At 39.2% G+C, this 61,461-nt stretch overlaps 2 protein-coding genes across 6 annotated transcripts; both read right to left on the bottom strand.

Annotated features, from left to right (window-relative positions):
• Window positions 1-779: 779 nt before the first annotated feature.
• MCOLN2 (mucolipin TRP cation channel 2) lies at window positions 780-30,498 on the bottom strand. Of its 5 annotated transcripts, none has more exons than XM_007421388.4 (14): window positions 30,385-30,498; window positions 24,047-24,209; window positions 17,583-17,756; window positions 16,001-16,154; window positions 14,254-14,341; window positions 14,078-14,174; window positions 13,110-13,209; window positions 11,974-12,089; window positions 10,432-10,581; window positions 10,191-10,292; window positions 9,984-10,106; window positions 6,904-7,110; window positions 5,902-6,017; window positions 780-1,148 (listed from the first exon to the last, which is right to left on the bottom strand). In XM_007421388.4, exons 1-14 carry the CDS (start codon window positions 30,426-30,428, stop codon window positions 1,112-1,114), a joined length of 1,671 nt encoding a protein of 556 aa, XP_007421450.1. In that variant the 5' UTR covers window positions 30,429-30,498; the 3' UTR covers window positions 780-1,111. The 5 variants fall into 5 exon arrangements, with proteins under 5 accessions (XP_007421450.1, XP_025027285.1, XP_015744837.1 ...); XM_025171517.2 differs by lacking the exon at window positions 30,385-30,498 and adding an exon at window positions 24,802-25,027 and having other exon boundaries at window positions 11,974-12,086; XM_015889351.3 differs by lacking the exon at window positions 30,385-30,498 and adding an exon at window positions 24,802-25,025.
• A 2,625-nt stretch (window positions 30,499-33,123) lies between these two features.
• MCOLN3 (mucolipin TRP cation channel 3) lies at window positions 33,124-47,642 on the bottom strand. Its single transcript, XM_025171536.2, has 13 exons — window positions 47,072-47,642; window positions 45,739-45,906; window positions 45,138-45,291; window positions 42,608-42,692; window positions 42,434-42,530; window positions 41,516-41,615; window positions 40,802-40,914; window positions 40,562-40,711; window positions 40,006-40,107; window positions 39,762-39,884; window positions 39,168-39,374; window positions 37,575-37,705; window positions 33,124-36,554 (listed from the first exon to the last, which is right to left on the bottom strand). The coding sequence occupies exons 1-13, from the start codon at window positions 47,369-47,371 to the stop codon at window positions 36,548-36,550; spliced, it is 1,737 nt and encodes a 578-aa protein (XP_025027304.1). The 5' UTR covers window positions 47,372-47,642; the 3' UTR covers window positions 33,124-36,547.
• Window positions 47,643-61,461: the final 13,819 nt, after the last annotated feature.

Genomic DNA, 61,461 nt, shown 5'->3' with positions numbered 1-61,461 from the left:
GAAAAAACAGCTATTTTCATTTCTCTCTCAGCAAGGATCCTGGCCAACTTTATTCTCTAACTGGGCTTTTTGATTGGCTTAGAAGAACAATTTCTTTTTTGCTATGAAAACAGATCTCCATTTCTCCAATTACTGGCTTTGTAGGCACATCTCATTTACTGGCCAGGCAAAATTCCCATTTGGGCATGGATAAGTGGAAAAGTGCAACCATTTTAAAAGAGTTGGCTCAATTTCTTTCAGGGGCACTTCAGCACGAACCATGGCTAGTTAGGGTTTCTTAAATAAGCTTTCTTATCACATTATCATAATTTGAGGAGCAAGCTGTATCTTTTCCTATATCAAATCCTATGCATTAGCAAATTATATATCAGTTACTATAGCAGTGTCAGCCAACCCTATGCCCATTTACTCAAGAGCAAAATTCCAGAAGCTCCTTTGAGTTTAAGGACACACAGAATTGCAGCGTCAGATTTCAATGGATAATGGAGGGAACTCTGGGCATTCAAATAAAAACAGCACTAATACTGAGGTTTTAGGGAGAAAAGTGCTTACCTAATCAAACGAGCATTCAACATCTGGCAGTTTTAAGCCAGCTTAATGAACCCCAAACCAGAACATTATTCATTCATATATATATATTGCTGTGGGTTGTATGCATTGAACAAATAAATTATGTTCAGAGGAAAAACCCACTGTGCTCCATTGTAAATACAACTTTAAAACCAACAAGCAAAAAAAGTGCTACAGTCACCAAGAATTGCAATATTGTGTTCAAGAAGTGAGTCTCATTTAAATACTTTAATATAAAATATTTAGAAAGCAAGTTACAATTGAAGAGTGCACAACAACTACTTAAGATTCAGGAGCCCACTGCACGTTCCTCTTAAGATCAGCTATTGCAATCAGTTTGTAAGCTGCTTATCCAACACTTGTACTACAGATTTTGAGCTTCCCATTGTTGATGGCAGAAAAACATTGCTGCTTCTCTTTCCTTGAAATACATTAAGGTCAGGAGTTTGTAGAAGACACTTGCCCATGCAGTGTTTCCAATAGATTCAGGATGGCCAGCTTTCCAGCAGTTTGTAGACAGTTTGGGCCATGCCAACCATCTTTAATTAATAAGTATACAGTTATCATCGCTTTTCTGCCTGTAGAAAGAAGAAATAGTTCATTATTTTATTTCAGCAATGGAATATAAAAATGCCGGAAGGGATTATGAGTGGACCAATCAAAACGTTTTCACTAGTGGCTGATTCGTTGGTTTCCAACCTTCTCCAAAATAATAACTGGCCTTTATATGTCCTCCCTTGCCATCTTCACCCCTCTTCCCAGCTGCATACATCTAATGGTTGTCATTCTGTGCCTTAAAAAAGTAATTCGAGAAGAAAAGCCCAAACTTCATGATTTTATCTAAATTACTTACAGAATACAGTGGAAAGTGAAAAGCTCTCCTTAGCTTTCAACAGAAGTAGCAGATATGCCTATTATGAGGAACCATAAGCTGTTTTTCTTCACAGTCAGATCATATCTATTCAAAATCAGGTTCCACTAACACCACTCAACATGCGTTTCCAGGCTATGGACACATCTGCACATCCCCCCAACTTTGGCCTGAGGATACCTGGCTAACCAAGAGCATCTCTCCATGACATCGCCTTCATCTCATCTCCAGCCCACTGCCAAGGCCAGCTGAGTTATTTTTTTCTAATACAATGTGGAAGTAGTATTTTCCATCTTTTCCAGACACAAGTCTTGTTGTTTCCCTGCATCTTCTACCAGCCCTAGACCACATTAGGGGGAATGGTGGAGCAAATTTAGGTTGGCATAATCATACTGCATCTCAGACTGGATCAAACCAAGTTAAACCACACATCTGGATGTGCTCTATGTTTTCATGAATTTTAGACCTAAAGTAATGTATATGTTAGTTCATAAAGGGTTTCCAACCGATAGGCTGAAAATAAGATCCCCCATCCAACCTGCCAGCTGCTTTTCCTTAAGTGACACATCTCCCTATACTATTTTTGAGTACTTGAGGGGAGTACTTCACCCCAGTATTCTGAGGTTCTTGTCTGGGTTGTGTCTGTTTTTTAAAAACCTTTAATCAGCTAGTAACTGGAGATAAGAAGAAAGATAATTGGGTAAATTGTTCCATGTCTTCTTCTGCACAAGGAAAGGCTGCTTTCCTCAAGAAAGAGGGAGATAAGGAGTCCACATCTCCTGCCTTTTTCTGCACAGATATTCTGAAGGTGGGGTTTGGGGGAGATATTGGCCATTTTGAAGTCCTACCCAATATAATTTTTACTAGGTGTGTGAAAGCAACCTTGCCCCTGAACCAAATTTGTTTCTCTACCCCAGAATATATGCTTGTTATCAGGTAATCACTGCTACGCTTAAAACAGTGATTACCTGATATCAAGTGCAAGAGAAAAACTGGGGGTTAAAACCTCAGATTCTCTCTGCTGTTAGTCTGAGCTAACACTGGAGAGCAAATAAATGTTCAGTTTGGACCTACATAGCCCCCAAATAGGGAATGTTATTCTAATAGTAGTAAGAGTTTTCTTAATGTTTAAAATGCTATAACTGTACCTTTAAAATTACACACAGTACAATAATAAAATGCTATTGAACAGGAAGCAGTTACTGAGGGAGTTTTTACAGGATTGGTTCAGGAGAACCATCTGCCCTGGATGCATTAATCTGTATTTCTGCATTAAGCAATTGGTTAGACTTCTCCCATTTCTCATTCTATTACCTGAAATCTTGTTTGGCTCATTATCATCCATTATCAGCCGGTTGTCTTCCTACTTGGTCATACCTTGTCCTCAGAGAGTTTATAAAAGACACACCTGTTCTTCTTCTGTAAAGCTGTTACGATAAAAAGCCTTTTTCCCCAGAGCAAAGAACTTGCAAACTTCTTTTCTTTGCTTTCTGCTTCCAGTCACTTCATACCAAAGAATATGTATCTATCTGTGAATATGTGAAGTCCTACTACACCATCCTACTTTTGCCTTGCCTTGCTTTTTCTTCAACTCTCCCCACCAATGGCTTCATTCCCATTCATTTCAGCCAATCTATTGTGTCCCATTTCCTCAGGCCAAACTTTTTCCTGGCTACGTTTCTATAATTCCTGCTCTTTTCTGCAACATTAAGACTTGCTGACTTCAGTGTTATGATTTCTTCAGAGGGTTTGGCTTGTTTCTTCTTTGTATCTTCTATGGTCACAGTGACAAGCTCAAACCTCTTCTCACACCATAATTAGTGCATAAAGGAAGAACTAACTGCATGCATTTGCATTATTCCCAATGCAATGACAGGTTCTACATATAATCGGGAGCTGCGATACAGGTTTTATACAGGTATTGCTCATACTACTTATGCTCCAACTAATATATAAAGTTTAATTCAAGGAGGTATGGGGCTGCTCCCCGTGTTATACTGACCAAGAGTACGAGCAGAACATAAGAATGCAGTTTTCGCTTACTGAATAGTTTGAAGTAATTGTGTGTAGAACTGTTCATACGAGCTCAGCCAGTGTCTAAGTTTTATTGCCATACATATAATGCAAAAAAGTATTTGAAATGTCTATGTATTATACTTCACCCTTCTGAAAATGGGATTCTGTCTTGAAAATGCTATTTTCTTAAGATGCTCTTTGACATAAATCTTCCTTTTAAAAATTTGAGAATGCAATAGTGATGTTGATAGAAGTTAAAGACTAACAATGCACTTTGGAATATAATTAAGGTCCTGTACCCTCATTGCTAAACCACAATGTTGCTTATTTGCTATTGGCGTCATGCATTTTGAGAATCTATCTATTATCACTTAGCTTTATGGAAACTAGGGTGCTAACCATGGTTTTCTTAAAAATTCCTCTATTAACTTTATGCATAAACCCAGTTATGGGGACAGTAGTTACCTTTTTTTTGATGGCTTCAGATGCCTGTTAACAAACTTATTAAGTAAGGATAAATATTAAGACTTCACCACAGGAAACAATTTGCTCCAGAATTAGAAAAAACTTTTAATGTTTTTATTTATTAATTCATTTTGGAAAAAACAAAATATAATAAATGATATAAAATTACTCCAATTATGCTTTATAGCATAATTGGAGCAAACTGATTAATTGCTCCCAATAGCAGAATTCTTCCACAGGAAAAAGAATATGATCCCTTCATTTCCTAAATCTCAAGTCATTTTGCAATGAAAAATACAAAAAGGGAAGGGGGACAAAAGTTCCATCCAGATTTCTAGTTGTGTTTCATCAGAAGGTCCATAACAAGGAAACTCAAGTGTACAGTGCATTCGGAAAGTATTCAGACCCCCTTCACTTTTTTCAATTTTGTTATGTTGCAGCCTGATACGACAATTGTTCAAATTCATTTTTTTTCCTCATTAATCTACACTCAGGACCCCATAATGACAAAGTAAAAACAGAATTTTAGAATTGTCTGTAAATTTATTAAAAAGAAAAAACTGAAATATCACATGTACTTAAGTATTCAGACCCTTTACTCAGTACTTTGTTGAAGCACCTTTGGCAGCAATTACAGCCTCGAGTCTTTTTCGGTATGATGTGACAAGCTTTGCACACCTGGATTGGGGGATTTTCTGCCATTCTTCTTTGCAAATCCTCTCAAGCTCAATCAGGTTGGATGGGGACCGTCGGTGGACAGCCGTTTCCAGGTCTCTCCAGAGATGTTCAATAGGGTTCAAGTCAGGGCTCTGGCTGGGCCACTCTAGGACATTCACAGAGTTGTACCTAAGCCATTCCTGTGTTGTCTTGGCTGTATGCTTAGGATCGTTGTCATGTTGGAAGGTGAACCTTCGGCCCAGTCTGAGGTCCTGAGTGCTGTGGAACAGGTTTTCATTGAGGATATCTCTGTCCTTTGCTCCATTCAGCTTTCCCTCAAGCCTGACCAGTCTCCCAGTCCCTGCTGCTGAAAAACACCCCCACAGCATGATGCTGCGACCACCATGCTTCACTGTTGGGATGGTATTGGGCAGGTGATGAGTGGTGCCTGGTTTCCTCCAGACTTGTGCTTTTTTGCAAACTCCAAGCGGGCTTTCATGTGTTTTGCACTGAGGAGAGGCTTCCATCTAGCTACTCTGCCATAAAGCCCAGATCAGTGGAGGGCTGCAGTGATGGTTGTCCTTCTGGAACTTTGTCCCATCTCCACACAGGATCTCTGTAGCTCAGTCAGAGTGACCAACAGGTTCTTAGTCACCTCTCTTACTAAGGCTCTTCTTCCCTGATTGCTCAGTTTGGCTGGGTGACCAGCTCTTGGAAGAGTCCTGGTTGTGCCAAACTTCTTTCATTTGAGAATTATGGAGGCCACTGTGCTTTTGGGAACCTTCAGTGCAGCAGAAATATTTCTGTAGCCTTCCCCAGATCTGTGCCTTGCAATAATCTTGTCTCTGAGCTCTGCAGGCAGTTCCTTTGACCTCATGGCTTCTGCTCTGATACAGTATGCATTGTCAGCTGTGAGGCCTTCTATTGAGAGGTGTGTGCCTTTCCAAATCATGTCCAATCAATTTAATTTACCACACGTGGACTCCAATCAAGGTGTAGAAACAGCTCAGCAATGATCAAGAGAAGTGGGAGGCACCTGAGCTAAATTTCAAGTGTTGTTGCAAAGGGTTTGAATACTTATGCCAATGTGATATTTCAGTTTTTCCTTTTTAATACATTTACAGACATTTCTAAAATTCTGTTTTCACTTAGTCATTATGGGGTACTGAGTGTAGATTAATGAGAAAAAAATGAATTTGGACGATTGTAGTATCAGGCTACAACATCACAAAATTGAAAAAAGTGAAGGGGGTCTGAATACTTTCCGAATGCACTGTACATAGGAGAAATACATAATGGAATCAGTGGAATAATATACTAACCTCATGCAGCAACAGAAATTCATGGATGTCTGCTGTCTTGGGCCATAATTTTCACTGTTGCATTCTTTTAGGAATTCATGAAGATCTGTAACTGGGAACCCAGTTTGTTGGTATTTCTGAAATAGGAAGGTACAGAGTAATCTCTTAGGAAACAGTTTTACTCAGATTAATATATTCTGTCTGGACTTCCTATTTCTTGACTTATTGTGGGAAGGGGTCATGGTTTGTGAGGAGAGTTAGCATGTCAGCAGAGATCTGCAGCCTAAAATATATTGGTGGATTCAAATCCAGTGTTATTTATGCTGCTCATGGGGAGATAAAAGTGCTTTCTTCAACAACTTATCTTCTTATCTAATTCTGTTAGAGTACTTCACCTATTAGTTAATACAGACCGTAAATATTATTTCACTTGCTTGACAAGTATCATTCAACTTGCTTTCAGAGTTAGTTTGTTCTTCCTGAGAGTTGTACTACAGCAGTGTTGTCCAAACTTGGCCACTTTAAGATGAGTGGAGTTAAACTCCCTGAATTCCCCAGCCAGCCAGGCTGGCTGGGGAATTCTGGGAGTTGAAGTCCACTCATCTTAAAGTGGCCAAGTTTGGACAACACTGTACTACAGCAATACAGTTCACTTTCTTACAGCTATATAAGGATGACTGTGATTGGGAAGGACCAATGTCTCCTGCTTTTCCCAGCCTCTTGTATTTTACCCACCTACCCACTCCAGAGAAGCTACTATAGATTTGGTAGCAAGTTCAAGATTGAAAAACAAGTATACCCTAGGAAAAAGTTTCCAGGTTTCAGGTATTTGATTAAAAGGCGCATACACACTATAAAAACAAAAACAAAAAACTTTAAAAAGCTACTGTATCCAATGAAATTCTATGAATTTTCAAGCTCATGCATTTTTTTTTTTGTCTGAATGTTTCTGTAAGTCAACTCCAGACCACCATCAAGAAGATTCCCATAGCTTGAAATAATACTTAATATAGTATATTTTACCTTTATGGTGTCATAGGCATCTGTAATGAGTGCAATAAAGAGGCTGAGTATCATATATATGAAGAGGCTGATGAAGGAATACAAGTATAATCGACTGAATAACCAGACTATGGTACTCTTCTGCTGAATCTGAGCAAACGTAGCAAACATGTCATCACCGTTGACTAAGGAAAAGAGACACTCTGCTACCGTGTTCATATCTTCAAACTAGAAGCAGAGAGCACAGAACACAACTGACATCAGAAACAGTTAACACAGCAATGTATTGTCGAAGGCTTTCACGGCCGGCATACGATGGCTGGTGTGGGTCTTCCGGGCTGTGTGGCCGTGGTCTTGAAGTTTTGTTTCCTAACGTTTTGCCAGCACCTGTGACCGGCATCTTCAGAGTGCAGGAGCACAGACAGGAGCAGTTCTCTCTCCTGTCTGTGCTCCTGCACTCTGAAGATGCCGGTCACAGGTGCTGGCGAAACGTTAGGAAACAAAACTTCAAGACCACGGCCACACAGCCCGGAAGACCCACACCAGCCAGTTAACACAGCACTTCAGAGCAGTTATAATCCAATTGCTTCTTCTTAAAAAAATAATAAACAGATTACAACTCATTATTAAAACCCAATGCTTTACTAAAATCTGGATTGAATAAAGGCATGGAAATATCTGCAGGAAAAAAGTATACCTTACAAAAAGTGGGTGCTAGGCTTCACCTCTGACAGAGCACGTCTTTTTCCAAATTGTCTAAATCTGCTACAGTGTACCACATAGGTTTTTTGCAAATTAAATGCAAATTATAATTCAAACAGCTGCTTTCCATACTAGGTCTCAATAAAGTATTAATACTATTTAGGTAACACAGACTTCACTGAAAGCACCATCAAGGATGGTCAACCTTTTGGTGGCCAGAGGCTGCATATGATATGGGGAAGAGACAGAAGTGTGGGGCAATGAAGTAAAATGGACAGGGTTGTCCTGCACACAGAGAACAGCATTTTCTACAGCGGTGCTTAAAAGTTTGTGAACCTTTTGAATTTTCAGTATTTTTGCATAAATATGACCTAAAATGTGATCTGTTCTTCACGCAAGTCCTAAAACTAGACAAAGAGAATCCAATTAAACAAATGAGTCAAAAACAGTATACTTGTTCATTTATTTATTGAAGAAAATGATCCAAAGCTACATATTTGTGTGTGGCAAAAGTATGTGAACCTCTAGGATTATCAGTTCATTTAAAGGAGAAATTAAGAGTCAGGTGTTTCAATCAATGGGATGAGAATCAGGTGTGAGTGTGGGAGGTCCCAGCTTATTTAAAGAACAGAACCCTGAGAATTCACTCTCAGTCTGATCTTCACAACACAGGTATGTGGAAGTGTGTCATGGCTCAAACAAAGGAGATTTCTGAGGACCTCCAGGCTGGAAAAGAGTTTGGGCTCCACCAGTCCAATGTCTGGCAGACAAATGGAGGCAATTTAACACCATTGTTAGCCTCCCCAGGAGTGGTTGACCAACCATGATCACACAAAGAGCAAGGCATGTAATATTTTGGGAGGTCTCAAAGAAACCAAGAGTAATGTCTAAGGAACTAAAACCCTCTGTTGCATTGGTGAATGTTAATGTTCATGAGAATACTGAAAAACAATAGTGTGCATGGCAGGGTTGCAAGGAGAAAGCCACTATTCTCCAAAAAAAACATTGTTGCCCACTGCCTGAAAGACCACATGGATAAGCCAGAAGGCTATTGGAAGAATGTTCTGTGGTTGGGTGAGACCAAAACAGAACTTTTTGGCTTGGATGAGAAGTGTTATGATTGGTGAAAGGCAAACCCAGCATTCCAGCATAAGAACCTTATCCCATCTGTGGAACATGGTGGTGGCAGTATCATGATTTGGGCCTGCTTTGTGCCTCTGGACAGCTTGCCATCAGTGATGGAACTATGAACTCTGAATTATACAATTCAAAACATATCTACAAAATATAGAATTGTGCAAATTCTATAGGAAAATATCAGAGTATCTGTGAACTGAAGCTCATGAGGAAAATGGGTCATGCAGCAAACCAACAATCCAAAACTCACAAGTCATACAGCCAAAAAATGGTTAAAGCAGAGGAAAGGAAATGTTTTGGAATGGCCAAGTTAAAGTCCTGATCTTAATCCTATAGAAATGTTGTGGAAGAACCTGTAGTGGGCAGTTCATGCGAGGAAGCCCGCCAACATCCCTGAACTGAAGCTGTTCTATAAGGAGAAATGAGCTAAAATTCCTCCAGGCTGATATGCAGGACTGATCAACAGTTATCAGAAACATTTACTTGCAGTTATAGCTGCCCAAATGGGGGCACACCACTTACACCAAAGAAGATTCATATATTTTTGCCACACACAAACATGTAGCTTTGGATTATTTTCCTCAATAAATAAATGAACAAGTATAATGTTTTTGACTCATTTGTTTATTGGGTTCTGTTTATCTAGTTTTAGGACCTATGTGGAGAACAAAACATTTTAAGTCACATTTATGCAGAAATATTGAAAATTCAAAAGGGTTCACAAACTTTTAAGCACCACTGTGTGTTTTCCTGGAGAAGGGCAGTCATTCTTCTCAAAAATGATATTAAGTCTATTTTAGGATTTACTCTGCCAATTTTTGGCAAGTTCAGTTAGGGTTTGTTCCAGAGCCTTGAACTGAAGAGAGAGCCACCTAAGATCTTTAATATTATTTTAGGAAAGAGGCCGCGTCCTTTTTAAACTAACTAGTATGATACAATGCTGCCCTCTAGCAAGAAACTTCTGCAAGAGAAATCACAACCAATAGATTTATTAACTTTCAAGTCAATCATGAACAAATTCAACAGTTGCATTTCATTTCTTCAGACTGGAGTACCACACATTCTCTTTCTTCAGATATAAAAGATTCCTTTAGCAATCAGAATCCAAGAGGAGATATTTTGAGTTTGGAGTATGAACAACTCAAGTGATATATAACACAGAGGATACCCATTTGCCTCTAAATGTGTGTTTGTGTGCAATAATCTTTTATAAGATCCCTTAATTCCTTATAAAAGTAATAAACTCCAGATCACCTACATACCTTTTCATGATATGGTCCTAGAACAATCCAGCCACAGAAAGTATAGCCAAGGTATATCATCCCAGCACAACAACAGAATCTGAGAACTTTGGGCAAAGATGCTCGCATTGTTAAAATGAGTACCTAGGAAATTAGGAGAATGGCCATCAGATACCACATGGGAAGAAAACACTACTCAATTGCTGACTCTTTGCTACTTGAGCTTACATTGTAGGTTTGGAAGTAGCCCAAATATCGAATGACTCCAACCCAAACAAACAGAGTAGATGTTCCAAGCAAAATGCTGCAAACATCATAGCTTGTAAGATTCTGAAAAAAGAAGAGAAAAGTTAACCACTAAAATGGGATCAAAGGTAGCTGATCCCTCTTCAGATCTCAAGCAATGTTTGAGAGATTAGGACTCTCTCAGCTACCAGAAGCCAGAAGTAACTGAAGCTTTAAGGCTTACCTTTGCTTTTATTTCCATCTTCATTATAGAGCCAATGATAGTCATCATGTCACTGATAATCACCAAAACATACCATCCATTTATGAACTCTAGGCGATCTGCGTTGCATACATGGCGTTTATACCTCTCCAGAAAAAAATTCACAAATCTCTGGTTTAAAGATTAAGATAAGAAGAAATAGGAAACTGTTTCAAAACAAGATTTACTAATTAACATCACATCACTGCTATGGTAATGCCACCATGTGATCATCACAGGCACTGCATTAAAGCATGTGTAAGATAAGGAACCTGTAGCTCAAAAGTTGCTGAACTACAATCCCAGTATCACTCAGCACTGATTATGCTTGCAGGGAACTATATTTCAGCAAAAATTTCCTCCATCTCTAGTGTATACAGACACTACAGAAGAGAGCTGTTGACTAACTTTGAAGATCTCCTTCTTTTTAAAATTCTGCTTATTTCTGCTGTGCAACTACCAACATTCAGTGTCTTGGTTGGAGAGAAATTTAGCTGTTTCATACCACTCATTTCTGTGTTCAACAATTTACATAGTTTGCCCCATTCATAATGCTAACATGAATTTTTAGCTATGATGTATTGAACCAGCCAGGTTCATAAATACCTCTGAACCATTAATGGGTGGATCTGCATATCACAGAAACAAAATAATCAAACCACCTTATAACTAGCACTATGTGTGAACTAAATAATCAAATAAATAACTTATTTATTCAATTTCCAGTTTTCTTAATCCACTGGAGTAGAATGGCAGAGTGTAGGGAGAAAGGAAGACCAATATTTAAAAGTCCCAAATAGTAATGTCATATTAACATGAAATTTCCTTAATTCTTGTGATTAATAAATAATAATAATAATAATAATAATTTATTGATTATCCATTAGGCCATATCAGAATATAAAATATAAAATACAAAACAGTAATAAGACCATATATTAGAAAATAGCATATAAGACATCAGTAAAAGAAAATGCAAATCATATTTCTGTGTCGCTCCTACAATTGACCCCACTCAGATTCACATATGCAGTTCTCAATTGTACTGTTTTGTTCAGATAAAGGGCTATATTATATGTAATTGTGGATTCTGACTGCACATGAAATATGTTGTTTTAATGTAAAGATCCAATAGGCCAGTTGTCTAATGTGCGGTCCAAAATACTGATCTGTCTCTTTTTTATACAGTTGACAATCAAATAATATATGTCCTCTATCTCTGGAGCTCCACCTTGTGATTAATTAAACAAATCGCATAAATGAAAACAATACGCCTGGATATAGTTGGAAGCTCTGATGATGAGCAATACTGCTTAAAGAATGGGATCAGCAGCTGTTCATTGCAAGAAAATTTAATATATGAATTTCCCATCTTCAAAAACATATCCCGCTATCACAGTTTCAGTCTTAAACACGACCACTGACTAAATTGCAAGTCAGATAAAGTAAGAACAATTCTTACTTTCTGGTATTTTGGAAAAATAAAATGCATGCATTTAAAAAATGAGACTGAGGCATACTTACTTTTTGTAATTTTAGAGCAAGAATAATAGATCGTGTGCAGAGAATCAGGGAAGCAAAACAACTCATAATGACAAACCCATCAAAAACCAAGATATACTGTGTGTTCTTCTGAACTACTAAAGGAGATACAAAAACAAATAACTTAAAGACTTAAAAGGCATAGACATCTCCAAGCCAGTCACCATAAATTAATTGGTGGTAATTTGGTGGTGGTGGTAAATTAACTTAAAGGGAAGTAAGTAACTTCCCTTTAAGCGGACCCTGAACTGAAGCATGGAGACAAATAACTCACAGATCTACAGTCCCTTCCAAAATGTAATTCTCTAGCCAGAGTACTTAAGACACTGTAGATGAAGAATGCTTGCACAATCATATAATTAATATCCAATTAGAAAGCTAGAAGCTTGACTTAACAACTTTTGTATGTAAAAGTATCATTATTCACCACGTTCTACATATATATAGGCAATCCCGATCTGCCTTTCCAGTTGCTTCACCACCTCATTACTTCTCATTTTTAGTAAAAGTGAAATGCAGAAATAGGATTACAGGTTGCTGAATTAGAGAACTCAGATTTTAACAACCTTTTATCCCCTATGTCTTTGTACTGAACCTTCAATTAAGTAGTAGACAACAGCTGCTGAACTGTTATATCACAATGCTATAACAAAATGTTAGATGACCTATAGTTAGTTGCCTCTTCTAAAGTGAAATATGGGGGAACAACAGTTGTAAAAACCAAAAATAATTCTCCATGTGTACATTTTCTGTGTTAAATGGCAATATTAGCTTAGCTTTTATGGTTTTGAGCATTTTTGTTCAGTATTTTATGACATCTTAATCTGAAAGTAAAATCTTGATGGTTATTTTAGACATGCATCTCTCATTGCTGAATTAAGAAAATAAATCCAAGGGAACTTCCCTTCTAGAATAATGACTTGAAAAGGTAAATACTGCTCCTCCAAGTAGCTACTGTTATGCAAGTGCCTATCTATTTGCTCAAGAAGTATGACCCACTCAAATTTTCTACCCTGTTGCCAATATTCAAGCAATCAGTGCCACAGTTTCTAGGCAAAATGGCATTATCCACAAAAAGGAGGCTTCTGTTTTCTTACTCAGGTATTCATGATACTTACAAGAGCCAGATATATTCCACTCTTTACATTCTTGAATGTCAGCATCAGTATCAAAATATATTTTCATTTTACCACTGTGAGCCATATTGTTAAAAGTGATCTGTCAAGAGAAAAAGGGTTTTTTAAAAACTCCCTTTACACACTACAATGGATGTGTACTTTAGATCATATAGAGCACCCTTTTTGTGTGTCTGTGTGCCTTTGAGTCATTGTTGACTCCTGGTAACTGTGTGGAGAAATCCCTGTGATTTTCCTGGCAAGATTTTTTTGGAAGTGGTTTGCCACTGCCTCCTTCCTAGGGCTGAGGGAGAGTGACTGGCCCAAGGTCACCCAGCTGGCTTTGTGCCTAAGGCAGGACTAGAACTCACAGTCTCCCAGTTTCTAGCCCAATGCCTTAAGCACTGCACACTGGCTCTGTACTAAGCATCCTATGTGGGTTAAAAAAAAAAAAAGCTATAAACCTCAAATCTATACACAAGTATCAAAGCAGTTAACTCTCCAGAAAGTAGCTTGACAATGTACTACTTTATGCATCTTTCTGCTATGACTGAAAGACAGCCACTACCTATTTTGTCTCAACCAGTTAATTTATTTCAGTTTTACCCTGAAGACTAAAATATCAGGCAGCTTCATTTTTTTTCAGTCCATAAAAGAACACAAACTTTGTACCTGCGTTGCAGAAAGGCACTAGAGAAATTGAACAACCCGAGAGCTGCTTAAAAAATAAACACTAATTTTCCCATTAAAAAAAATATTTGTAAAATATTACATACAGACCCATTATATACAAAAGATCCTTTGATTGGTAAACAAAGTATCTTCATAGATCAGTGTATTGTCCATTATAGTATATTAAGCTAATGTACAAGGTAATGCATAATATTAAACTAATGTGCAAGAGATGCCATCATAACAAAAAAAAGAGAAAAATATATTTTCCATGGATAAAATATAGAAAAAAATCTTACAGTATTTTCAAATTCGTAACAGTCAGGCAGTTCACGCGTATGAATAGTCTGCAGATCAATGCCTTTTAGTTTAAAAGAAATTTCAACCTGTATAAGCCTGGAAAAAGAGAAACCATTACAATTTTCTTTTTCTTTTTTTAAGGAAACAGAAACTGGCTCTAAAAAACTCATTTTACCTATAGAACTCAAGGTTGAAAAATGATGAATTCTTTAAGTCACTTATTTCCTTAGTAGCCAGATACTGAGGTTCAAAATTAATGCATTCTGGAAGAAGAAAGCAAAAGATATATTTAAATACCTCTAAATATATGACATGGGTTTGAGAAATCTAAAGATGCAATAACTGTAACAGAACATGGTTTCAAAGCAAGCACAGACTATGCAAAAATCATCATCATCACCATCTTCTTCTTTATACAAGAAGCTCAGTTCCAAGATATAGTTTTATATTCTGTAAATCCAGTTCAGTATATAAGCAATATATAAATAATAAAACCAAGAGAAGCAGATAGATGAATAAATAGGTTGAGTCATGCAGTTTATGTGAACTCTGCACAAATAAGCTATCTGGACACCCACTCCAAACCCTTCTTCCAATCAGCTCCTTTGGCTATACAGGTAGTCCCTGTTTAGCAACCACAATTGGGACTGGCAACTCAGTCATTAAGCAAAACAGTCACTAAATGAAACCGGGACTGTGCTTATGATCTTACTTCAGCTTTCCGTTGCTTTACAGACCTCCGAAAGTTGTAAATGCGAGGACTGATCGCAAAGTTACTTTTTCATCACCGTCGTAACTGCGAGCAGTCGCTAAACGAAGACTATCTGTACAGGTTGCCACAATCTACAAAGTACCCCAAAGCCTAAACACAGTCCATGTCAAAAGGTACAGGGTACCCTAGACAATCCCCCTACAGCTCAAACAGCTGAAATGTTCATGGGCTTCCTGTAAGCCTCCCGTTCTTGCTTCTGACTGCTATAGAAAATATAAGCTCCCATTTTATCCAAACCTGGAAACTAAGGTTATCAACCCTGGAACAAGGAAAGACCCCAAAACAAAAATAGGCAATACACATGCCCCAAGCAGGCTCCTATGCCCACAGCTGATCTGGCTAACTGCTAAATCACAGAGCTGCAATTTCCTACTGATTTCCAAAAGAAAGCAAACCAAAAATATATTATATCACCAACCTATCCCCACAAACCCCAACCACTGAAAAAAGTATAATATAAAAGTGTGTCCCCTGGCAGCCTAAAGATTTCCCATTTTTGTTTTTAAGCAAGCTTGAATTATGGTTAAATTTCCTGTCCAAAGACATGTATCAAACTAACCCATGGTTTACTGAAAAAGCCAGAGTCAGACTTTCAGATCAGCAACTATGGCTTTGAAAGTTAATTTCTGGCTTGTCACCCTACTTTTTTTTAAGATAGCCATGCCCTGTATCTCTAACGCTTGATTAAAGGCTTGGGTGAAAAGCAAAAATAATCCAGGAATAAATTATGAAATCACCACCAGGCCATTGGCTCACACATCACACCACGGGTGCAATCAGTGAGCCAAGAAAAAATTCTGATTTCAAGCAGCATATTAGTGTCCTAAAGCAAACATGACAGCACATCATGTCAAAATACCAACTATGTTATAACTCGTAATGTGTGAACCAAGTTTTGTGGCAGAAGCACATCCTGAGAGCAACGGTATTGCTTTGTTTACAGACAATGGGCCCTTGTGGGCCACCAAGGCAAAGAATTACATCCTTTTAACCTTCTGCCACACAAGAGAGAGGAGAACTTTAGTGCACATTATGGGCAAACCTACAATCTGGATGGGCTCAGTGATTAACTGCAACTTTCACCCCCAAATTCTGAAAAACATACAGACCTCAAATGGAGAGCTACAGCATACTTCCGATTCAAAAGTACCTGTTTCAGTAGTACTGTCTATGTGCAAAGTATCATTAGAAGAAAGCATTGTGCCTTTTCTATATTGCTGTTTACATATGTGTAAGCCAGCCAAGTCATCTTTATCTTGCTCATAACCAAGTGTGCCCAGTGATATATTCTTCAGTTGTTGGTACTAGATGCAAACAAAAACACTTGTTTAGGAAAACTACAACCCACACGCTAACAAAACCATGAATAAGTGTATACACACATGGCCCAAGAGCATTTTTTCAACTGTGAGCAGAGTCTGGTCTGAAAGAAGAAGAGATACTCTTTTCTGTAGCCTCAACTTGGATTGTAGGACATCCAGAAATACAGCTCTTGAAACAAGAAGCTTGAAATTAGCTTTGAAAAGATTTATTTTCAAAATAAAGTTGCAGATCCTATTAATAGAAAGTTATTGTATTAATTGCATTGTATTGTATTCATTCACAAACCCTCTTTTGCCCTAATACACATTTACTTAGAAGCAAATTTGTGCAGTTTAAAAGCTTCCTTTTGGGAAAGACTGTTTTGAAATATAATGAAAGTATGCCAAATTTTGAAATAATTCCTATTTCTCTTGACAAAATGGTTGTCAAATGGTTGGATTGTAGCTATGGCCTTAGCAAGTGTGGCCAGTAACCAGAGTGTTCTTTGGACTAGCACATGAACTTAAAACTTTCACTTCTAAAAAAATAGTTGTTGGGTTAAATTATCAGGAAATATCTACAGCATAATCCCAAAGATGTATTTATGAGATTTCTGTACTGAATCTCAGTTTCAGGTTGGAATTCAGTAGAAAAACATTGGTTGCACTTGCTGATGACCCAGGTGGACCCAGGATGGGGGTGATGTGTCCATCCTTGTGTTCCTTGATCTGTCACTGCTTTTGATTCCATTGATCATGGTATCCTTCTGGACCGGCTGCAGGGTTTGGGAATGGGGGGCACTGTGTTACAGTGGGGGATGTCTCCTTTCTTAGCAGCTGGTTCCAATAGGTGTTGATGGGGAGAGAGTTCACACTCTCAGCCCATAATTTGTGGCCCGATGCTCTCTCTCCTCCTGTTTAACATCTGTATAACACTGTTGAGGGAGGTCATCCTTTGGTTTGGGATCTAGTATCTTCAATATGAGGATGACACCCAGTTGTATATCTCAACCCCAGGCTAGCCAAGTGATGCTGTCAAATCCCCTGTTCTTGGATCGTGAGGACCTTCAGACGGTCACTCATGCGCTAGTTCATCTCATGGTTGTATTATTGCAAATGCAATCTACATGGGGCTGCCCTTGAAGATCACTTGGAAGCTATGGCTGGTCCAGAATGCATCTCTGGACGCTTCATGTTTTCTCTTTATTGTTTTTCTGTTTTTTTTTTTTTTTTTAATTGTAAGCCCTCCAGAGTCTTGTAAGAGTCTCCAGAGTTGGGTACCCTTTAAATCAAATAAATAAATAAATCCCACACTCTCAGCTCTCACATACAGTTGCCCACTGAATTGGCCACATTAGCGTTTCCATTTCTAGTCAGACATTTGTGTATGTTTTTCACTCATGTATTCAGATACCATGGATAGACACTTACCTGACTAATTGCAAAAAAGATGCTATCATAGACATCTTGTTGTGTGTACACGCTGCAACTGTAGTCATCTTCATCTACCCCAGAGTAGTTTTTCAGAAATAGGTGCTTAAAAGCCATAGTATTCTCCTCTTTAAAAGAAACCACCAACTGGTTACTCAAACCGAAAAGGATGAGCTTTAAGAGGAGAAAACAGTGTAAGAGGTAAATTGTTTCATATAACACATGCTAAATCAGGCAACAGGTACTTTTCAACATCAGCACCTTAGCTTACTAAATCATGGTTTAATATGGGAAGGCAATGCATGAGGCCCCAGCATTTTATTTGTAGTTTCCAAACCCCTCTCTAGAATGGGCTAAGCTGAACATTTTGGCCCCTTTTTTGTTGAGGGAGAAGTTAAGCCTTGCAGAGGTCACAGGTATCCACAGCCCTTCTTCAAAATCTAAATGTTTAAGTGGCAAACCTCCCAATTTTTAAGGGTGCCTTAAGCCATTCTGCCTTTAAGCCCCACCTCCAAAGTCCATCCAAAAAAATGTGAACATTCAGTTTTGCAGCATCACATTACTGGCTACACCACCATGGATTCCCCTAAGTGGGGCAGAAGGACAAAATGTCCCCCCAACCAAGAAGTTTGCCAACACCAAATTTAGTAGATGTAAAGATGCACGCTCCTCCTCCATTGTTTCAGTCCTCATCTGCTTATATGTGACTTGTTCCCAATTTATTATTCTGGTTAGGGAAATAATTGTAAACCAGGTTTTAAAATGGAATTTAATAAAGAGCCATAGTTATTTAAAAATAAAATACTTCAAAAACTTCCAGTGTACTCAATCATTGGTCATACTAGTGGGCTATAAAGAGGACTTTAAAATACATCTTTTCTGACTGGCCCTTAGCAATGTTGTGTATTTAAAAACAAAGTGAAATTCAACAATATCTGATGGATCAGATTGCCTTTCCCCCTTTAAACAAGGAGTCACATTTTTGTTAAGCTTTTAGATGACTAAAGGTAATAAAATCACTTATTAGGACATGGCAAGGAAGTCTGTATTTTTGTTTTTGGGCTAGTGAGTGTTTTGATTTTGATTTTGTCTTTGTAAGTCTATTCAACTATTGTGTATTTTGATTTTTTTTTTGTTTACTTCTATAAATGGACAGAAAATTACTCCTTCATTTATGGGCCATTTGCTGTTGAGTTTCTGAGCCATGATTTCTGTGGGCTACAAAAAAAGGGGGTGGGGGTGGGGATGATGGGTTGTGGAACGTGAATTAACACTTTCTGCTTTTAATAGGCCAAGACTGAAACACCAGAGTCAGTGTATGGGGAGAAGTGGGTTGAAATATGTAGGAGCCTGACACTCATTTTCAACTATTTTAATATTCAAACAGCATTCTTTTAAAAATTAAAAAATTTTTAAGAGAATAAAAACAATACAAATTTTGAAATAAAAGTAAAGAAAAGTAATAAGTGGAAAAAAGTGCAAAGAAAGAAATAGAGAAGAAAAAGAAAGAAAAGAAAAAGTTATAAAGAAGTGGCTTCCAATATTCTTACAGCAGTTACAAGTACCTTTATATTATACCCTCTCTCTCTAAAGTTACAACATAATTTCTTTCTTTACATAGTCTACCCTTTCCAGTCATCAAACCCATAAATCACAAGTTCATTTTTTTCTTTTTTTCAGCAAAAAGTCCATAAAGGGTTTCCAGTCACTAATGAATGTAGTTATTGTCCTTTCTTTAATCAGACAAGTCAGTTTTGCCATCTCTGCTAATTCTGTCATCTTCACCAACCATTTGTCTATTGTGGGTATTTCCGAGTCTTTCTATTTTTGTGCATATAATAATCTCGCAGCAGTTATCATTTATAAAAACAATCTTCCATAATTCTAATTGTCTATCTAAGGCATTAATTCCAACAATCATTTCTCAAAGGTTCTGTGTAGACAAGGAACCAGTCAGGAACCAGCTTTCTTGGACTCCTGTGACATGGACCAATCAGAGATCAACTTGCCGGGTTCAAATACAACAGCCCAGTCAGTCCCTGTTCAGTTGTCTGGGAGCCGCTGAGAAGTATCTTACAAAGCAGCTCACTTTGCCTGTGAAGATACCAGCCACAACTTGCAGTGAAACATTAGGACACCAGAAAACTAGATCACAGACATTCATCCTGAAAGCTCATCACTGTTTGATTTCTCAAACTGTGGTATCCCACCCCATATCTCATCTCCAAGCATTTTTTTAAATTAACCACTGTATGAAAAAAAATTATAACAAATATTTTCTTTATATTTGAACCCTGATTTATGAGGAACTACATTCACCTAACTACAAAAAAACCTTTACAGTTCACCTTCTCATTTATCTTTACCATCCAAGTCCAACTAAATCATCATGTGGATGTAGAAAGCAGCCATCCAAGCTTGATACCCACCAAGAATATTGGACGGCCACTTACTGAATTCAGAGCCAAAAGGGCTAAAAACTATGCTGGCTAGCAACTGTAGAAATGGCAGTTCCAAAACATATAGAGGGCACCAGGTTGGGGAAGGCTGTTTTAAAACAATCATTACCAAATCAGATCCTTGGTATTTCTAGCTTTACACTATTTATATTGACACCCAGCAGCTCTCTAAGATGTTGGAAGAAAGCCTTTCTGAGTAGGGCTACCAAAGATCCTTTTCACATACCTTATCTTGGAATCAACTTGCAAAGCACAGGTAGTATACTACTGAGCAAAGGCACCCATTTAATCTTAATTCCCTAAATAAACTGAAGGACATTCAGTTTACATTATATGGAAGAGGCATTTCTTTTTCTCTTCTTCAGATTCCTTCCAAGTTTTCATAAATGAAAGCAAATTGTCGAGCAGCATCTGTCTTCATATTCAAGGAATATGAGGAATAAACATTTAGATTAGCAGGAAGACAGTATAGGTGTTGTCCAGTACAGAACAACAAACACCTGCCTTTATACAATTTAACCTAAAAACTAAATGAGTTCCCATTGTGACTGTGCACGTTTATAGTAATACCTCCAGCATCTCCAATATTATTTGCAAAGTGTAAAGATGTAAACTGAATGTCTAATGGAGAAGAAATCTCTCTCTGTTATGTTCTTCCTCAGGTAAGCCTAATACATTTTACTTCTTTATATCTGCCCAGTCTCAAAAACCCATTGATAGTTCATGGATTAAAAAAAAACAAGATATGAAGCAGTAACCTGGGCCACTGTAATCAAATGTACTGTTAAAGGCAAAATTTTGAATTTACAATTCCAACCTTGCTCCTTTTTTTTGTCAATAGGAGTGGCTGACACGTGAGCTGAGAACTCTGGCCTGTCCTCCTCCATAGTACCCAGAGCTGGAAGCTATAGTGTGTCCTTTGCTTAAGATTCTGGCTGTTAGAATGGGGACAAGCTGCAGTTCTAGATTCATATGTCACGCTAAGCAGGAGATTTCTCCATTAAAACCAAGGCACCCTGAATTTGCACATCATACTAAGCCACAACTCTTTGAACCATGGTCTACTGAATAAGTCTCAATCAGCTGGATTTACACATAGTGGAAAACTAAAAACTATGTTCAAACTATAATGATCACCTTATATAACATGCAATACTAAAACCAAATAAACTAGAATGGTTTAGATTATGAATTCAGAAAGAAAATGTCAATAACAAGAACAACTTTTTGAAAGTGAAGATAATTGCTGGGGGAAAAAGATACTAAGAATGATAAGAATTCCAAATTAAGAAATAACAAATAAGGTCCATCCTTCATATTTAATATGAAGTTTTCTGCAGCTGAGCATGGAAGCAAAAAAACCCAAACACTAAATAACTACAATATATACATCTCAGTATGATACTAAATGTACTAGAAAGCTGTTTAGGTATAAGAATAAAATGTGATCATAATCCATTCTTATATGGACTGTTATTTAACCATTTGCTCTGAAATGGACACCTACATTCACATGTATATTTTATTTATTTCATTTATATACCATATCATGTATTATTCAGTGAATCCCGTTATTTACTGGGAACTTAAATCTAGATCCTCAGCAGCACACTGATTCACTTTTTTTTTTTTTTTTGCACAAGCTTCTAAATGATGGAAAATATAAGAATCAACCAAGGAAGAAAGAGATATGAGCCTGCCTCTTAAAAAAAAAATTTTTTTTGCAACATTCACAACTATTTTCTATGGCTGAAGCTATGGTGGCTCAGATGTGAATAACAGTGCCCAGAGCTTCTCCAAAAGCAGTTTAGCCTTCCTCTCTGTTTGTAGCCAATTCATACATTATCCAGGTAGATTCTTCTACACCTACCTTAGCCATATTCAGTGCTAGTTCTTCCCCAGGTTTGGTCACTTCTAGGAGAAACAAGCACAAAGCGGAAAGTAGAGCCCTGGGAAGGAGCAAGCTGTTAGATGGTCCCAGGACAGAGGCCAAAGGGGTCTGGACTGGAATCAGAATTATGTGCCTAGCAAAAGCCACGTCCAAACAGAATCTTGCATAATGCAAGCCTAGGATCTAATCTGTAAACTAGAAGTTTTATTTTAAACGATGGGGGAAAGACAAGGCGAATTAAGTTACACAATGACACTGGTTTATTTTATTTTAATGATATGCCATATTGTAACAACTTTATTAGGCAAATGAACAATATACCTCAACAAATAACCTCTATTCACCTTCACCCTCCACATTAAAGGTTTCATGGCAGTAATTTCCCAAGATGTCAGTCAGTCTGCCCCAGCCTTGCTGTTCAAAGCTCTTTCTCCAGAAATCCAACTGAGAAGAAGATGCAGGACATTAAATGAACTCTACTAGATTAGGCCAAACATTTATCCAGCCACTTTCCACATTGGCCAAGTCAGATATTAACAAACCTATAAACAAGTAAGAAATCTATTTGAAAAATAACCATTGTCACTTTTGTTTCTTAGTTCACTTAGATCACCGAACTAAGGTGTCTTTTGCATAATTCTCTTCTTTCATGGATACCTACAGGGTAACATCTCACATTTTCCCCTAAGAAACAAGTAATTCAGATATATGGTGGCTTGTAATGGACCACTCAGTGAGCTTCACGCATGGGAAAATACTGAATACAGCACCCTTTGGTACCCTCCTGACATACTGAACTGCAACCCCCATCTACCACCACCATTGGCTAAATCTTCTTATCTAACATTTTATGTTCTATAGGCACTACTATATATCACACACGTTGTGAGAAGCATAGACAGCTGGAGACTTTAGCTTCTTCATTATAAACCAAGTAGTCTAGTTCCCATAAGGATTTTAAGACAGCAGCATCTGTTATAAAAAGCATAATTTTCAGGCATTAACTCTGAATAGCTAAAACAGGAATATGGAACTGCATGGCCTACAGACCAAATTCAGGACACTGTTTGTCCTTGAGCTTAGTCAATGAGCTGCTTCTTTAAAGAAGGCACACTGGTCATTGTGACCTGAAAGGTACTTAAGCCACATTCGGACAGCACAGCCCAACATTGCACACTTCCTTTCTCCCATGACATCAAGGGATGAAAGACTGACTGACTGACTGACTGACTGACTGACTGACTGACTGACTGACTGACGGATTGGCCACCTTTGGCCTTTGATTGCTATGCCAGGGCTACCATCTAATTGAGTTACAACAGAAAACAAAATATGATCTGACTTCATTTACATTAAGTGATGTTCCATGTAATTAATATAATTACTCTTCAGACATGGACATTTATTTAATATTGTAATCCTCTGTCACAATAAAAACTACAATTTTGTAACAACTATTCAAGGTCAATGGGGAACTGCACACACAGCTTTTAAGAGCCCGCACTGGCCCTCGGTGCCTCTGCTTTATACCAGAAGAGAAGGCTTTACACTGAAAAGGGAAAAGAGGGGAACAGAAAGTTGAGATGCCTTTGAAAGCATGTGGCAATGAAACGGTTGCATATTATTCAAGGTCTTTCAAGATGGGACACTACTCAGGTTCTCCCGTATGACAGAGAGAGAAAAGGCGGGAGAGAGAGTGAAAGAGGAGAAGAGAGCCTCTGAGTTCGGGTTAGACTATGTATTCCATGTTTTCATAAGTGCCGGAAGGTCCACTGAAGTACAAAAACATAACCACACAATAACTAGTCAGCCTTCCTATTAGTTTTTTCTAATGGCCCTTGATTGAAAAAATAATTTCCTCCACCTGAATTAATGGTTAATCCTGTAATTCTTGTGACGCAAGTTAAAGTAACACATACACACAAAACAGGTCAGGTGGTCCAAGGCTTCACAGCAGGATAATTTATTTTTCTACCCACAATTGACCCCTCTGTTGATATTTAAACTGAATAAGACTAGAAAGACCAAATGCACTAGGAATCGATTCACTTGCCAATTCACATATGTGAAACACCAGTATATAATATTAACACGAGCATCTTTTAAAATGTTACCTGCGTAGTAACCATAACTATCTTCAGAATCTGAAGCCCCAGTTTCCATGGTATCTGATGTCTAGCTCTGTATTTTTCACACGGATTCATAAAGTAGAACTTTAAATCCTCCTTTAGTGAGTCTTCTTCCTTGAAATCTGAATCTGGTTGAGCCATCATACTCCTGCCATAAAAAAATAAAAATAAAAGGTTGATCATTTTAAAAGCAACCAAATACATTTTGCACACATACATCCTGCTTTCATTTCGAAAGTTAACAAATGAAACTATCAGATTAAAAGAAGGGAAATTACCCTTTCTGTTTGGGAACAAAAGGAAGGTTTCTTGAATCGCCCAAGAGTAGCCTGTTGAACATGGCATTTTAAACAGCTTGGTTCCTGAAAGCACTAGCAAACATTAATATGAAATAAACAAAATTGACCCAAGGTAAGTAAGAGTATTCAGTCACCTGGATCTGTTTGAAAAAGACTGTCTAGTTCTTAAGGGATTTTCATGGTTCTTTGCTGTAACTTCGATCCAATTTACACATTACATACCAGGAAGTTGGCCTATTGCCCCCCCCCCTTTAAAACTCTCTCACACACAGGATCTGTAGGATCCAAAGTCCCATTTTTCTGAGCCAAGCATTTGGGGATTAGTAGCAGGAAAACTAATTCCTTTTTCCCCCTCCTCTTCCTTCACTGAAAACTGCATAATATTCTTATTCCAGAAGAAAGTTCATCAAAGAAAGGGGGTGTTAGGATTATCATACTTACAATTCTGTAACAGGTAACCCGGCCCCAAGGCGCTGGTAAGGAGGATTCTCATGGTAATCCCCCAGCATGTCATTGGATCCCCGCATTGGATCTTACCAAGAGAAACTAGCTGACACAATAATCTGTTTCCTTTAACCTTTTTGCTATATTTGGCCTAGTAACGCTGCACAAACAGTAGGGCTGTAAAACATGCCTCGGTTGAAGGATTGAAACCAAAGGTCTCTGTGGTTGTGTATTAGCCGCCTATCTCCTGACTAAAATTATTACACTGTGACACCCACTATACTCTTCCAGGAAGCCCAAAACAAATACTTAATTCTGCCTGATGCCTCGGATCTCAAATCCCTCAAATGCACCTTGCAGAAACTACATGACCTGCATGCTCAACTGAACTGGAGTTAAAGAACATGGACAGGGTCCAAACAGGGTGCACAGGCCACAAGCTAGCTACATAATTGCAGGCAAAATGTAAAACTGTTCTGAAACTTGGCCCTTGGATTTATAGGCTGTACACAACATCACAAATATAACGTTTTACATTATGTGTTGGGTTTGGATTTGGCTTCATGTATTGCACAAACTAGCCACGGCAGCTTGAAAACCAGAGTTTATATTACGAGAGACAACCTCTTTGCTACAGGGCCAAGTTCACAGCCTTTAAGAGATGGAACTGTCCAAACCATGTTTGAGGATGTTGATGGGCTTCAGGCAAAATAGATATGTTAAGTCTATCAGAGATGGAACAGAGATATTTAGTGTTTTTTTTAAATAGAAAAACACAAAAAACCAACTGATTTACAGTTGAACTTTGGCAGAAAATCTTGAGAAACTCTGCAGGCCATAAAAATTGGGCAGAGTCTGAACGCACTGGTGATCTCTTGTTTGTGGCTGAGCATATCTGTGAGCCCAGCCAACTGTGGCTTAGTCAACAAACCTTGGTTAAATAATCCATGTTGAGCATGACCTGAGAAGCCAGCCAGTGAATTACTATGTATTTCTTATTTGGCAAATCGAAATAAGAAACTGCTTCAGAAACCTTCTACTCAAAACCATTCAGCATTGTGAACAGATCTGAGTTTACCCTTTGATAGTTATGATACAGATTTACAGTATCACAGCTGCAGTGGCTTGGCTAGTGCGAGATTCCTGTAGCATTTATTTATTTAAATAACATATATAGCTGCCTACCTCACAGCAGAGACTCTGAGTGGCACACAGAAGATTAAAGCTTTAAAAAGAGGAACATAGTATTCAAAATACATGGCATATATCCAGGCTCTAAAAACATTTCATTTTTAATCAATAAAAACCAAAACAAACAAATCCACCATCCGGACTGGTTTAACCTCCCAGCCCAAATATCTAAGGCAGTGTTTCTCAACCTTAGCAACTTTAAGCTGTATGGACTTCAATTTCCATTGCTGGCTGGGGAATTCTGGAAGTTGAAGTCCATACAGCTTAAAGTTGCTAAGGTTGAGAAACACTGGTCTAAGGTAACATCCGGGTCTCTCAAGCCTTATGAAGAACCAGGAGGGTCAGGACCATCTGGATCTCTGGGGGGATATTGTTCCATAGGGCAGGCATTGCAACAGAGAACTGACCCTTAGGTCCCACAAGATGACATTTCCTAATAGAAGGGATCTAGAGCATGCCAACCCAGTTGGTTCTGGTGTGGCAAGCCTATTTCTGTGACATTTCTGGCCTCCTTCCAACACATTGACTTGTGCAAATGCTAACTTTATTTAGAATACTTCATAGATGCATACACAACACACTCCTCCCTTTAGGGTTAAGCAGCGTTATGCAGATCACAGAAAAGGAGTAGGAAGTATTAACCCAGGAAATTAAAAGCATGTGATCAGAAAAAGAAAGTGAAAAACTATGCTTCATTTACTGTACTTCTCTACACCTGTGTTTGCCAACCATCCTTGCTTCTGCTGTATCCATACATCACTCCACTGATTGTCCTTTGTTCCTTAACCTTCTCACCCCTCTCTTTTTCAGGATCTCATCAACTTTATCCAAACACCACTTTCTCAGCCTTTCCTTCCTCTCAACCCACTTATTCTTCCTTCATATATTTGATTTGCAATCCACTCCTCATTTATTCTACCTGATCAAATGTAGAGAAATATAACCTTGGTGAAAATATGCAGGTGCTATTAAGGGAGCATAAAAGAGAGCCAGTTCGGTTTAGTACTTAAGACTCTAGGCTAGAAGGCAAGACACCATGAGTACTAGGCCCGCCTTAGGCATGAAAGCCGGCTGGGTGACTTTGGGCCAGTCACTCTCTCTCAGCCCCCATCGTCAGACTCGGGCGACAAGCTGGTTGGTCAATTCCTGTCACAACCAATGGATCAACATTTGGGAAAAATGCTAGGATGAAAAAAAAAATTAAGGGAAAATAAAAGGTAACTCAGTCCTGGAAGGTGCAAGAAGGAAACTCCAAATAACCTCACCTTGATTCTGTTTGATCTAAGAGGTAGCCAAGGGCAACACTGGCAGGTTTTTTAAAGATTCTGTTGTTATACCCTCCAACAACAATCCTTGCAATGTCAGTTTCCTGACCTGGCCTACCCTGAAGGGTTGACATCAAACTACCTCAACATACCTTCCTACTGGCCACTCACTTTCATATTCAACTTGCATTCATTCAACACTCATTCTTTACCCTAGTTCTTCTTGTTTTACTATACAGCTTTTTGATATACCCTATTCTCAATGAATTCAACTTACTTTCATGTTTCTCCTGACATATCCAACTCTCACTTCTACTTAACAAAATGGACAGAAGCACACTATTATGCATACTTATTTTCTCTTCTGACAAACATTCATTCTTCACAACACATACCACCCACTATCTAACAGCATTTGCACGCCTTAAAACTTCTCCACTGATTGTCCCATTCTTAGTAAACACTTTACCAAAGTACATAAATTCATCCACTTGTTCAATTTTTTACCATGTATTCATAACCTACATCTGTTCACTCCATTTTTCTTGTCAAACACAGCTACTCTGAATTTTGATACATTAATGTGCATCCTGTTGCATCATACAATCTAACATTTGCTGCAAAACATTTGGGCTCTCAGCCAAAATATGGCATAATCTGCATACAAAAATACACACACATTCATGTTGCCAACCAAACACTTTTAACATGAGAAGCATTCCTTACTAAACAATCAGGGGGATATGACACATCTTTGTCTTATTCCCTTTTCAATGTTGAAGAATTTGCTAATCTTTCCATTTATTATCATACATGCTTTACTTCCATCATGTACTGTTCTTCTGCACTCCGCAACCAACCTCTGCCTCAACAGATAGTCCTCATCTAATGACCACTTGTTCAGTGACCATTTGAAGTTACGATAGTGCTGAATGAGGGAACTTATGACCGGTCCTCAAAGTTGCAGCCATCACAGTATCCCCGCAGTCACATGATTGCAATTTGGATATTTGGCAACCGGTACGCTATTATGACAGTCACAGCATCCTGCAATCACGTGATCACTATTCATGACCTTCAGCTCCAGCTTCCAACAAGCAAAGTCAACGGAGAAGCCAGCAGGAGGTCACAACTCATGGTCATGGGACATCTCAACAACCACATGTGATTTGCTTTATGACCACTACCCAAACTGCTGTTTTAGGTTGGTGTGGTCACATGATTTTCTGCCTTATAATCATGTAAGTTAGTGACAGAGTTGGCAGTCCCAATTACTGTCATTAAGTGAGGATTACCTGTACTTGCTCAAAACATTCCATAATTTATTTTTTAATACACTTTCTCTAAGTCAACACAGTACAATAAAAAATTTTTTTCTCACATTCATTTTCTCAGTGATTGCTAACTCTAGTCTGGAATATTTCAATTTTCATGTTATAAAAAGTCACATAAATGCTCTACTGAAAACAAAGTGACCGCACTTGTCTCCTCTTTGCCTTAACTTCTCCCTTGGATCTGGCCAGATAAGCTGAATGGCATCAGCCTATCCAGAGAAATTTGAATTATTTTTCTGAAAATCTCTTGAGCAAGCAGTTCCACTTTCCTCTATGTACATACTGTAAACAGAATCTGGTACTGACTGCTTTCTCTTTTCTAACAATAGTGAGAGATAAACTTTAGCGCTTATCTGATATATAAAGCAGAGTGACGTGGTTGCCTCTGGCCAGCTGGAAGCAGCAACAGTGTTGAAGCTTTGTGTGCTACACAGCTACTCTCAGGTGTAGTGGAAAAAGAGCTCCAGTGGTTTCAACTGCTTAGATGCCTGGTATTTCAGGGTTAGGGTTAGCCTGCTCCCCCCACTTCCTTTCCTATTCTTTCATGATAGTTTTAACCTGAGCAAAGGTGAGTTTCCTAGTAAAAAATGTTCCACTGTAGTTATGTTACCCTATATCCCAAATGGAAAAAGCAAACTCATCATTCACATTTAAGAAAATGAATTACTTTAGATTGCAAGCCCTAGTGAACCAAATAGGACTTACTTCTGAATAAGCGTACCTTGAACAGCACCGTAACCTAGATATACAGTAATTTGATTCTAAGACGTATCACCATGTTGTTTGCATGGCTTCTCTTTGGACTAGGACATGGGACTGATTCTTCATATCATCACAGCAAGCAGAGATAACAAACGTTTACTTGCTTTGAGAAAACAAAAGGAACTTTTAAGGCCTACACTCCAGAACACTGTTTAGCCAGATGTAATCCCTACTGCAGAGGATCAGAACCCCACTGAAATCGCTGGGCATTACTCCTGAGTTGAAAACTTCAAAGTAGCTTACTTCACTTTTTTTTAAATTTTAAACCACTTAGGAGCCACTTATCAAGGGAACTCACAGCAAGACTCCATTGTTGAAGATCGGCTTAAAGATTGCAAAGCAACCCTTCTCCCCTGCTGAGAAATACCACAAATCTATGCCTGGGTTTGGGATTTAGACAGGAAATCTAAAGCGGCAATCTGCCATTTTTCAGAACAACTGCTGAAAGTACCAGGCCACGGCTGTTGTTGGCCCTTTGGTTCTGTTTCTTAATGGATCAAAACTGCTACGTTAAATTTTGATAGAGGTGTGTTCCCCGGGTGCAGCTCACTGTACAGCCCTCTCCTGAAAAAGCAAGTTTTCTACAGGTCAGCAGTGGGGTTTGCGTTCTGGTAAATGGGTACAAGAGCCTTGTTGAAAGTGAAATTGGAGAGAGGTGGGCTTTCTTTTTAGATTTTTTTTTATCCCACCTTTATTTTTTTGTTAGATTTTTTCATCCCACCTTTCTGATTTTTATAAATAACTCAAGGCAGTGAGCATACCTAATACTCCTTCCTCCTCCTATTTTCCCCGCAACAACCACCACCTTGTGAGGTGAGTTGGGCTGAGAGGGAGAGCGACTGGCCCAAAGTCACCCAGCCGGCTTTCGTGCCTGAGGTGGGACTAGAACTCGCCGTCTCCTGTTTCTAGCCTGGAGCCTTCACCACCAGACCAAACTGGCTCTTATCTGAGAGCATCAGAGTTGCATCTGGTCAGCTTCCAAGAAGCGTCCGCTGCTCCCTTCTTTTTTAAAGCTTGCACCCACTCACCGAGTCACCAGAGGATTTCCCTTGCCCCGGGACAGCAGGACCATGCTGCAGGGAGGCCGGGGTCGGCCTCTCGCTCCAGCCGCCTCTACATACGCCAAAAGGGGCGCGGGACACATGAAGAGGAAGAGGCGAAAGGAAGCGGAGCCGAGGCTGCACCGGCGCTGCCGTCACGTGGAAGTTGAGCGGACACGCTCCAGCAGCCGGCTCAGCGGAAACCTGCCACAGCCCCCGCGGTTCTTCTCGGTTGGGCTCCTCGAGCAAAGGGGAAATTACAGATGCTTAATTACACTGCCCGCCCGCGGTGCTGCTGCTGCAATCTTTCCAAAGGCAGCGAGGTTTGTATACTACACCGTGCGCTTTTAAGGGGACAAAGCCATACCTGCGCTGGGCAGTTGCGATCAAAAAGAAGGCGCGAGAAAGGCTTTAGGACTTATGTCACCTCTTTCCCCCGCCTCGGCGTGGGTTCAACTGTCACTCCTGGGGCACGCCGCGAAGGTACTTTCGCAGCGCTTCCTGCGGCGCTGTAGGGTGAATAGTGGCCCGCTGGCAGGGGCTCCTGCTTCCTCCGCCGCTGAAGATCCACCCCCTTTCTAGAAAACCTGGTCCTTTGGTCCGATCCCCCCCGCTTCCATCCCCATCGAGCGGAGCGAGGATTTTTTCCCCTTGCTGTAACATCAGACTAGACCGAAACGCAAAAAGAGAAGGGGAATGGAACTTTGTTAGGGTCGCTGTTTTTTGCGCTGTGCTATTGGCCAGCCGGGAAGTGGCGCGGGGGGGGGGGCGCTGACCAATAAGAGGCTCCTGGAAGGGCAAGATTGGGGTGGGGGGGAGGCGTCTTTTACCAGAAAAAAGCGCTTGTGGAGTTTTCTACTTCAGGTGACACAATACCTTGACTAGTTGACCTCGCATTGGTGGAGTGTCAGTTGCTCCTCCCTCTTAGACAATAAAATGATTTTGGGTGGCCCTGAACGCAGATAAGATACCAGGCCTTGAATGCAGAGTAGCAGCCAATCTTATAAATGTTCAGAAAAGAGAGATTTCGAACTCAAGCAAATAGGTACATATATTGTGTGGCATAAGATTCCTTAACCCAGGGTCCTCCTGATTTGTTAGATTACATATAGGTCCAAAACATCTGGAAGGCAGCAGTTTGGGCAATGCTGTGCTCAATTGTGACTGAACAACCATATTAATCTTGGGGATCTATTTGGCACTAAATTGAGGAGATGCACACGTGGTGCACACACCTATTCCCCTGTCCTCTCTCACAGGCTTCTCACAGCTATTCAGCTCAGGATATTTCTTACCTTCCAGTATTACATGCAGCAAAACAATTCTGCCCCGACGTCTAGGCCTACCATATCTGGGCTGCAGAAACCCCAGAGGACCACTAGATGGCAGCAAAGAGGCCTTTTTAGTATCTTGCAGCCCAGAGTTTGTGGGCCTACCAAGTCCATTTATTGAATGATCAGGTGAACATTAAGGAAGAGTGGTTGGGGCCTTTATGGCTGACTCTTTGTTTAACACTTTAAAGAGACCATGGTTTGGCATGAGTTGGTTGTTTTATTTTTTGTCTGTAAAACAAAGGCAGCAATGCTAAGACTACTGAACCACATTTGGCTGCAGATCTCTAGATGGCCACTAGATGGCAGCAAACAGATACAGAAAACTCCCACCGTCTAGATTTTTGCAGCCCAGTTTGGCTAACCTTTAACAAAGTAAGGGTGGGCTGGGGATTATTTTGCTCCCCATAAAAGGACTGCTCTTTGACTCATTCAGAGTTCTTGGTAGCTGCACTGAGAACAATAGCAGCTGATTGTGAAACTGGTTCATAGGTTTTGGAGAGTGACAGTGGCGGATGTGAAGAGGCCGGGAATGTACATACAGTGAAGGCAGAAGCAGCAGCTGCCTTGGGGACTGCAAACCTCTCCTTTGCTATGCTTTCAACAGATTTGATCACATGGAATAGTGCCATTATATATTGGCTGCAAAAATCCAGATCACCACAAGGCATCACATTGTTATAGAGAACACAAGCTCTTTGCCATCACTGAATGGTCCTCTGAATATTTGCAGCCTAAATATGGTTCCTGAAGCACAGGATTTCCTTATGAGCCAAAATGGAAGAGCGGAGCAGAAGGAAGGGAGAAGTGAGCCAGGGAAGAACTGTCCCACCACAAAAGACATGTTGATGCTGTCTGGCTCAAAAGCTCCAGAATTTATCAGAGAAGTCCTTGCTCTTATCTTCTCTAACTTGGAAAGCTTCTTACCCAACAACACCCCTAAAGCATTTGTTTCCAAAAAATGTTAACCACCAAACGATGGGTAGAAAAAGGGATTAGCAGACTTGTTTTTATTTCTCCTAAATTTTAAAGTCTTCCCATGCCCTGGAACCCCTGCCCCATGTGATTAACATTCGGCAGGCTTTATCTGCAAGTGGAAACCACGTGTAGAAAGATGATCTATCTATGCGTCTGTCTTATCTATCTGTTGCTATAGGCACTTTACTTTTGTAAATGTCAACATCAAAACCAAATGTGTCCAAAATTTGTCAGGCTTCATTATAAATCTCCATGCAATTTTAGGACAGGAAAGGGCAGGAGACAGGTTGAGTGGCAGAAGTACTTTCATATTCTCCTTCCTTTTACCTGGAGAGTTTTCTCTAGTCCCAAACTCAGATACCTTTGAGCCATACTACAATATCAAATCATTTTTTAAATTATACAAAGACATTACTGGTTAAAGAAATATTTATTTGTAGTGTTAATATTATGTACAATTCAACATAATATAATATTTTGATGTACCATTCAACATAATATTTTCTACAGTACCTTTTTACAAAATGAGAACAGCCAGCATGTTTTATACTTTCAAAAGTTTGTACATAGTACATAATAATGTCTTGTTTGTCTTTCAATAGTTTGTCCTATAATTATTACTTCTGTGTCTGAAAATTTGAGTCTAAAAATAGATTTTCTTTATTTTTCAGATTTGCTTTCCAATATAACATGACAAATTAGACATCCATAAAAGTCAAGTTCCATTTTAAGATTTTATTCAATTACTTAATAGTTCTAAGACAGGTGAAAAAGTTAAGAACTATAATTAAGCATATTTTATGTTATGCCCATTTTTACTTTATTGCAAGCAACCTGCATTTACTTAATATAAAGACTTAAAAAACACACTGCACTGATGTTACATTAGATTATAATAAAATATCTGGTTTTCTATTTTTTAATGAATGCATCTCTTTCCATCTAATGATAGACTAAAAAATCCAAATGTGCCAATTATTTCCATCTCCTGTAGTTGGAAGAATATCAAATAAAGTCAGGTACTGAACTTTAATGACTGACGCAGTGGGAAACTTGTGGATCACAGGTGGTCTCCAGGACTTTTTTCAAGCCCTGGAGCCCTCTAAGATTGCTCTGCTAAATCAAGCAATAAATCACTGAATGACAGCCACAAAATTTTCCAGGGGAGGCATGTCTTTTTTTTTAATGAGAAGTAATAATTAAAATAGGTATGTTTAGCTTCAAATACTTTAATGTATCATTTTTACTTTTTAAAAAAATTACTTTAAAAACTCCTTGAAGGAATGAAAATCCCAGCTTGGTCCTTTCAATAACAGCCTCTCCTGTTGCCAAAACAATGATAGTAAATTAAAGGTAGTCCCCAGCCATAAAGGTTGGCTGTACCTGGACTAAAGTTTTATTTAATCACATTTAAATAATTTGTTATCTATATTAGTTTCTGAAGCTTTGCTTAAATATGTCTATACCAGTTCCTAGTGAAACTGTTGAGCTGTTGGTTTATCAGAAGTCTGGACACCTGGCTATAAAGACAGAGCCCAGGCAGTCCCTGCTCAGTTGCCTGTGGTCTGCATAGCAGACCACCTTGAATCTCATGATGCCAGCCACAGTTGCCAGTGAAATGTTAGAAAATCTGTTGTCTAGACCACAGTCACTAAACCTTGAAGCCCAACACTGCCTAACAGATACCAGCCATAAAAGCCTACTCCTAGTGAATCTGTTCCTCAAACATTCCAAGATTCCTCTTTCCTCTTTGTTTCCTATAACTTAATCTAAAAAAAGAGATTAAAACAGTACAAAACTTATACTGTAATCCTATGACCTAAAGGACTTTGGGAACCACAGGATTTGCCCTCTAAGGAGAGGGCTCTGTCCTTGATGTGAAAACTCTTCTTCAAGACTCAATCAGACTCTTTCTGATGACTTTCTGGGGAAGTTGGCAGGGAAGGTTGCAAATGGCAATCACATAATCACGGGGTGCTTGGCAACTGGTCCTAAGTGCAAATAGGTTACCAAGTACCCGGACTATGATCATGTGACCACGGGGGTGCTGGGACAGCCGTAACTCTGAGGACCAATTGTAATCACCATTCATTCAGCACTGTCATAATTTTGAATGGTCGCTGAACTAATGGTCCTAAGTCGAGGACTACTTGTAACAAGGTTTATCATGACTTAATTTGATTTCCTGCTCTGAGAGAACAGCTGGCTTCTCCCTTTATGCTAATCCATATTACTGTTTGTTTCTTAGGTTAGTATGATATGTAAATGGTGGAGAAGTGTAAGGCAGTAAGCCATAATTTGAAACATGGTTTGTTGTTGGGTTACTGACTGCAACTATGACCAAGTGTGATGATATGCAAATGGAGACACATGATTTGTGTTTTCTTGGCTTATTCCTACTTCTGTTTTTGTGCCCTGCCTAAGCATCTAATGAGGTCACAGAGGTGCAAGGCAATAACTTAAAAAGGAAGGAAAACAAACCAGGAATTGATCAGACAAGCCACAATTGCTTTACGTGTCTGCAAGAAATCTTAGTTAATTCATAACCCATGACTTAGTGTGAGGTTTGTAAATGCAGCTAGTATATTATTAACTGCATTTTTAGGGATCAATTAAACATAATTTACACAAGTACCTAACACTGCTTAGACTAAGAGAACAGTATGAAGGAAATTTGAATGTTGTATTTTTGCAGAATATTCAGAATTCTTTTTTTTTCTTGTATTATGTCAATATGGATTGGTTTAAGATTATTTTTAGTATTGAATTAAACTTCTTTGTGCAAACTGAGCTAGTTAGACTAAAAAGTAAAGATTCCATTGAGTCTTTTGTTCCCAGTGACTATGTATCTATGTAGCTTTATTGGCAACAATATGGGAATGTTTGCCACTGATCTCTCCTGGAGTGATTTTGTTTCCCTGACTTTCCAGTCTAATCTACAGCCCTAAGAGTTCTTCATGGTCTCCCACCCAAGGATTAATCAGCTCCAATTTTGCTTATTTAGCCAAGGATGCCAGCTGTGACTACTGCTTGGTTAAGAGGCTGTTTAACCCCTAAATAGGAGTTCTGTCATAAGATAATTAGATGTTTAGGTGATTAGGTAATTATATGATATTTAACCATCACACTGGCCACTAATAAAGGTTTTTAAGTTAGCTAGGCTCTTATCCATTACAACATCAAGCCAAGCACCGTCTTTACGTCAGCTGAAGAACTAACAGATTCACAAAGTAGAACGTACTGCAACACGTATAGCTGAAATTTAAGAACTGAGTCTAAAGGTTGTCAAAACACATCAGGAAAAAAAGTAATTTGATGGGGAACCAAAATCCACTCTTGGTTCCCCAATTCAGTAATGTACATGGGGGGGGGAAGGTATTAATCATTTTTATAGTTTTATTTTACATGGTATTTTATAAATAACTGGGAGTCAAAAGTCCTATGTCAAATCACACAGAGAGAAGATTCTGAGTTATCATCTACTCTCCTTTACTTTTCAGGTAATCTATAATACCTATAGAAAACAGGAAAAACTGTGTGATAAATTCATGCAGACAGTTATTTCCACATTGTGCCTGTAAGATGATGATAGTAAGAGGCTAGTATGTAACAACTACACCAGCTCAAACAGTTCTCTATTGTTTTTCATAGCAATTCTAAGCTGTGCATTGTATGGTAATTAGGATTCAATTTATAAACCAGAATTAACATAGATACCAGCAAATGCTCCAAAAACATCCACGACAGTTTTGTGCCTCTTTGATTATTCATCTGTGAATCTGTGATGATTGTTCAGCTCCAGAATCTCCAACTAATTTCAGCAATTATTGCCAATATTTTTATTAAGACCTAAAGAAGTGGGGGGAGGTATGTTATTCAGCCATACAAACATATAATGAAGAGAAAGAAATCAAGAAGATCACATATTATAAAACTAACAAGAACTGTTGATCTAAAGAAAATAGTTTTACAGTCACCCTGAACAATGCATATCCATAGAAGGGCAGGGTTAGAAATCTTAATGTTAAATAAATAAAGAATGAATGGGGATAATCACAATTGCTTGCTTTATAAAAATACAGCTAATACCAAAGTTATCTTATGCATAGTTATTTAAATGAAGGGCCCCTAGTATCTTTAGTCCCCAAACCCTCAGAAGCAGTTTAAAATAAATCCGTAATTGCTTTCACTTGTGACAACTTGCAGTGCTGGAAAAAAAAAAATCGCTGCCCTGCTCTGAGAAGAGAAAGTTCCTTCGCCCTCATTACACTAAAAAGGGAAAGAGAAGAAGAAGAAGAAAAGAAAAAAAACTAGCCTAGCCTAGCAAAGCTATTCAGGCCAGCAGTTCCAGTGCTGAAGAGGAGGAATCTGGAAAAAAAACCCCACTGGTTAATTTAACCCCTGCTCCTTTCCTCTAGGCTACTGAGAGGAGTGGCAGGGCTGGCATGCAAGCATTTCCCCTATGTGCTCAACCGCCAGAAGCAAGGTTATGGCAAGAACTCCTCCAATGGGGAAATGAAAGCAGAGCATTTTTAAAAAAAGCTCTTCATTTCACAGTGGTTTCAGCTACCCCTTCACCAAAGCTGGAAATAAAGCAGGTTAGCTTTCTAGCACGGCTGACTCTGAGGGATCATGAGGATCCAGAGCACCTTTCAAACCAGTGCAGAATCCCTCAGCTTATGTGGAAGTGCCCATCGTTTTATTGGATTCGAGATTAATTTCCTGTTAATCTGCTTTATGTTCTCACGGCAGCCAACTTCAGTTTTGTACACCCAGGATGGAATATGGCATTGAAGAAAAAAACCACACGCTATTCTAGAAGAGATGAGGCAGCTGTCACCCTGTCTAGACATGCCTTTACTCACTAACCTTTTACAACAGCAGAAGATATTTACAAGACTCTCATCTTCTAATCTGTATCTTCCAGAGTTTGGCAGATCTTTGCACTGTGCTATGAATGAATGAAGTTCTGTCTCCGGAAAGCCTTCATGCTGGTAATGCTAAAAAAGAGTGTCATTTCGCATCAGTTTAGAGCAACTAAGTGGCTATTAAGTGGTTATGAAAAACACAATTTTTAAAGAGGTATTGGGTGAGGAAAAAAAGGGAAGGTTAGAGAGGGTTTCTCATGGTGAGGAAGAAACTATTGGGTAAGTAGAAAAGTGAGGTTCTTGCAAATTGTTTCCCATCCACCTTTCCCCCAAGATTCCACATACTGATTAGAGATTAGGGGTGCACTTGTAAACTGCCTTTCATCTGGCTTCAAAGCACTGGTAGAAATGACAGGGGCACACAACTTAGAGAGAAGAGAGAAATTCTGAAATCAAAAGTCACCTTCAAGCTGAGCTCAACTCCTGGTGATTTACATGGATGCATCTATGCAGGGGTGTGTTTTTTTTGCACAGGAATGATAAGGAAGTGATTTGATTTTGCCATCTTCCAGGATGTTTTTTCAGCCTATGCCGCTGGACTTTCCAAGTGGTCCCCAATATGAGGGCTAACCAGGGCCAGACCTGCTTTGGCTTGTCAAATCAAAAGTGAGCTAGGTGCTGCCGGCTGCTAAGGCAGTTATTAAATACATAGGGAAGGGGTAATCATGGGAGCTGTATTTGATTAAATGTAATTGTAATTCAATTTAAACTAACATGAACTTAAAATTCTTTGACCTCGAGTCTTCTCGTGTCTGGAATGCTGCAAGGGTGTTCAAGTGAAGCCAATGGCTTTTCTTTCTTTTTTTTCCATTCAGCTTAGGGCCTACAGAGGATATTAGGAAGTTGGGCCCCCCGCTGACAGGTGTGTCTTCTCTAAATCAACTATCTTGTGAAGAGATTCCCTCATATTATAGAAGATGGGGATGGAAGGAGGAATTGTCTTCATAGTACATGTCCTGTCACCCAAAGGAAACTCAACATAGCAGCTCTGATTAAAGAATAGCTGGGAAATTAAGTGATAGGTTAATAGCCTTAACCCTCTGACTTGGTCTCTCTTTAGAATCAGGCCCACCATTCTAGCAAACAAGATTTATATACAAAAATCAGTCATCACCACAGGCATGGGATAAATGATGACACTGAATCATGATGCCATCATGTAAATGACCCACTTTCTTACTTGCAGCAGATATCATGATGTCATTACAGCTCTGGGTCATTTGCATGATGATGTCATGATGTAGCTCTCATTGTCCTGAAATCATTGTGGGTTGTTATGGATGCTGCCGGCCAACACATCAAACTCCACTGGACTGGAGAATTAAGAAGAATGGGAAAGGAAGGGAAAACACTCTGTCCTGATGCTATTTTCATCCCATGCTGAAATTCTTGCAAAGAGATAGAACATCTTTGTGTGCACAGAAGACTAATTAAATAAATAAAATCACTTGATATTCAGAAAAAAGTTTCAGAACTTTTTGAAATTCACATTTAAAAAGTTAAACATAACGTCCTATGGTAAATGTCTATGTACCTTAATGGTTTCATACGTGTCTGTAATTAGGGCAATGAAGAGACTCAGAACCATGTAGATAAAGAGGCTAATGAAAGAGTAGAGGTAGATCCGACTGAACAGCCATACCAGATAGCTTTTCTGCTGCATTTTTGCAAAGGTAGCAAACATGTCATCTCCATTTATCAAGGAGAAAAGACACTCAGAAACCATATTCAAGGTATGGAACTAGAAGAGAAATATTCAGGAACAAACAGACAAAACAAAACAAAACGAACATTATTTACATTTTTGTTCAAGTTGTTTAAAAGATACTGGCCAAATAAACTGCAAAGAAATGTGACATGTTTTACCCAATAACACACCTTAAAAAACTCTGGATATTACAATATTTTATGAATGTCTGCATCAATGTCTCAGATGATAGAGAGTAAATATTTACATATGACAACTTCATATTCCAGTGAGAATATATAAAGTTATATAACTAAAGAGATAAACTGGCCCTTTCAGGTATCTTGGTAGCATGCTCATTTCGTTAAATGACTTATGTGCACTTTACATACTTCAGATACAAAACTAGAGCAAGCATCACAAACATCTAAATCACAGTACCTTAGCATGATACGGGCCCAGTACAATCCAGCCACAGAAGCAATAGCCCAGATAAATCATAGCTGCACAGCAGCAAAACCGAATGACGTTGGGCAATGCTGCACGGAGAGTCAAAATAAGCAGCTGAAAAACAAGGCCCAACAAATACCCAGAATTGCCCATTAGACTTTCAAAAGGCATTCAGTACCACTAGGTAATATAAGAAAGAAATACTAATAGCATGGAAGTCCCAGAAGACCCTTACATTATACTTCTGAAAGAAGCTGAGGTAGCGGATCACTCCAAGCCACACGAGCATGGTGGAAGTTCCTAAGAGGATACTACAGACATCATAGCTTGTCAGACTCTGCATGAAGATTAAGATGATGTTCAGTAAGTTACACAGACTGCATTTCAGGTGAGATGCCGAGAAAAAAAAGCTTCCATATTCATTTTAAGACTGAGGACACAATATTTTTGCTGGATTAGCAGACAGACAAAACCATCCCTGGAAGGCTTGGGATATTAAAAAAAATGGGATAAAGAGTTACAGAGGTTGGGTAGGGATGATGTGCACAGATGCTGCTCGTTCCTAATTTACAATGCCATTATTGTGGATAGATAAAAATATAGCTAGAAAATTCCCTTCTCTGGAGCAGCAATCTTCTCAATCTGACCATTTCCCCCAGTTGAAGGCTCAACTGAACTATCAAAATAAGAAATTTCAGGCTGGCCAATATGATTTCACTTAGGAGTTCCAAAACAGAAGGAGGTATTGGAAGATGGGTCTTGGTCACCTAATCAGCATGCAGGTCACTTACCTTAGCCTGTATCTCCATCTTTAACGTAGAACCAATTATGGTAAGAAGGTCACTGACTATGATCATGATATACCATCCATTGACAAATTCCATCAGATCAGTGAAAGATACTTCTTTCTTATAGTGATGTTGGAAAAAAGTCACAAATTCCTAAGGTATGTGAGTGGGCAAGAAAAGAGAAATTGCTGTTGAGAAGCTGCAATTACATTTATTAAGAGATACTGACATACATAAGCTTACCCTTTGTAGACGAATTCCTTTAATTACAGATCGTGTGCAGAGAATCAGTGATGCAAGACATGTCAGTATGACAAAACCATCAAAGATCATCATGTAGTGGGTATTCTTCTGTACTGGAAAAGAAAAAAAGTTTGATTTACTTGTCTATGCAAAAAAATTAACCTAATTCTCTCATAGGTCACACACTCATTTGTGTCTATAGGGGAATTTTCTTCATGAAATTGCCTTGGGAAAGTGCTAGCTATGGAGAAGAGGCCTCCATTCTATTTAATTTTTCAATAAATGTCATTGGAAAAGGGGGGGGTAGGTAATTAAGGTGTTCAGAGCAGTCAAAGAGAAGGAATGCTTCACACAGTACTTCAGTGGTTTAAAGAAAAGCCCTCCGCTGAAACTAGTATTTGCATTGGGGCAAATTTGCCATTGTGGGGAATTACCTTCTAATATAAATACTAACCACACAGAAAGGGACTTTTTTAGGACTACAGGATAGGATGAAATGATGTAACTAACACACACACACACTCACTCACTCACTCAGATTTTGTTAATTTTCAGTTGACACACTTTTTAAAAAAACACAGTAACTGCACATTATAGGCAAATACCATATTTAACCTCATACATCATTAGACCTTCAGTAAAATCACTAAGCCTAATGTTTTGGCTCTAAATAAGTAACAATGAAAGTATGATATATATATTTTTTTTACTTACTTGAGCCAGAAACATGCCAGTCTTTACATTCCTTGATGGCAATATCATTGTCTAGACTTATTTTAATTCTTCCACTATGTGCTTTGTTGTCAAAGACTATCTGTAAATATTATGGAGGTAGAAAAATGCTGCTATTATTATTATTATTATTATTATTATTATTATTATTATTATTATTTCTTCTAAATATTTCTATCCCTCACAAATTCACATAGGCTGAATTTGAGAACTATTCTTCTAGCAAATAAAAACAAAGACTGAAAAATCTTAGTTTGTTCCAAATCCTTGTGTAATGAAAGCAAAAATGTGATTATTTATTTATTTATTTATTTATTTGCCACACTTCTCCCTAAAGGAGCCATAAAGACTTATAGTTAGCTTGAAGTGTAACTTTGAAACAGTGGTGGCGTGTAAGAAGCATTTCCTGTGGAAAACAGAGAGGGCTTAGTTTTTTTGCCCATATAGTGATCAAGTTTTGTCTCTGTACCATTCTTCCCCAAATCTAAGCAGTTTAAAAATAAGTAACATGGAGAAATAAAATGAAGGAAGACGATAGTTGAATAACCTTGGAACAAAACATAGAGCTATGAGAGAACATAGCCCAATTTCTCCATGTTTCTAATATTTTTTGAGAAATACTACTATTCTTATAACTATTTTATTGCACTTTCTATTGCACTTTTCTTTCTGAAGAGTATGCAAGATAATCACCAGCCACCATCAACAAAAAAGAAACAGAAACAAATTTTAAAATGTACAATTAAAATATGGTTAAATGCATAAACAAAAGTATTAATATTATTGTTAACTCAATTGAAAAAGCTAATACTCTACAGATATATGTTTTGAGACTTACTAAAAGCATAAAAGGTAAATTACTGAGGGTGTATTTCAGTAGGACTCCACATTTCTACTCACGGTTAGAGTGAAATCATAGCAATCTGGGAGTTCATGTTGTCGAACCGTCTGGAGATTAATGGCCTTCAATTTGAATGTGAGTGTCAGAGTCACAAGTCTAGAACAGAGACTGGAGCTTTATTTCACCATTACCCAAAACATACTAGGATACTACCAACTGATATTCCTCCTCACCTATGGAAGTCTAAAGTGAAATTGAAAGGGGTCTTCCTCAGTGTCCCATTTTCCAAAGGTAGCATTGGTTCCACATAAAGACACTCTGGGGGAAGATATATGGTTTATATGGAAAATATTCAACATCTCATAAGCTAAAGAAGGCAGATCAGTAATAAGGAAATGAACCAAATCTGGTCATTAGTAGTCTTATCTAAATAATATGAGATGTAAAATTTTTGTTCCTAACCTGCAAGAAAAAAGCAACTATATTTTTTTTCTTGATTTAGTGTATACATTTACTGAACTTCTATCTTGTGTGGATTCTTATTTGATAAAGAATCCCTGGCAATATCTGCTACTTAAAAATAAATTCAAAAAGGAAATTTTATATTTGACCCACAGATCAGTACCATAATATCAAATAAGTGTAGAATTACAATATTTTTTCTATGGTTACAGGCTCTTCTGCTACTTGTCTGTAGAATGGCACTTCAATGCAGTTATAAGCCATTTCCACTCCAAACAGAATGAAGAAACACTAATTTAAAAAGTCCTTATAATTATGATGTAATTACTTTTGTATGTTACATATTGGTTCATGTAACTGCATACATATGTATATCAAGAAAAAATTCTCAAGCTTTCGACAGTCCTTTAATATCGTTCAAACACTCACAATACATTTGAGCTAATACATCCTCACAGAATTCAGCCTCTGGCTTTGTTCAGAAATGTTGTGCACATATGTTCACTAATAACAGAGATCGTTATTTATGTCACTGTTTCCAAACTCCAAAAGGAGGTCACAGTGCTGCTGAACTATCACATAACAGCCTCCAGCAATACTTCTACATCTTCAGTAGCCAATATTAATGTAGAAAAGTTAAGACTGTACTCTGACCACTCAAGTTTATTCATAAAGTTTCCAAGGTCCAGCCTGCAATACAGGGGAGAGTCAGCCAATATATTTCAGCATTTGCTTGAAGCAAATGTCAGAATGGTGCCCTGCCCAGTCCAAGTACACAAGCTAACTGGATTGGTAAGTGCGTCATAAGACATCATTTTCTTCCATACCTGAGGGCAACAGGGTAGGAGAGCAGAAATGCAGCAAACATTTCCATCATCCAATAGGTTACTAACGCTTTCAACCTGTCAGCCTTGCAAGGTAAACCAGATAGGAATCACAACCAGATGAGCTAATTCTACTTTATTGTAAAGCTACATTGATAGAATCATGCAAGTATGAAAATGTAATTCTCCCTGTCTCCTTTACAGCCCAAGAACCTAGGGAGGGTCCCTTCTGAGCCTCTTGCCCACCCACTATCTAGCTGCAGGCTATGCTGTCTCTAATCCGGCTGTTTCCTTGGTGGTGTCTCTCTGCCAGTCTCCCAAGGTCTGTCCCACATACCATCTCACTCTGCCTAAAGGTAAAAGTCACCCTGAACATGAATCACCAATTGGTACTGAGATTACATGAATTGTCTGCATTGTTGAGTTGTCAGGATACTTTTGTACATGCCCCTTTCTGAAAGAGGGGGGGCAATCTGTTCCAGATTTGATTATACTATAGTATGTTGCAAGTAGATGCACCCTTCACTCTGTCCAATAATTATGAAGACCCTGCTTCAGATACAATTACAATAGAGCCATACACATTGACTTGCATACGAGTCAGCAATTTTTATCAGCAGAGTATCAGGTCACCTGTAAACTAAACCATGTACGTGTGCAGACTTCCTTTCTGCAGATCATTGTATGGAACATTAGGCCTGCCTGAAGCTGACATCATTTGAGTGACATGGGGGCAGGGATTAAGTAAAGCACTCACATCACCACTCCTGTTTTCATAATGACTTTAACAGGATTCTGATGTACAGATAGTCCTCACTTACCAACTGCAATTGGGACCAGTAACTCCATCGCTAAGCGATGCAATTATAAAGTGAAATGTCACATGACCACGCCAGACTTATGTCAGTTCCACTGCAGTCATTAAGCAAATCACTGCAGGTTGTTCAGCAAGATGTCATGTCACTGTGACTTGCGACTTTCTGCCATCTTCCCCATTGACTTTGCTAGTCAGAAGCCAGCTGTGAAGATCAGAAATTAGTGATCCCATGACTGTGGGATGCTGCAACTGTTATAAATAAATGCCGGCTGCGAAGTACCCGAATTGCAATCACGTGACCATGGAGACACTGCGGCAGCCGCAAGTTTTAGGACTGGTTGTAAACCTACTTTTTCACCACTGTCTAACTTTGAACTGTCAGTGAACAAGGCAGTGGTAAGTGAGGACTATCTGAAGTACCTAAGTTGCTTCTAGTACAAAGGAAAGATCTCCCTTTTACAGCGTCCCTTTTACAGTGTGCCTAATAAAATATCTGAAGTGACAGTACCTTATAATGTCTACTGGAAATTACCATGTATTTGCTTTTAAACCCTATGACTCTCCTCAACTTCTCCATTTTTTTTTCTCTCTCTCTCCTCTCTCTCTCACACATACATACACAGAAACAATCTATCTGATTTGAGTAGTCAAGTATATCACCAGTTTCAATTTCTGGGTCAATATCGAAAGTGTCATTTCCAGGGCTGATAATTCCTCTCTTGTAGAAGTACTGACATATTGCCATGGGTGTCTCTTCCGTTCCTCTCTTTTCATAAGCATGATTTCCAACAGAAATGGTACGCAGCTGTAAAAACTGAGCAAAAAGGAACAACCAGTTAATGGATCTACCTGATAATTAGAACTGAGCTAATTAGAGAGACAGGAGAAGTGAGGATGTCTGTGGTGGAACATTCTCCTTTTCAGATTTGTGTCCCTCGTAGATGGAATTACAAAGACTAAGATTCAAATAAAACTCAGTTGGTGAACTTGGTTCAATTATAGAAAACTTTTTATGGGCCAATTGACTGTGCTACCTCTATCTCACGAGGTTATCATGAAATTAAAGGGAGCCATCTGCATCTCTTGACTCTTTGGAGCAAATGCAAGCTATACTTGAAACCAATCCGATTTTTCTTCTATTCATATCTGTTCACTTAATATTGAATATATTGACCTGGTTTTTTTTCGAGCTTGGTTTAAATTTAGTGTACAATTTTATTGTTAAACAATATAAGGATACTTTTTATATAAAAGGAATTACCTGGTTTATTGCAAAGGAGATCTGGTCATAGACATCAGTTTGTGTGTACACTGCGTAGGTGTCATCCATGCTGTCTGTATAACCTTTCAGGAATAGATGCTTAAAGGATACTGTGTTTTCTTCTTTAAATGCAACCACCATTTGATTGCTTAACCCAAAAACTACAAGCTGAAAATATCCCCCCCCCCCCAAAAGTTAAATGTTAGTTTATAATGTAAACTTTTCTCCATAAATAGTTGTTCATGCTTTGAAATTACAGCCCAGGTTATTAAATGTGGAACTTACATATAGTATAAACTTACTATCAGTATCAACAGAAAGGGAATCTTGCAGCTGAAATATTCAATAAGTCCATTCTGACCACAAGTGCACTAACTTTTAATAGCTGGTGGAGTATTCTTAGCTAGTTCTACCCCTTCAGTCATTCTCTGCTCCCTCACTTGGTGAATTCCTTTCACTCTAGGGGTAGGAAATATATCTTGTAAATAAATCAGGAACTGAGCATGTAGAAAAGGAGAGCTGGGTAGTATCCCTCCTATTTTACAATTTCTATTTTCATTCAGTGGTCTAAACCTTCTCTATTTATATAATTATATTCTTGTTACATTTATAATTTAGCCCACTTCAATATTACAACAGTATTATTCTTTTTTCGTCTTTGATGTGGTTTGCTGAATAAAAACATTGGATGATATTACTATAGTTCACATTGGACATTTTCATATTGTATTCTGCACACACAGAGAGACAATTTCCTGATAGTTGTTGAGTAATGAGCATTTAGTAGATGGTTGAGGACTGCCACATATAATAATTAAATTAAATTAAATTAAATTAAATTAAATTAAATTAAATTAAATTAAACTGCAGTTTTAAACTTGATATTGTTCACTGTCTCCACTTGACTAATAGCTTATTCTGTCCATTACCCCCATTCAGCACCCCTTAGATGTTTGAACAAAAAATCCTATAATTCCCAAACAATATGGCTTTAGTGGCTGGCACTCTTGAAAGTTCTTGTACAACACAGATGGAGAGCATATGGTGAGGATGCCTGTAATACTGTTAAACTTGTCAGTCCTGAATACCTGACAAAAAATATTTTCCTCCAAAATATTCAGGATATGAGAACACTGAGGCCACTTCCATACTTATTAAGTTTCAAGGTCTGAAATTTTCAGGTTGCATATAACAGGTTCCAAAAACACATTTCTCAAAGCAACGGTAAATCAGGGGTTGCCGCTTAAGTGGTTATAACTTCTTGGATTTATGTTGTGGTAACCAAAGACGGGTGAGTTAAAAAAAATAACTGTACTACAACTCTCTACCTCACCTGGATAGTAACCATGGCTATTTTTAGGATTTGTATGCCAAGCTTCCACGGTTTTCTCCCTCGGGCCCAGAATTTTTCACAGGGATTCATAAAGAAAAATTTAAGTTTCCTTCTCAGCTGATCTTCCAGAAGCAACTCTTGGCACATTGGTAGGTGATGCTTAAAACTGTATAGGTTTTCCTCATCGTGAGTACTGCAGCTGCTTACAGGGACTTCAGGATTTTCCATTGCTGGAACCGGAAAGACATGAGCCATATTGCAATGATTAACTGAAAATGCTACACTTGTGTTTATGAGCATATCTAAAACATGAGATTGTCTCCTTCAGTGATGAGTGAGAAATTACTAGCTCCAAAGTACAGTATTACAGCACCTTCCATCCCAAGTTACCGCCGGTCCAGGGTAATAGGATGTTATGTCATCAGCTCAGCACAGCAGCGAGAGAAAAATCTGTTAACAGTGCAGAAAAATGAGTTCTCCCACAGTTCTCATGTTCCTGTCACAGAAAGCACTATTTTTGGAACCAAACATAAGGAAGCTTTTTCCATAAACACATTGTTTTGTGATTCAGTTTTCCTGTTTACGTGTCATAACTGGATATTATTTCAAGGGTTATTTCTCAAAGCAGAAAAAATACTTTTAAAAAATTCTGTTTTTCTCTTACATGCACATTCATATTTGGCTCTTACTTGATTTCTGCAACACCATGAAAATGGCTGAGAATGACTGCTTCTGAGTGATCTAGAAGTCAAATAAATAAATAAATAAATAAATAAATCTGTGTTCCTTAGGACATATGCATTATATGGAACCCCATTCTGTTTCTTACTTTCATACAGATCACCTTTTCAAAGAAAAGCCACTGAACAAATCAGTTACTATATCCAGCTGTTGGAAATGTTGGGAGCCATGAAACTTTAGCACACTGGGAGAGTTCCATAAGCAACTCCATGGGCTTCTCAGTATTGGGAACCCTAGAAATTACAATATATCTTGTTTGCTCTTAGAGTACAAATGTTACAGTGTCTGCCTGACCTTCCTTCTAGTTCTACTGCTCCTCTCCTTTGCCCAAGGCATGTGAATTATTTAGCACTTTATTTGCAGCAGCGGCCTTAATATAACCCAAGTGTGTTGGTAGACTGCAGCATATTAAGAGCAGGTGCAGCTCCATTCCTAAGCATGTGTGCTCAGAGGTAGGTCCCACATCTGTCCAATGGTGCTTTTTCCCATTCAGGTTTGGGTAGGAAGACAATGGATAGGAAGCAGATCCACTACGTAAATGATGCTAAGATAAATATACTGAAAATACCAAGAAACCAGGTCCACTAAACTCAATGAATTTACTTCTGAGTACTGTATGTCCATATAATTGCACTATTGGTATTGCTATGAAAAATAAAAGAGACAATTTGCAAGCTCATATACATAGGAAGGATAAAGTAGCTAATCTATAATGTAGTAACTTTCTTTTCTTTTCTTTTGCCAAGCCAGGATCTATATTATGTTCCTCAATTCATTTCTCATTCTCTCTCAAAAAGCACTAACACACAAAATCACATCAGTAAATGTGCAAAACCACAAAACATATCCATGTCAGAAACTACTATCTCAACTATATTTTACTACATACTTTGCAGCTAAACAGGAGGAAAATCATTGTAAGGTATCTTTTGTACCTAATTTTACGACTGCTATGGTCATTATGCGAATCTGGCTTTACCCATTGACTTTGCTTGTTGGAAGCCCCTTGGGAAGGTCGCAAATGTTGATCATGTGACCCCAGGATGCTGCAACCATTGTAAATACATGCCGGTTGCCAGGTGCCCAAATTTTGATCACGTGACTGTGGGGATGCTGCAATGGTTGTAAGTGTGAGGACCAGTTATGAGCCACTTTTTTCAGCACTGTCGTAACTTCGAACGGTTGTTAAACAAATTGTCATAAGTCAAGGACTACCAGTACCTTCATTTGACGGTGATCAGAATTGAGAAAAATCTCACAAAGAATTGGAAGCTAGTAATGTAATCATGTCCTTGAGTTGAATTTTATTCCTGGTGACAATGTGGGTACATTCTAAGTGTTTTTTCAGCTACAGTATGGAAATGGTTTTGCCATTGCCTTCTAGGATTTTTTTCCTAGTCTGGTTTATATCTTGAGATTCCTGACAGTCTTCCATCCAAGTGCTAAGCAGACCCTACTCCACTTCTCAACTAGACAGGATGCTATCATCTGTTGAAATGATTGATTTAGCTGGCCAGGTGATTCAGTTTAATACAGCAATTAGTATATTTTCCAGGTATTTATTACATTTGTAGAGGTAGTCCCCAGATTAAGAATGCCGGTTTAAAGATGACCCATAGTTAAGAACGGAGCCTACTGTAGCAAAATTTGAGTTAAATACACAATGGTTCAAGTTAATTACACAATACTACTTATACAGTATTATACAATAATACTGTTCCGGCTTACATAAAAATTCAACTTAAGGACAGACCTTGGGAATGGAACCTGTTCTTAAACCGGGGGCTACCTCTACTGACTTTCTTCCTAAGGACCTCAGAGTAGCTTCATAACAAATTAGCACAGTAGATTTAGTTGGGCATCTATGACTTGCCAAGACCACTAGGTGAGTGTCTCAAGGAAGCTGAATATGAATCTAGGTTGACCGAGTGTCAATTATTCTAGCCACTGACCAGTTATACCCTAACCATGTAACTAAATCTACTGCAAGCAGCTGAACTGTTCTGTATGCTAAAATTAAAAAGCCAATTGAATAAAATTGAAAAAAGGGTCTCCGATTAGCTTTGCACTACTCAGCTGAGGTTAAAAAAGTTCTGGAAAGCTTTTATTCATTCACTAGCATATACAAATATTTTGGCTTTTTCCACAATATGGAAAATTATTCAAATATCCTTCAAATAAGAGACAGCCTCCAGAAAGATGTGGGCTCTTTTTTTCCTTGTAAGTATGCAGCACGATCATGCTTGTGGCAATGATAAATAGACATGACTCATCTGCATATCCCATAACGTGGTGTCATTCATTAAAATGACTTTAAAAGAAGGGCATATAGAATTAAGATTACCTCCACAATAAAACACAAGGCAGCAATGACCCCATAACACTTTTCATTTGAATGGGAAGGAAAAGATTTTAGTATGAGCCAGGATTCTTTATTCAAGAACTCTTCTCTAAGTTGCCCAGTGGAAGAAACTTAAAAGAATACCAATTTACCTAAGGAGACATCTAAAACTATGCCCACCTATCTAAAAAGTTAACCTTATTTAGAATAATGAATATTTCTATTAAGCAAACAGGCTTACGCTGATGGATTAAATTAGGTTTTAACAGTTTATTGATCACTTCTATACACATTGGTATTTGACCGAAACCATAATTTTGAAGGAAAAAGGGATGCTATCTTTGGGTTTAGATGGCATATGCATATACTTCGGTACGTGCAATTTTAGAAAAAACATTCCTTCTCATATGAAAGCAAAAGGGGCGCGCCACTTATAGTTTGTCCCAAGCACAGAAGCATCCCTTCTGAGAAAAAATAAAGCTGATATCAATAAGCATTAAATAATAATTTAAAAAATACTCCACAGTTCCCCAATTAAGAGGGAGAACAGCTTTTTAGTCCAGTAGAAAGGCTTCCGTCTAATGAATGAAGTGGTTAAAGATTTCGCTCGCGTCCCCCCCCCCTTCCCAGCGGAGCTCTCAGTCCTGCACCGCACAAAACCTTTCCCTTTATCGCTTCGTCCTTTGGGGTGGAAAGCAAAGGTTCCCGGGGCCCCAAAGAAAAGCAAGCTCCCTACCGCGAAGAGTCTGTTTTAAAAGCACGTTTGGGACCGTCTCCCTGGCCTACTTCCACAATTCAGAAGAGCGAAATGAGGTGATGAGACGCCTCCAGAGGCAACCAACTTTCCCCCCTCTCTGCTCAGGAAGTTTTCCTCTCACCACCCAACGGGAAGGGAAGAAGCGCCTGCGACCCCAGACTCACCTTTCCAGGAAACGTGGCACCGCTCGTTGGCAGGGCGCCTTCTCGTGCCTCGAGCCCCCTGCCTAGCCGGGGAGGGGGCTTGGGTTTGTTTTAGTCCTACTTGCGCCCCGGCAGGTCAAGCTGGCTTTTCTTCGGAGCGAGCGAGCAGGCAGGCAAGCGCCAGGGGCCGCCTTACATCGCCGCCAGGGCGAAGAGTGACCTGAGCCTGGCGGCAAGGTAAGGACGAGGCGGCGCAGGACGCGGCCGCTTCAGCCCGACTCCGCGTTCACAGCCATGCCGGAGGAGCATCCCCAAAAGCCGGGCGAAGAGCAGGCGCTGGAGATTGCGGTGAGGGAAGCTGCTCTTCTGCGCCGGCGCCACGTGACCGAGGACAGCTTCTGCCACCGCCTCAGCCTCCTCGCCCAAAGGCGATGTGATCAGAAGCCAGCCGCCCCGCCCGCCCGCCCGCCCGCAGACAGCGCCAGGCCCGACTGACAGCCTGGGGAGAAGGAGGCAGCCTGCTCTCGCCACCCCAGGTCTTCTGGGTTGACCGCTTCGCAGCTGGCTTTTCCTCTCCCCAGAGCAGAGTCAGGGTCGAGCATTCAGCGGCCGGAGCCGTTCAGAGTGGTGTCGCCAGAGCAGGATTTTGGGGCAGAGATCCAGAAGAACAGAAGATCTGGCTTACCAGATTTTGAATGAAGCCATATGCACTGAGAAACCTTTTCCCCACCCCAACCTGTATATCGCTACTGGAGTAAAGTGACTTGTTATTAAACGTGCTATTAACCCTAGTTTGTTAGTCTTACTAGCGCCCACCTGAAATTTGCCCCTGGTGTGTACAGTTTTCTGCCCTATAGTTCAGTGTGTTGCTAAACATAATCTACGACAAAGGAGTACACTTTCAAGCAACTGATGAACATGACAAAATCCATAAAAACAAAGCCTAGACACTGTGCCAGAAGCAGTCAAGATTTAATAAAAACATGCTAAAATATTACATATACTCTATCAAGATAGTTAAGCTTTAAGTTTAAGATCATATAAATCCTAGTTTTCTAGAGAAGCCATGCCGATTCTGGTGCCCTCCAGGTGCACCAGACTTGCAACTCCCAAGAATTCCCCACCCATCATACCTGGAGAGGATCCTGTTGTGGAAGCCTGTTCAAAAGTATCGAGGAGTTCTGTCTTTCTGAAATGTACAATTGGCCAGCCAGACAACTTAAGCTTCCGAGCTCTTCTGTGGACCCAAAAATATCAGAAAGAGGCGAATCAGAGAAATGCAGGCTGAATAAGACCAACCAATGGGCCTGCCTTCTTCCCACCAGTTATCTTGGACTACAACTCCCATACTCAAATGAAAGTACAAGTCATGACAATGGATTTCTTCAAGCATAAAAGATGCTTTGGGGACTATTTAACCTGCCCATGTTACATTTTAGAAACTGAGCACTTGACTCATGACATACATAAAGTTCCATATAATTATTGTTCTGTGTTCTGGGAAATTTTATTTTGGATCCTTGGTGCTAGATTTCATAATGGTTATTGAATGATAATAGACACTCCACACTATATAAAAATTACTACTATTATCTTGTGATTATCATATTAATCCAAACACATACCTGTGCCAAAGAGCCTATAAAAACATTTAATATGGAAGCCTTGCAGAGTTAACAACTGCATGTTGATGGATAAAGGCTCATTTCAAACAGAATAATGATCCAATAAGTCATCAACAACCTAACCCAGAACTGGGAATATAACCTGTTTAGATAGGACCCCACTCTACTTCAATGTTCAGTTGTGCAGATTGGGGGTGCTGTTAGATTCGCCACAGCTTCTGGATGTTCAGGTGATAGCAAAGGCTTTGTTGATTTTATATACCAGTTTTCTCTACATGATTTTGTGCTTTAAAACTATAGTTATTACAAGACCTGTGAATTGCAAGCCATAGATTCTGCACTTTGGTTGCATAATGTGGCTTTTAAAGTTACACTGTAATTTTTCCATTTATTTCTAAATCGAGTTGAACGTTCTGGTTCTTACCAGTACAATTATAAATATTTTAAGACTAGGACCTCTGAAAAACTGCCTCCTCACATATGAATCTGACTGTAATCTGAAGTCACCATATGAAGACCAGGTGCATATACCAACTGCTAAACTGGTTCATTTGGGAGTTAGTGGGAAACTCTTGTGTGCAACAGCATCTCCCAGAGAGAGTAGGAAACTCAGTATTCTCCAAAGGAGCTATTGAGATATCTTTGGAACTTTAATTTCCCAAATTCCCAGCATCCATTCTGAAGTTTTGTATTTTATTCTTGGGTGGCTTTTAAGTATAAATTGCTTCAAGTGCTAATTGAACAGAAAAGCAATTTTTAAAACAGGCACTCAGAAGAACAAAAATTATGAAGCCATTTAGAAAATTGAACTCAGCTTCATATGCATCACAATATTCGTCTTGTTAATAATGGCCATGACTTTTAAATATGGCTACCAAATGCCATCAGGAAAAAGTCCCTTAAACCTACTGATGTTATAAAAATGCTACATATTGCATTGTTGTGAAACTATAAGACTCTTTATCAATCTCTAGAGAAAGTTGTATCATTTATCAGTGTTCTCCGGTGGCTGTATGTGTGGTAATTCGTGAGCTCCTGAATCTCTAATGAAATCTCTTTTCAGTACTGAGGAAGAACTACTACACTGTACTACTTTTGACTGTACCTTCACAAATGAAGCCGAAGTAAAGCCAAAGTGTAATTAAGCTATTACAGTGATTTAAAGGAAAAAGTCAGCCACAGAAGACAGAAGAGATTCTGTTCCAAAAGAATTGCCAAGTCAGAGAATGCAATGGTTTTTCAAGAAAAAAAAAACAAGTCTATACTGAGAGCGGGCAAGAGAACAGAGGAAAATGATTACTGGGAAACAATTTTGGTGGCATTCACGCGCACCTACAACCACTCCAACGATCCGAGCCTCAAAGGGATTCGGGACCCAACAAATCCGAACAAGCACTGTTCGCTCTTACACACCGACAGTTCCTCAGCATGCTAAGGCAGAGCATGCTGGAACTTGTAGTTCACTCTATGCTTTTGTCCCGAAGTGCCCAATGGCTCTTTTCTGCAAGAGGGGAGGGTTAAGCTTAAAGAATGTTCATTCGTTCTTGGAAACGCCAATCTTGGGTGGCTGTTGGCCATAGCAACTGAACGACGCCTGCTGCGGAAAGGAGCTTTAAGATTCGAAAGAGAAAAAAAGAAAAGGGGGAAAAAGAGAGAAAATACCTTCGCAAGCGGGTAAGCAGGGATCCTCTGGGAGAGGGAAGGGCGGCCTACTTGGAGCAAAGCCCCATCGGGAGGTACACGTTGCTTCAGTCGACAGTCGGGGGAATACCTTGTCCGAACTGAAGCATCCTTTCCCCGCCTAGAGCCTTCTCGAAAAGCTGGACTACATAATAACACGTTCACAGGCTGTGCTGGCTGGGAATTATGGGAGTTGTAGCCCACTCCCATTGAGGGGAGCCAGGCTGGCAAGAAGGGCTTCATTGTCCCAGGACGAAAGCTAGATGTTTATTTGCCTTAGGCAGGAAAATAGTGACTTCCTTCCATCTTATCCAGCGCAAAACAGCTGTATGGACCCCCGACTCTCTCATAATGGTTTTGCAGCATTGCTGGCTTTTTGTTTAAGTGAACCTAGGGCAGAGGGAGGCCTAAGGAGCTGAAAGACGAAAGAGTTGTTTTACCCTGATCAGAACCAGCCTAAGTCATGTTGCTGCTTGAAGCAGAAGCAAAATGGTCTTTCAGAAATACCTCTTTCCTCTCCCTGGGTGTAAAAATCCAGGGAAGGAAAAAGTTTTCATGACATTCCAAATTAGCTGAGATTGTAGCTTATTTGATAAACTGAGATTTTAAATTCATGATTTAAACCCAGGTGCTATCTGGCTCTGACAGAGTTGAATAATATGGGCCATCAGGTGGCAATATTTACAGTGGGGCAAAAAAGTATTTAGTCAGCCACCAATTGTGCAAGTTCTCCCACTTAAAAAGATGAGAGAGGCCTGTAATTTTCATCATAGGTATACCTCAACTATGAGAGATAAAATGGGGGAAAAAATCCAGAAAATCACATTGTCTGATTTTTAAAGAATTTATTTGCAAATCATGGTGGAAAATAAGTATTTGGTCACCTACAAACAAGCAAGATGTCTGGCTCTCACAGACTTGTAACTACTTCTTTAAGAGGCTCCTCTGTCCTCCACTCGTTACCTGTAGTAATGGCACCTGTTTGACCTTGTTATCAGTATAAAAGACCCCTGTCCACAACCTCAAACAGTCACACTCCAAACTCCACTATGGCCAAGACCAAAGAGCTGTCGAAGGACACCAGAAACAAAATTGTAGACCTGCACCAGGCTGGGAAGACTGAATCTGCAATAGGCAAGCAGCTTGGGGTGAAGAAATCAACTGTGGGAGCAATAATTAGAAAATGGAAGACATACAAGACCACTGATAATCTCCCTCGATCTGGGGCTCCACACAAGATCTCACCCCGTGGGGTCAAAATGATCACAAGAACAGTGAGCAAAAATCCCAGAACCACACGGAGGGACCTAGTGAATGACCTGCAGAGAGCTGGGACCAAAGTAACAAAGGCTACCATCAGTAACACACTACGCTGCCAGGGACTCAAATCCTGCAGTGCCAGATGTGTCCCCCTGCTTAAGCCAGTACATGTCCGGGCCCGTCTGAAGTTTGCTAGAGAGCATTTGGATGATCCAGAAGAGGATTGGGAGAATGTCATATGGTCAGATGAAACCAAAGTAGAATGTTTTGGTCTAAACTCAACTCGTCATGTTTGGAGGAGAGAGAATGCTGAGTTGCATCCAAAGAACACCATACCTACTGTGAAGCATGGGGGTGGAAACATCATGCTTTGGGGCTGTTTTTCTGCAAAGGGATCAGGACGACTGATCCGTGTAAAGGGAAGAATGAATGGGGCCATGTATCGTGAGATTTTGAGTGAACACCTCCTTCCATCAGCAAGGGCATTGAAGATGAAACGTGGCTGGGTCTTTCAGCATGACAATGATCCCAAACACACCGCCCGGGCAACGAAGGAGTGGCTTCGTAAGAAGCATTTCAAGGTCCTGGAGTGGCCTAGCCAGTCTCCAGATTTCAACCCCATGGAAAACCTTTGGAGGGAGTTGAAAGTCCGTGTTGCCCAGCGATAGTCCCAAAACATCACTGCTCTAGAGGAGATCTGCATGGAGGAATGGGCCAAAATACCAGCAACAGTGTGTGAAAACCTTGTGAAGACTTACAGAAAACGTTTGACCTCTGTCATTGCCAGCAAAGGATATATAACCAAGTATTGAGATGAACTTTTGATACTGACCAAATACTTATTTTCCACCATGATTTGCAAATAAATTCTTTAAAAATCAGACAATGTGATTTTCTGGATTTTTTCCCCCATATTGTCTCTCATAGTTGAGGTATACCTATGATGAAAATTACAGGCCTCTCTCATCTTTTTAAGTGGGAGAACTTGCACAATTGGTGGCTGACTAAATACTTTTTTGCCCCACTGTAGCTGACTTTGGCTGGTTTAAAAAAACAACAGCAACTATGCACAGTTGGACCTAGTTGATGGGAGACCACTGGAAAATCCCAGGGCTATATGTTAAACTGGGAAGTGGGAGGAAAAATCCTTGGAGAAGGCAGGAGCAAATCACTTCTGTATTGCTGCCAAGAATATTATGTAGACATTTTCCTGGAGTCACCAAGATTTGACTCAAAGATGACTTTACATTTTCCTTAATCTAATACAGTTGGCTTGTATTAAAAGTCCTTCTTAGACCATTTTGTTTAGAAATTTCCTTCTCATGGCTTTATGCCTCCAAGATGGAAAGGATTTGTGCAATTTCTGGTTTATGTCACCTTCTTGCAGAAGTACCTGGAGAGAGATAAGGGAAGAAATACGGGGAATGGCGGCACATGTGCTAGGGACTTTGTCAAGATTTGTTCAAGACTCTTTGACTCAGTGCAGCTGAGCCTGTAAGCCAAAGGACAGTTTTCCACCTACACTGCGTGCTCCAAACGATACATACTAAACTACATACAATGACCAGTTTTATACATTGCATGCAAGCATTTTGAGTGTAATTTGGCATGTTATGCAAGACAGCCATTATGGTTTGTGCATCATAATTTATGGCTTAGCATGATGTGTGAACCTAGTCAATTGTAGTGTGTTCAATAAACCATAGTTAATTAAATAATAGCTTGGAGTGATGTGTTGGCCCAATCAATAAGTAGTCCCTTTCTATACTGCTTGACTGCCTACTAAATAGGTAACTGCGGAGGATTGTGTCCTGAATTGCTAAAAACTTGGGCTATGATCATGTGAAATATAATACAAACCATGGTGAGGAATGTTAGCTATCATATCCATGTGATGCAAAACCTTGAAATATTAATTTAATATACTATTATCATCTTAAGCATACAACTGGCTGGATACAGTAATGTAACAATGACATTTTTAAAAGGTGGTGTTCTTATTCACATACGTCAAGTGTTAATAAAATACATTAATATTTATTCTAATGCAAACATTCGTAACATTCAACTATTTCCTTGCATCTTTCACAATGACATTTGCTTCACCTTCTTCCATAAAGATATAGAAAGAGACAGGCTGAAGAGGACCAAAGATTTTTTTCTAGCCCAATCTTCTGCTCAAACAGAGGCCAGTTAGATACTTATGAAAAGACCACAAGGGTAGCAGCATCTGCTCATATTATTCTTAAACTGGTACTGCTGATGCTGGTGGCAAGATAGGCCATTGTGACCATCACTCATTAATATTTTTATTCTCTGTGAATTTTTCTGATCCCCTTTTAAAGCTGTGCAAGTTCATGATCATAATAGCAAGAAGCAGGAAGCGCACAGGTTAAGCGGCAGGCTTTTTCTATAGTAGACCCCAAGGGTGGGAACCAGAGGTACATCCAGCTCTCCCTCTCTCTCCTTGCATTTTGCAAAGCAGTAAAAACTATTATTCCACTGTGGCCTGAATTAATTGTGGCCACCCATCAAGAGCATGTATGCATGTCATAATTTTACCACTTTGCTTACTGTGGTTTTGGCTTCATCTCTGCTTTGTTGTTCCCCATCCAGAGTCTTAACTGATTGGACAGTCTGCAAATATTATAAAACAAGCAAATATTTTGTGGCGGTGAATGTTATCAGATAACTATATAATATATAACTATGTGTTTTATGTATTAAAAAGCAATTCCCTTTAGCTATGATGAATCTACTACCATTCAATTTCACTGGAAGGAGATAGGTTCCAATTTTATGAGAAAGGGAGAAAAAGTCCTCTGCACCCATTTTCTCCCCACCATACTTCTGTACATCTATTCTGTCCTTTCTTACTCATTTTCTTAAGTAAAGAAGGAAGGCTCAAACAATATTTCCACGCAAGAAAAATATGTTGTACCTTCTTCCAGTTCTGCAATATTCTAGAAGTGCAATACAAGACTGATATCTAGTAGTCCAAGATGTAGCAATCGCAGATTTGTGTGATGTGTGGCAACATTGGAACTGACAACCTATCCTGCCTTAATCTCTGGTACCGAATGTGCCTTTTTCATAACAGCTGTACACTAAGACAGCTTAGCTCTGGATGTTATTCACTGAAATTAAATGTTGGAATGGATATAAAATCAGAAACATAAAAAAAAACTAAAGCAAAAATCAACAGCTAGAAGAACAATAATCATAAAAACCACCAAGGCCAAGTAGAATTATAATCTTATGGATGAAATGTATTCAAAGGCATGAATAAATAAAAAAGTCACCTAGCAAGAAAAAGAAACAAAACCGGTAACAGGCAGGTCTCCCCAGAGCAGTGTTTCTCAACCTTGACAGCTTTAAGATGTGTGGGTTTCAACTCCCAGAATTCCCTAGCCAGCTTTCCTGGCTAGGGGATTCTGGGAGTTGAAGTCCACATAACTTTAAGTTGCCCAGGTTGAGAAACACTGCCCCAGAGAGAACATTTTGAAGACAAAGTGCTAGAACAGAAAAGGCTATATGGTGGATCTCCAGAGGAGAATCTCAAGTGAACTTAGTAACATGGCTGGTGTGGGTCTTCCGGGCTGTGTGGCCGTGTTCTGGAAGTTTTGTTTCCTAACATTTTGCCAGCATCTGTGACCGGCATCTTCAGAGAGCAGGAGCACAGACAGGAGCAGTTCACAGATGCTGGCGAAACGTTAGGAAGCAAAACTTCCAGAACACGGCCACACAGCCTGGAAGACCCACACCAGCCATCGTATTCCGGCCGTGAAAGCCTTCGACAGAACTTACTAACACCTAGGCAGATTCAAAGGGTAGCAACTCTGCAGCATTTTAAAACAGATTGACTGCTATATATAATAAGCAGGAACAGTAATCTGATAGCATAGAGTAGCATCCCTACAGTATTCCTAGCTTTCACTTTTAAAAAATAATACTTAACTAAGGTTTTTGTGTTTACTGAAAGCCCCATTACCCCCTACAGAACACAGTTAAAGTGAACTATTTTTCAAAATTACCACCATTTAGAAACAATGTCAAAGAGTAAAAAAAAAAGTAGATGTAAAAGAGTAAAAAACATAATAATGAAAATAACTTAATACTAGAACCTTTTTAGATTTAATGTAACAAGAGAAGGCATCTGCCTTGTGAAAGAAATGGATTCCTAAAGGCTGAAGCATTTCTTTCTCTGAAGTTCTTGTGAAGTTGTTGTTGCTTTGTGGGTTAAGAAAGGATTTTTTTAAAGTCCTACACCTGTGCTTTTTGATGATTCAGTTCTTTTGTCCAGAAATAAATTACAATCTTTAATGAGTACAGTGCATACACATGACATTTAAACAGTTCAATCCGAGCACCAATTAATCATTTTTCCTTCCTGGAACAGACAACATTCATGTCTTTACTGATAACTAATTAACTATCCCCATCCTTGTATACTTAGCAACATGGTGGTTCAGTTTTGTAACATTAAATATTTCACCCCATTAGATAATCACAAGAATGTTTTGCTCTTACTCTATTTTTTCTCCTTTCTGGACTAAGCTAATTTAAATTAACTAAATTAACACCATCTGTCAGTCATTTTTTAATACTGGAATGAGGGAGGTTGAATGCACAAATCAACCCACCCCAGCTTTAAAAGAAAAGAAAAAGATAGCTGCCTTTTGGACAAATAAAAGGTGATTGGAAAGATGGAATTATATTTTCGTTGTTCCAAAACACGAAATGTTGCCTTATGGCCAAAGTCACAGCTTGTTGAGGCTTGGATGCAGTCTGCCAGGAGTTTCTCCTCTCCAATTGAGCTAAAGGACTATTTATTTATTCAATTTATATGGCCGCCCATCTCAACAAGTGACTCTGGGCGGTGAACAAAATTTAAACAAAATAAAAACAATTACAAACATTACAAAAATTAAAATACAAAGCAGCTGAGAAACAAACCCAAATCACTAGTACAACCAAGAACCGGGTCCCTGCACACCCTTGGGGCCCCAGGCCTGGGCACAGAACCAGGTCTTTAGGGCCTTCTGAAAGGCCAGCAGGGTCAGGACCATCCTGATCTCCAGAGGAAAAATGTTCCATGAGGCAGGCCCTATGACAGAAAAGGCACGTCTTCTAGGCCCCACCAGCTGGCATTCTTTGGCTGACAGGACCCAAAGCATGCCCATCCTGCTTGACCGGATTGGACGGGTAGAAACAAATGGGGAGAGAGAGTGTCCCTCAAGTAACCTGGTCCTAAGCCATGAAGGACTTTAAAGGTGTCAACCAGCACCTTGAATTGCATCCAAGAGCATGCTGGCAACCAGTGCAGCTCATGAAGTGGTGGCATTACATGTGCTGAATAACCGGTGCCATTTACTACCCATGCGACTGCATTCTGCTCCAGTTGAAGCTTCCAAATGTTCTTCAAAGGCAACCCCTTCTAGAGTGCATTGCAGTAGTCCAGATGGGAGGTCACGAGGACATGAGTGACAGTGAGCAGGGCCTCCTGGTCCAGGAATGAGCGCAGCTGGTGTACAACCCACTTATTGTGCTCCACCAAAACTTCCATTCATTTCAAAGAGGGCAGGAGAAAGTTTCACTTGTATCCAATTGTTCATTATCTTGCCCATATCAGTGATTCACATTAAAAAGTTGAGGGCATTTTATATTCTTCCATCCCTCCAAGCATTATGAAGCTGTCCATGTAATGGTCTTAATTCCTACAGATTCTGGAAGGCTGAGAGTATGCAGAGATCACTATGAACCAATCATGCAAAAACCTGAGTGACAAATAGATGACAATAAAGAGTTAGTGTTTTCTCTCTGCTGCAGTCAAGTGGTTGCTG

This window comes from Python bivittatus, unplaced genomic scaffold (genome assembly GCF_059951505.1).
Source record: "Python bivittatus isolate LINGU-HERP-01145 unplaced genomic scaffold, Pbiv_v1 ctg000700_np1212, whole genome shotgun sequence".
NCBI classification, from domain to species: domain Eukaryota; kingdom Metazoa; phylum Chordata; class Lepidosauria; order Squamata; family Pythonidae; genus Python; species Python bivittatus.
This window is presented reverse-complemented; position numbering and strand designations above follow the sequence as displayed.

Excerpts from the sequence above, each read along its gene's own strand:
- MCOLN2 (XM_015889351.3), bottom strand. The coding sequence starts at position 24,887 with ATGCGGGGATCCAATGACATGCTGGGGGATTACCATGAGAATCCTCCT. Across the intron at positions 13,210-14,077 it reads GTTACGAATTTGAAAATACT|ATCACTTTTAACAATATGGC; the intron begins GTAAGATTTTTT and ends TTCTCTTGACAG. Across the intron at positions 7,111-9,983 it reads TAGGACCATATCATGAAAAG|TTTGAAGATATGAACACGGT; the intron begins GTATGTAGGTGA and ends CTCTGCTTCTAG.
- MCOLN3 (XM_025171536.2), bottom strand. The coding sequence starts at position 47,371 with ATGCTCATAAACACAAGTGTAGCATTTTCAGTTAATCATTGCAATATG. Across the intron at positions 42,693-45,137 it reads TGACCCAGAAATTGAAACTG|AGTGTCTTTATGTGGAACCA; the intron begins GTGATATACTTG and ends ATCTTCCCCCAG. Across the intron at positions 42,531-42,607 it reads TTCACTTTAGACTTCCATAG|ACTTGTGACTCTGACACTCA; the intron begins GTGAGGAGGAAT and ends TCTCTGTTCTAG.